The following is a 64046-nucleotide window of genomic DNA, read 5'->3' as shown; positions in this document are numbered from 1 at the left end:
CGTGTGGAAGTCGCGGGCCTGGGGCGCTGGAAGGAGGGTGGAGAGTGGGCGGCTGGTGGCCGGTGGCCAGGACGGGGCTGTTGGGGCGCTTGCATCACCTGCCGCTGAGGAATGCTGATGTGTCAGGGCAGCGCTCCGCTCCTTGCTGACGTCCTGGGAAGCCCTACCCTGGCAGCAGAGCTGGCTGCCACAACCCTGGGTGCCCCCACGCTGCATGGCATCCGCACACTGAGCTCTGTTTCTGTGCGTGTCTCCTGCCAGGAGCTGTCTTGCCCCTCTTGTGCCATGGTAACGTTGAAGGGGGCAGCTGTGTTCTTGGGGACAATGCCCTTGGGGTGGGCAGTGGACTTTTACCTCTGCTCCCAGTAGTTTTGGAGGGAGCCTGAGATGCAGACTGCCTGGTGGCAAAACTCATCCTGGGCCTAGAGCTTGTAGATTAGGTCAGCTACAGCATCAACTAGATGTGGCTTTAGAGTTATCAGTGTTTTTTTGGGCAGTGAGGGGCGTGGGGAGAGATTTAGTTGCTGCAGGCCCCAGCTTAGAGAGGCTAACTGCTTGGAGTATATTGGGGCCTTGGAAAAGGGCAGCTCATTCCTCCCCAGCATGAGTTCCATGGAGATGCACATTGGACACTCCCCAGATTCCCTGCTGGGATCTGAGCATTGTGAATCAAATGGGAAGAGGCTGAGATCCCCTGCTGTCCCCCATCCAGGAGCACTGCTTCCCTGGCATCTTCTGCACTGTCACTGGTAGACTCCTTGTACACCTCGGTTCTAGCTTTACTGACATCAGATCCTGGGCAACTTGGACATGCCACAGTCTGGCCGAGGCCTGTGGTTCCAGGACTGAGGCATTGCTGGTGCACTGTAGCCTAATGCAGGTTAGCTTTGTGGCAGCTGGAATCTTGCAGCCAGCTGCTGGCTGTGCCCCATGTGATGGAGCTGAAGTCATGGTGGCAGCCTCCGTGTTTCAGCCATCCTCTGTTTCCCCAGGACCTGGAGTGGGCACCTGTCTTCTACCAGTTAGCTCCTGCGGCACATTTCAGTCTCCTCTGAGCTCCAGGGGCTGAGCTAAGGGTTTCCTGATTTTTCCCCATTACACTACAGAGCAGATGGGGCTGTGAGAGAGTCAGCTGACTGGGGTGCCATCAGTCAGATGGGCCAGTCTACCCCACAGGCACAGTTGGATCCTGCCCATACTGGAGACTGTCACTGGCCCAAGAAAATCATATGGTGGTAGAGTTGTCATTGAGGCTGGAGTTTCCAGCAGGACTTAGCATGTGCAACTGGCACCTCTCCCACTGAGCCTCCCTGGTGTTTTAGGGGGGCTGATCTTGGCAAGAAATCTGGGCCAGGCTTGGCCCTGTGTGCCACATGCAGCCTCTATCTTGGAAGGAGGAGGAGGCAAGAGGGAGAGGGATTTGTGTGATTTTTTTTTTTTTCTTCCTCGGCCTCCACTGCTGTAGGGCTGAGTGCTACTAGAGGTTTTGTTTATAGTCAGATCCCAATCAATCTGCCTGGGTACTGAGTCGCCTTCCGTCCCAGCCTAGCTCTGCCTCTTGGCTAGGGCTTCCTCCAGCAAGCCTTCCCACAGATGGCTCCAAGCTAGTTTTTTCCCTGCAAGTGTGTGATGCATGTCTGCATCCACAGCATGAGCTGAGTCCCCAGGTTACCTGGCACTTGCCAAGCAGGAGGGTGGGCCACAGAGCTGGCAGCTTCCAGCTCCTGCTCCCCCTCTCATTCCAGACCCCCTGCTCCCTGCCTGGGCTGCAGCCAGCTGCTTTCCCACATGCTTGCTACCTCTCCCCTCCCCTTCCTCCCAGCCCGTGGAGAGCCATGGGAAAGTACCTTCAACACTGCCTTGCTCAGAGTTTCCTGTACAGGAATGTGAGGGAGCTGACTGGATAGGATACTCTCCTGTTCCTTCCTGTGGGCGTGGGAGCTCAGGGCTGGGCCTGCTCCTGCTCTCCTCCGCTATGCTGGGCCCATTTTCCCTCTCTGCCTATATACCCCATGGGTCCCTACCCAGCTCCCTTTACCCCCATGGGACTGTACATACATTCTCATGATCTTGGGTGATCTGTCGAGACAGAAGTGGCTAACAAGGAGCTGGCACCTTCCCCTGGTTCTGGGGCACTTGGTATGAGTCCCTAGGGAGGCTGGATTGGGTACCAGGCCCTTGAACTGCTGAGCCTAACAGCAGCACTGTAGTTTTGCACTGTTCTACACAGGTGTGGGCTGGGGCTTGGGCTCGGGCTCTTTAGTGCCCTGGGACGTGGTGCCTGGGCGCATATTTTTCTAGCCCAGCTGTAGCAATGAATTAGCTTCCACAGCTGGGAGACACAGATGCAAGATCCCCAGCTGTTCACACCAGTCCCCCCCCTGAGGCTTCAGGCTTCTTGTGTTGGATGAATCCCTTGAGCTCACCCTCACCCTGTCAACAACCATCTCACAAAAATACCAGCCATGCCTAAAGGCCAGCCTCTCTATGGGAAACTCCTTTACTGCTCCTGGGACCTGTGGATTAGTACACTGCTGGCACAACTCTGCACCATCTCCACACACAATTGCCACGTAGAGCGTACAAGTTTTGGGATCCCCTGCCACTCTGTGTGGCTTTGGTCCCTACCAGTTATCTTAGGTTGCTCTGTGGCATGCAACAAGTAATGCATGGGTGCCTTGGAGGTAGCTGGATCTAGTGAGCAGGACACTTGATTAGAGCCAGGAGACCTGGGCAAATTTCCAGCTTTCTCACTGCCCTGCTGAGTGACTTTATGCATGTTGTTTCCCCTCTTGCACTTTGTCTATGTGGTTGGTTATGGCAGGGACTGTGTCATATCCTATATCTGTGCAATCAGACACTGGTCTCAGATGATGTTAGGGCACTTCTGTAATTCAGGTGGTTGTGATGCCTATTTATAATGAAAATATTGTGGCCTGGAGGCTACCATAGGTACCTAAGAGAACCTGGTGCCCTCTTCCAGTGACATTGAAGAAGGGCTGGGTAACAGGACCAGTCCCAAGCATTGTGTTACATTAGCCCTGCTCAGTGGCTCTGGTGAGAGTGCTAGTGGTGGAGATGGGGGTACTGTCCAGCTTGGGTGCAGTCAGCTCTGCTTTTTAAAGGGCTACAGCATCCTTTAACAGGGTACCTCTTTCTCTCCTCTGGGAGACAGTTGGTTGCATCTGCCCCAGCTGCAAGGGCAGACAGTTCTTGGACATGTCTGGTAATGTCTCATCCTGTTGCCTAAAGTCCTGCAGCAAGTGCCAGTGTTGGCTTCTCTCAGTCTCTATTCTCTTCCCATCCTTCCAGGTGAACATAGGGAGCAGGAGTGCCTGGGCCTATGCCACTGACTGGAAGATGACTCCAAAGCTGGGGTTGCCTTCCCTCTCCATCTGCCTGGTGCTAGGCACTGCCATGGCCATAGAAACAGCATGATATCCAGAGCCATTCCTAAGGGTGTGTGGGGCCTGGGGCATATCAGCCTGGGTGTGGGGGGGTGGCAAGCGGCTGGAGCACGAAGCCAGTGGCGCATGGCAGCCATGCAGAATGGTGGCACCCTCCACAGGGCCCAACGTGGTTGCCCCGATTTGCCCCCTGCCAGGGATGACTCTGATGCTATCTCTGTTCCCCTGCCTCTGATCCTCTTCAGATTCTGGATGCAACCAGGTGCCCAATATCAGTGTGATAGTGTGGGAACAGCACGCCCAGCCCTGCTCTGGACAACGCTGGGAACCCCCTCCCTCACTGTTGAGGGTGTCCCACTCTGTTAAGTACTAGGCTTTGATGCTTGCAGATGCTGGCATGAAAGTGCTTCCCTGGCTGAAGGTGAGCCTGTGTCATCCACCAAAGCTGCAGGCTCCAGGCTCCACAGTGCTCAGGACTGGCAGCTATAACCATAGCATGGGCTGTGAATATCAAAGGAGAGTTGGGCACCTGCCTCCCATGGGTGTTTTGGGATCTTGGAACATATTTGGGTGGGTTTGTGCTGGGCAGTTCCAAAAGTATTCCACCTTTAATCATGGGCCCAGTGATAATGAGCTGGCTCAGTGCCACTCAACTTGATTCCTAGGTGGTTTTGGACTGAGCTATTACAGGTCTTACCTGAGAGATTGGGAGAAATCCCTTGCCAGAGAAGATCCCTTGGGAGAAATCTTCATGTGTGGGACTGTTTGCAGGTGCTGGGGCCCATTGAGGCCCCACTGAGGCATAAATACAGTCCCTCAGGCTCTCTTGTTGTGTATAGGGATTTGTGTGTCAATACTGTTAGCTCCTTGCCATCATCAGCGGGCCAAGGAACCAGGCAAATGAAAGTGATAGAGTGATAGAGAGGAACCAGGCAAATGAAAGTCAGCGATAGAGCAGTAAATACAACCTAAGTGGTCCTGAGAGCCAACTTTCGCTTTTAATAGATTCCTGGAAAGCTGTTGTACATGACAACAACACAGCAACCTAGCAGGCATAGTGCAAACTGAAGAACTGTATTAGCTGCACAAGCATGATGGCCAGGTTAGGCCTGGCTGTTTCAATGCACCCTGCTTTAACCAGAATATGATGATCCCCATTAGAGAGCTCCCAAAGTATTCAAAAGAACAGTGATCAATTCCACTACATGCCTGGAGCCATCCCTGACAGTTTTCAGATGGGCTAGGAAGAAGCAGAGATCTCCTTGGCTGTATCTTGAAAGAGCTGTCCTTTGATTAGGTGGCGGGAAGGCTGCCAGACCCAGGCAGGAGTTGCTGTGGTTCTTCCTAGGCCCAGCTGCATTTCTCAGCTTCAGGTCCTTTTGAGGCTGCAGCCTGGTGTTAGTGTTTATCTAATCTGATTATTGAGGAAATAACGGAGAGAAGTCTGCAGGCTTTTACCTGCTACGTGCCTGCTGTGGGAGTGGGGAGGGGGGCCAAGGCAGGGTAAATAAAAGGATAAAGGTACTTGCTGGGTGCTTGATTGCTCCATGTTCAGGGGTTGGGACTGGAGCTGGGAGCAGATAGCTCTATTGCTGGAATCTCACAGCTTCTCTGTCCAGCCTCCAGGAGCTGTGGTACTGAGATCCCTAATCCGCTCATGCTGAGTGGGATTAGAACATCCCAGTGAGACAGCAGGCTCTTACCAGGGGTGGGCGTCATAGGTGGCATTTGCAGGTGAGCTACAAAGGCTGCTAGGCCACAAATCCCCTCACATCTATGAGGAGAAATCCATATCTCAGCCTAGCCTGGGGGAGGTGGGGGCAGGCAGCCCCAAAGTTAACTTCCCCCTTCAAGCAGACTTGTTCTGCTCTCAAGTTTTGTTTGGCCTGTACCCACTCTCTGGCATCATATGACTGTCATAATTTAGCACTGGGTGTGAAATCTGGTAGGCCCCTGCACCTGCAGGCAGCACAAAATGCTGGGGACTCATTCAACCATGGAGAGGTGCATTGCAAGGCCAGCCTCTGAACTAGCTTTGGTTTGAATGCTCTCTGGTTTCTGTTAATCTCCAGCCCCGCTTGATTTACTGCGGGCCTGGCTGGAATCCCAGGCTGAGGGTTTGTGACTTCCTTGCTTTCCAAGAAGCAAGTCGGGGTGCTCAAAGCTCTGCTTCCTTGTTCAGGGTTTTGCACTGCACCTGTGTGAGTGACAGGTCCAGACTGCACTCTGGGTTGATGGTCTTGTGCTCTGGCTGGGTTTTTCCAACTGAGCTCTTTTCTGCAAGGAAAGTTTGTGCTGTTGACAGGTGCCCAGTTGGCATCTGGGAATCCTGCCCTGCCATGCACTGCCTGCCCGCTGTGCCCTGGAATAGCCTTTCCAGACACAGGGGAACACAGCCTTCTAGCCCATTTAGGTATCCGGCCTCCCAGTAGCAATGGGGAATGGTGGGAGAGCAAGCATCCTGATTTTGTGCTACTGACAGAGGTAGGCTGAGGAACCCGTCTTGCTTCCCAGGAGCTCTTAAGTGCCGGGCTACCTGTGGCTAGCCTGGGCTTGGTAGTGGGCACTGTGTTCTTTCCCTCAGTGAGGCTAGTCCTGCTGCAGAGGATAATGTTGAAAAATCTAGGTTAGTTATGGCACTGCCTAATGTCCCCTCCCTGATCAGAGCAGTGCAAAGTCTGAGTGTATGGAGACCCCCTGCAGTGCTTCCACCACTGGCACCTGGGCACCATAGAGCCAGAGACTGGATAAGACGTCTCACCCCAGCCCCTTGGTTGAGAGAGGGCTCCAACCCTCATGTAGCTACACTGTGCCCCGTTCTCTGTGGGCAAACCCAATAAACACAGCCACTGCAAGTAAGGTCTCACTAAAGCCTCAAACGTACTTTGCGGGCAGCCACATCTGTCTCCAGGCAGGGCCAGAGTGCCTGGCAAACAGATGCAGTCTGTTTGTTTCCTCTGTTCTCCACAGCAAGATAGGCTGACATGGGAGGAAGAAATGGGGATGCTCTGGCCTGGGCCAGATGTGGATTGCACTGCATTGTGGATGTATTTTTCTTGAGAGGGCAGGCCCAGCACTGCTTGTAAATCAGGCCCCTGCCCTCCTCCTTTATTAAGGGGTTTTGAGCCAGACCCCGCAGGGCAGTGGCCTGAGCAGCGGGTGCTGAGTGCAAAGCTGAGACACGCAGACAATCTGACAGGCCAGCAGAACTCCCTTCTGAATAACACTTTTATCAAACTTGTTTTCAGAAGGCGGCTGCTGCTCTTTGACTTCAAAGCCGCCTCCTGACCCACTGTATGCTAACTACGTTAACTGTTTCCCTGCCAAACAGCTTCCCCCAGAGGGCTCCCAAGGACTGAGATGCTGCCATGCTGTGCATCCTAAGGAGGTTGGCACTTAAATGGGACATGTCTCAGGATATGGTAATCTGTACCAGTGAAGGCTTTTCTGGAGCTGTGTTGCAGGTGGCAGTCTAGATGAGAGGATGGGGCACTAGACTCCAAAGGCTGCAGATCCAGGCTTTCCTTCTGCTCTACCCTAGTCAGTGGCCTGGGGTGAGTCCCTTTCCATTCTGTGCCTCAGTTTCCACTTCTCCCACTGTGTCTGTTCAGCAGCCTAAGGCAAGGGTAATCTCTTAATGTGTGGCACTGTTTGCAGGTGCTGGGACCCATTGAGGCCCCGCTGAGGTGTGAATACAGTCCCTCAGGCTCTCTTGCTGCTTCTCATACACAATGGGCATAATCCCAGATAATGCCATTCTCCATCCTCAAGTCCTAGTACCCCTTGGCTTGCTAATGCAGTAGATCTTAACGTTGACAGACAGCATTTTGTTACTATGGCAGGCGGCTCTCAGTCAGTTGCTAAATAACCTTCCCTGCTATTCTAAATGGAGCATCCTTTTCAATTTCTTGCCTCTGTTCCTTCTTTTTTTCCTTCTGTGGTGTTGCTCTGTGCTTAAACAGCTGTTGTACTCCACCCCAGAGGTGGTCACATCTCACTGATAACAACTTGACAGCAAAGCTGCAGCCATGTTTGCAAAGCATTTGGGGATGACAGAGCCACATCTCTGGGACATACTTGCATTTTAAACTGCATCTGGAGGTGGCAGAATTAACTTGAATCAGCCTCACTCAAAAGAGAACAACTGCACTGTGAAGTAACCCTTGAGCTGCTCGTCTGCCATGACTACACATGCTCGGGTGTAATTCCCAGAATGCCTGGTTGCACATCCCTTGCTACCTGGCACTGTACTAGTCTGAGCTGTGCTAGGCATTCCTCCCCAGCAGCTTAGGGGAGAGCTCCCCTGTCCTTCGTGGGCATGTTGAGCAATTGTGGAAAGGTGCCTCCACTGTACCAAGCAGCTGATGAGTTGTGTTGGTGTTAGCTCTGCAAGGCCCTGTAGAACAACTAGTTTGTGTTAAAAACACCACCAGGTCTGAGTGAGAAGGTTTAGTGTGTGGACTGGACTTGGGTCAAGGGCTGGTCTTTGGGATGCAACCCAAGTGCATTTGTCAGGGAGCACAGATCTCCATGGCCAGTTTCTTCCCTGTGGCAGCTATTTTTTTTCCTATAGCTACATGAATAAGAAACACTGGGATAGTGTCAGTGCTTGCAGGTAGACCTGGGGTTCCTGGACATGCTACAATGGCTCTTGGAGCTGCTGCTTCAGCTTCATTGCTCAGAGACAGGAATACACAGTGCCAATCCCCTGCCCTCCCCTGCCCCTTGCACCTACTGGCTGCTCTGCCCTGGGCTTCAGGAGACCCTTTCCCTTCCTTCCCACACCCCCCCGTAATACTGCTATGTGGTTCCTCTTGGAAATCCATGTGGTAAAGCACTGGGTGACTTTGCTAACCCTGTCAAAGAACTATTTGCTATGTCACTTCATGGAGGGGGCTGTATTTCAGTACATGGAGGTGTGATTGCTGGGTGGCTAGGGGACAGCAGATTATCCTTTCCCCAAGCACAGAGGGTGCTAACAGAAGTAGAGATTGGCTGAATACCTGTTCTGGATTAGACCATCTCTGCTCCCACCTCAGCTGAAGAAGGTGCATGACTGAGCACCATGGACTCTGGAAGTCCTGGCTGAACTCATCCTGTGCTGTGCCTGGAACTAGCTGGGAATTATGGGGGCCATAGCCATCCAGGACAGTCCAAATTTGGATCAACCTTCAGCCCACTTGCTGCCTTAGCTGTCTGTGGACCCCAGTAGGGCTGTCATGTGGCTCATAGCCATGGTAGTTCTGTTCTTCAGCCACCCAAACCAATCCATGGAGCTCTGGTGGAGGCAGCAGCCCCCTTAATTTCAAACTTTCTTGAAAGGGCTTTTATGGGATGGCAGACCAGGTGAGCATAGCCATGGGCTGGCTTCAGGGAACTGAAGGGTTTCTCTAGCACCCATTGCCATGGTAGCTGAAAGGTCTCTGGATGAAAACAAGGTAAAAATGGGAACCATGGACCTTGGGACGCTTCTGGCTCTTGGCCCACTTAAAAGGATGGTGGATGGATAAGGGGGCTGCTGGCAGAGAGGTAATTGCACTGGGGACTGTCCAAGGCAGTGGCAGAACTGACAATGCACCCCGTGTCTCCAGGCTCCAAGCCCAGGGTTCTGCCCTCCAGGGTGTGCTGCCTCCGTTGGTGCACAAGAATGCTAGGGAGAAGGCTTTCCAGGAGAAGCCTTTCCTGAGAGCCAGTATGACCAGTCCCTTGGCCCCAGGTACCTGCCTGAGTCCGTTTCTGGCAGGCAGGGTAAAACCTGGAGGCTGGGAGGTAGCAGGAGGCAAAATGGGGTCGGGGGGGAGGTGTCATCCAGCTGGCAGGGTGAACTTCCTATTAGCTGGAATCTTTCCAGATCAAGGCCAGAATCCCTTTCTAAAGGTTATGCTCTATCTCAGAGCTTGGGGGGAAGAGAGAGGGCAGGCCCTGATTGAGGCTTGCTGCTCCAGCCTCTACAGGATGTCAGACTGGGTGAAGTAATGGCCCCTCCAGCTTTGAAATGCAGGAATGTCCTGACTCTTCCCTCTGCCTATTAGAGCAGCGTGAAATTGGTTCAGAAGGAAGAATTACTATGTTTGGAATGGCTGGTCCACCTCCCCAGCACTGTCTGCTACAGCTGCCAGGAACTGTTTTGTTTTTTTGTTCTCACACCCCTTTGGGTCTCGTTTTGGCTCTGACAGAAGTGCTGAGCCCTCAGCCATAATTGCAAGCTGAGATTCTCACATGAATGCCAGAAGGTGCCTGGGACTCAAAGGAGTGTGCTAAATATTCTTCACCTGTCCTTTCCGGAGTGGAGCCCTTTTCCAGCAAAAATGTGCCCAGTGGGAGCATGTGATGCCCCTGCCCATTCAAGGATAGGTTCATAGGGGCTGGAAAGGGACCGGTTTGCCAGGGCTTGCTTGCTATCATCTTTTTCAGTGAAGCCCAGAAATTTTGAAGTTTGCAGCAAAATGCAGTCCTAGGCTGTTGAGTGGGAAGCACCTGTCCATCCCTATGAAAGGGACCATATATGTGAAGCTCTGCATGAGCCCTGTAGGTCTTTTCTATTTGTGGTAGTCCTGTAAGGCACACTCATTCCAGCTCCGCTGGAGCCATAAGTGTAGGGCAGCAAAGGCCCACAGGGTCAATTCTGGGCCTTATGGAGGGTTATGTCCAGTTTCCACAGGGGGGCTCTAGGGCTCTCTTCATGCATGGCAGTGCAGCTCTGTGTGGTATCACATTGATGTATGCAGCAGTGAGCTGCGACCTGTGCGAGCTCAGGTGTGTGTGGTGTTCCTGAGTGTTGAGGCCCTGGCCACCTTTGTGGCTCGGTAGCGTCTGACAAAATGGGTGGGGAGAGAGATGATCTCTTTTGAAGCTTTGTGGCAGCTAGCGTGATGGGGAGGCCCTGATTTCTGGCTGGTGTCTACAGGGCCCCATAACGTTCGGCATGATGTAGGTGCTGATCTAAAAACCCAGGCACCAAGCTGGAGGCTTCCGCTGCTGAAAATCATTTGCCAGATATTACAGCTGTAGGTGTGTGCAACCTGCCCAGAAAAGTCCAGGGTCTTCTTAGAAAGTTGCTAGGACCCAGGGTGGATTAAAAAAGCACTCACAGCCTGTCTTGCTCTGCTGTTTCCCATCCTGCCCTTGCTGCTTGGGCTCTTGTGTCTCTGAGGGGATACCTGAGCCCAGTGAGAGCACGGGGTAGCTTGCAAACCAAGGCCCCCTTAATTTGGAGCAGCTCATGTTCTCCATGACACACCTCTGCAGCCAGGGCTGGAAGATCCCTCTCCCTCTGCTGTGCTACCTGGCCCTCACAGAGCTGGCTGCATTTGAGGACTGTTGTGCACATGTCTGTAGCACAGAAAAGTGGGGATGGCTCTTTTGTGGACTTGAGTAAAGGCAGGAAAGGCTGAGGGTGCCTAGAGGAAGCCCAGCATCCAGGGCTGAGCTTATCAAGAGAATTCCCCCTGGGTGTGGCACGGCTCTTTTGTGTGGGTGCATGGGAGGGTGACAGAGCAGATCCAGGTACAGGGATGACGCAGCAGCGCTAAGCCTCTCCCTGCTGCCTGCAGGCTGCTCCTTCCCAGGCCGGTGGTGCCAGCTCACACTGCCTGGGCTGGAACAAGCTGAGCTGCCTTGGCCTGCAACCAGCATGTTTATCTGGGAGAAAAAGGGAAGCAAGGATTGGCTTTCAGCATGCATCTCCAAGCTCTGGGGTGAAAGGGAGTCCCCCTGGCTGGAAGTCCTGGAGGCAGGTCGCAGGAATGGTTCTGGGGAGCGGCAACTGGGGCAGGGATAAGGATCAGTGAGGCCATGCCCATGAGCTGGAGCAGCACAGACCTGCAGCCACATGCCTGCCTGCTCTATTCTGGAGGGTGTGTTCCTGGTTGTGTATGCTGCAAAAAATGTGGAACTCTGCTGGGGGGTGGCAACACTGCGAGGAAGCAAATTACCTGAGATCTGAAAACAGAGCATCCCCTTCTGGGGAGATTGGGGTGGGGGAATCCTGTTCTGTAGTAGCATTGTAGGCCTGATGCTCTGGTGATGGGTATAGGACATGGATGCTTAACTCTGGGTCTGTGAGCCAAATCCAGACCCCAGAGCCATGTCATCCAGCTTCCAGGGCTCTCCACAAATCCTATGGGGCTGGCATTTCTTAGCTCTCAAGTGGTAGCTCCTTCTGGGGGAAAGTGGGCTGGTTCCCATCTCTCTGACTTGGGGTGGGAGGTGGTGAAAGTGTGTGTATGAGTCAGGGGGGAAGGTGCATATGTGTCAGGACCCCTGTATCCTCAGCCATTGCTGGCTTTCCCTTGAGCAAAGGCTTTTCAGTGCCATACACCTCCCTGAGCTTGAGCCCCCACTGGCTCTGTAGCACAGGCCTCATGCTCAGCCCCCTGAAGCAGCTCTGCTCTGCTACAGGACTGAGCAAAGGCTCCTCTTTGTTGCCCATCAGTGCTGCTGAGGTGAAAGAGGTGCACTTGCTGCTGAAGAGACAACAGTTTTTTGAATGTAAGTATGTATTTGTGTTCCCAGGGGGATGACTTTGTGGTTAAGACCTATCTCTGCCACTTCCTGCCAAGTGGCCCTGGGTATGCCACCTATGCCAGAGTGTTCATGAGGGGTCACTGATTTGTGTGCCCAGCAGGAGACTAAGAGTGTCTCTCTTTTCCCAACATGCATGCCAGCTGCTACCCCAGGGAGCCATGAGGTCTCTGCATCACTGACAGCCCAGCCACAGCAAGTGAACTAGGGATGCCAGGGCAAGGCCCTGCTATGCTTCTACTTGCACCTCATGGGATCATCCCTCTCAGTTGCAGCTCCCACTTTGCTCACCCTGTTCTGAGCTGGGAGAGCATATGGTGTCCCATGAGCCTGAACTCTGATGCTGGCAGTGGGGAGTCTTTGGGGCTGTGTGCTTCCTAATCACAGTGCCTCTGTCTCTTCCTCAGTCGTCCAGTGCCCCTTCTGTGACAACATTGGCAGATATGACAGGATGCCTGTCCCTGCTTCTGCAGGGTTGCATGCCTTGGAGTACCTGGTGAACCTGATACCTCATGCCAGCCACGCCATGGAGGGAAAGGAAGAGAGGCTCCAGGGACCAACTTGGGATGGGTGTGCTCTGCGGGTCAGCCATCTGCACAACAGTAACAATAACGCATCTCCAAGGGGCTGGCTGGGCCAGAAGGGCTCCCACTCCCTCTCGCCCTATGGCTCCAAGTCCTCCACTGCTGGCCGCCGTGAGCTGAGCTACGTGGAGCGTGTGGTGCTGGAGATTGTGGAGTCAGAGCGCATGTATGTGCAGGACCTGCGCAGCATTGTGGAGGTGAGCACTCCCCAGTGCTAGGCAGGTTAGTGCCTTCCCCAGTTGGGACTCTGGGCTTTTCAATACCTCTGTACATCATATACTTTGGCCCAGCATGGCTTTGGGGGCGCCCCATTGTTCCTGACATCCACAGGGGCTGGTAAAGGGAGTGGAGTATCTAGCTTGACACAGATTACTACTATTCTGGGCTCCATTCTCCCATGCAGGGGATGCCCAGGGTCTCTGGTCTCCCAGCAGCTAATCTATAAGAAGAGTTAAGGAGGGAGAAAACTGCACTATGGCTGTTTGAGACTGTCCCCCATACTGCCTCAGGGGCTGGGATTTGGTTTAGTGCTGGGTGGTGTTTCTCACCCGGGCTTCTCTAGGGCAAGGGGAGTTCCCAGCATGTTATGTGAATCTGGGCTGATGTTGATTAGGATTAGGAGCTCTGCCTGAGTCCAGATGCCTAATACCTGCCCAGGGGTGGGAATGGTGCAGAACACAGCTTTGCCTGTGGGCAGTGGTGGGGACAGGAAGGCTTTGGCCTGGATGGGGGATGGTTCTGCTGCCAGTTGACTAGCCCAGCCCTGAGGGTGGAGCTCCCTGCTAGTCAGAAGCAGCTGTAATCCAGGAGGGCAAGGAGTCCCCTGGCACTGCCTGCAGTATGCCCTGAGTTCCTTTGGGAGGTGCTGGCCTATGCTACCTCTGGTCATGGTCATCCTACAGAGCTACCTGGGCAAGATCATTGATGTGCGGGAGGAACTGCTACAGCCAGACCAGGTCAGCGCACTCTTTGGGAACATCGAGGACATCTATGAGCTGAGCAGGTGAGCCAAGGCCCCTCCTCTTCCCCCTCTTCTAGAGAGAGAAATGCTGCTGCATTCCTGTGGTGCAGGAGAGCCAGCACTAAGCCAATTTCCTCCTTTTACTGCCATGGTGATTTGTCTGTGCCCGTGACTCCTGCCCTGCAGCCCTAAATATCTCAGCCCTGGCCTCTCCCCCCCAGCCCTACTAGGGCCCCCAGTCCTGATGCACAGCCCCCTAGAAACCCAACCCTGGGCTCTCCCCACAGTTCTGTGGGTGCTCATCAGTCCTGCCCTTGACACTGAAGCTGTCTCAGCTAAGAGCCTTTTGGCAGGAAGCCCTGAGGGCAAGGTGAAGGCCACTCTGTCTATAGAGGCTGTGTGTTGCTTGGGACAGGAACATGGCACAATGAAGGGCTGCTGAGGCTGGCACAGTGAGAGCCAGCTGCTGGGGTCTGGGGCAGGGGGCATCTGGCCACTGCATCTCTTGTGTCTCATAACCCTGGCTCTATTTTGATTCTCTGCTGGCTCTGGAAGGCCCTGCCCAGGTGGGTACCATGTCTGGATCCCGCATGCCCCACTGGCCAGTTGGTTCGTGTGTTTGGGGGTTTTCTTGCATGCCTGCAGCATGTGCCCAGCCCATGTACCTACCTGTCCTGAGCATGTATGTTCTTAGCGGGTTTTGTTCACTTTGTGGGGGCAGCACAGCCCAGCTACTGCCCCAGACAACCAATGCACTCTCCACTCAGTGAGCTGCTGCACGACCTAGAGAGCTGTGACAACAACCCTGTAGCTGTGGCCAGGTGCTTCGTAGACAGGGTAAGCGGGACATGGATGACTTCCCTGGGGGATGTCTTGGTAGCACATTGCACCATGGTGCTGCATGGGGGAGCTGAGAAGCTAAGGGTTGACACGGAAGCCAGTTGTCATGATGGGAGAGGGCCTCCCACCTCACATGGCTGAGGCAGTGAAGCCTTGACAGATGGCAAGGACTCCAGCTAGCAGTGGGGGTCATAGCACCAGGATGGGGTTGGCTGTAGAAATGCCAGGGGTGGCGGGGAAAGGGAGGAGAGGAGGGTGGATGGGGTGCCTCATGGTGCCAGGGTGGATGGGCTGGGGCACTGTGAATGGGTTGTAGGTGAGGGGGCTGAACCTCAGGAGGCAGTGCGGTGGGGAGCTCCCTTCCTTGGCTATACTCCCTCTCATTCTCCTTGCAGAGCCAGGATTTTGACATCTATACGCAGTACTGCAACAACTACCCTAAGTAAGTGTGGACATGGAGTGGGTACTCTCTACTGCCACAGGGTTGGACACTGGCTGGCTTCCTTATGGGGAAAACCTTGTCCCCTCCCTGGCCTGTAGCAGGTGCTTCCTGAGGGCTGGGGGCCTGGCAGCAAGAGCTTGAGTTGAGTTGGAGGTCATAGGTAACGTTGCCCTGCTGCCCATGCAGTCATGGATAGATTTGGGGCCTGCTGCCCCCAGGGTCTAATCTGAGATGGGAGGTCCTGTGTCATGGCTGTGGGAGAACCTGGGGGCACATCTGCGCTCCAGGATGGTGGAGGAAAGTACTTGTTCCCTGGCAGCCTAGGATGTCATATGTACCCGTCATCACTGGATGCCACTTGGCTTCTGCTGAGCCTTGCTTGTGCCCTGTGTTCCTCACCATGGCACCTAGGCATCCCCCCTCATCCCAGTAACAATCCTTGCAGCTCAGTGGCGGCACTGACTGAATGCATGCAGAACAAGCAACAGGTCAGGTTCTTCCGCGAGTGCCAGGAGCAGATGCAGCATGCCTTGCCCTTGGGAGCCTACTTGCTCAAACCTGTCCAGAGGATTCTTGCCTACTCCCACCCCATTGCCTTCTGTCAACAGTTTCTTGGTATTGGTGCCCCATCCACCACCACCACCCTGTCTACTACCCCCACCCCAGCTCTTGCCCACACCTACCTGGTATCTTCCCTGTGCTGCTGCCTCCTGGCCCCACCCTTCTCATGTCTAAGGCAGCCCCTCCATCCATCTAGAAAAGGGCAAATATAGTACCCATCTTTAAGGCGAAGAGGGAGGATCTAAGGGACTACCAGCCAGTCAGCCTGACCTCTATAGTTGGAAAGTTCTCAGAGCAGGCTCTCAAGGAATCTCCATTATAAAGCATCTAGAGGAGAACAAGGTGAGATCAGTAACAGTCGGCATGAATTCACCAAGAACAAGTCATACCTCACTAACCTGAATTCCTTCTGCGGTAGTGTCAGGCTCTGTGGATGAGGGGAGAGCAGTGGGCATGGTATATCTTGCTTTTAGCAAGACTTTTGACACAGTATCCCATGACATTCCCATCAACAAGCTAAGGAAATATAGACCAGGGCTCAGAGGGTAGTAATCAATAGCTTGTTTGATTACTAGATGTTGGCAGCTGATATCAAGTGGGGTCAGTCCTGAGACCGGTTTTGTTCAATATCTTCATCAACAACCTGGAAGATGGGATGGAGTGCACCCTCAGCAAGTTTGCAAATGCTACCAAGTGTGGGGGAGTAGTAGATACACTGGAAGGTAATGGATAGGATTCAGAGAGACAAATTGGCAAATTGGACGATTGGGCCAAAAGAAATGTTATGAGGTTCAATAAGGAGAAATGCAAAGTCCTGCACTTAGGACAGAACAATCCCATGCACCAGTGCAGGCTGGGGACTGAGTGGCTAAGCAGCAGCTCTGCAGAAAAGGACCTGGGGATTACAGTGAACAATAAGCTTGAATATGAGCCAGCAGTGTGCCCTTGATGCAAAGAGGGCTAATGGCATACTGAGCTGCATTAGTAGGTGTGATGCCAGCAGGTCAAGGGAAGTGATTATTCCCCTCTATTCAGCACTGGTGAGGTCACATCGGGAGTACTGTGTCCAGTTTTGGGCCCCCCACTACAAATTGGTGGGCCAATTTGTGGGCAAATTGGAGAGAGTCCAATGTAGGATGACAAAAATGGTTGGGGGGCTGGGGCGCACATGAGGAAAGGCTGAGGGAACTGATCTTATTTAGTCTGGAGAAGAGAAGACTAAGGGAGGATTTAATAGCAGCCTTCAACTACCAGAAGTGTGGTTCTAAAGAGGATGGAATTAGACTGTTCTCAGTGGTGGCGGATGACAGAACAAGGAGCAATGGTCTCAAGTTGCAGCAAGGGAAGTTTAGGTTAGATATTAGGAAAAACTTTCTCACTAGGAAGGTAAGAAAACAGTGGAACAGGTTACTCAGAGAGGTTGTGGAATCTCCATTCTTGAAGGTTTTTAAGACCCGGCTAGACAAAACCTTGGCTGGAATTATATGGTTGGGGCTTATCCTGCTTTGAGGACAAGATGGTTGGACTAGATGACCTCCTGAGATCGCTTCTAACCCTAATTTTCTACGATTGTGTAAACTGAATATGAGCCAACAGTGTCCTCTTGTTGTAAAAAAGCCAACAGCACTCTGGGTTGTATTAACAGGAGTGTCACTTTACAGATCAAGGGAAGTGATTCTTATGCTCTTTTCAGCACTGGTGAGGCCTCATCCTGGAGTACTGTGTCCAGGGACACATACTTCAAGAAGGATGTGGACAGTTTGGAAAGAGTCCAGCACAGGAGAGCAAAAATGAGCAGGGGCCTGGGAGACCAGACATATGAGAAAAAGCAGAATAAACTAGGATTATTTAGAAGAGAAGACTGAGGGAGGATTTGATAACAGTCTTCAAATACCTGTAAGGTTATTATAGAGATGATGGGCTTTTCCCTGTACCTGTAGGGGACAGGACTAGGAACAATGGCCTCAAGGTGTAGCAGAGGGAAATTTAGGTTGGAGATTAGGAGGAACTTTCTGATCATGAGAGTGGTCAGGCATTGGAACAGGCTACCTAGAGAAGTTGTGGAATCTCCATGCTTAGAAACTTTCAAAAGAGACTTGGCTGGATGGTTTAGTCAGGAACGATCCTGTCTTGAATAAGGGGCTGGAGTAGATGACTTTGTGAGGTCCCTTCCAGCCCTCCTTTCTTATGATCGCAGGATTGACAAGGATGCTACACCCCATTTGAAGCTTGCGCTTTGAGCATCCCCATTACACACTCCCCCGCTGCCCCAAGCCAAGCAATCTCCCCTGGCCAAGTCGGGGCAGGCCATGAGTATCTGTTAGAGAGGAAGGCTGGGGAGCAGGGATCTCAGGGCTCAGGTGGGAGGGTATGAGTGGGTCAGGTGCTGCGGGAGTAGGCCTGGGTGTGGAGCTAGCTGAGTAGGGGGCTGGGAGCCGCTGGGAAGCTGAGGGGCTGGGTGTGCCCTCATGTTCCATTGTGCCCTCAGGAGATTGCAAAGCACTTTGACTTGGCAGAGTCGGGCTACGAGGTGGTGGAGGAGGCTATTGACACCATGACCTGCGTGGCCTGGTACATCAACGACATGAAACGCAAGCATGAACACGCCGTGCGCCTGCAGGTTACTGAGAGCAGGGGAAGGTGTGGGGAGCTATGAAGGCACATGGGGATTTGGAATACAGAGGCTCCTAATCCTGTGGGGCGGGGGGAATGAGGCAGAAGGACAGTAGTGCAGAGATCAGCAACATATGGTCCACATGGCCCACTAAGCTGTCAGATCTGGGTGGCAGCTCAGCACGGGGAGTGGTTGGAGCTGGGTGGTAGTTTGGTGTCGGGAATGTTATAACCAATTCAGTGGCAGGTCAGTGGCACTGCAGTGGGCAGGGGGATGGGGGGAAAAGCGGCGGTAGCAGCAGGGGCTGGGTCAGCAGTATTGCCCTACCTTTGGCCCTAGCCCTGTTCATGCAGCCTACCACTCCCAAAAGGTGGCTTAACTCTTCCACTAGGGGATAGGGAGGAGGTATGTGGCAGTGGCTTTTGTGTCAGGGCTGGCAGCAAGGGTCCCTGCAGCACATTAGACTGGTTTCTGACCTAGTGTTCCCCCTAGCACTATGGCTGGGGTGAACTGAGCAACCAGACCAAGGTGTTCATACCCACCCTTGCTCTTGTCTGGTCAGGAGATCCAGTCTCTGCTGCTGAACTGGAAGGGGCCAGACCTGACCACGTATGGGGAGCTGGTGCTGGAGGGCACCTTCCGCGTTCAGCGGGTCCGCAACGAGCGTACCTTCTTCCTTTTTGACAAGACCCTGCTCATCACCAAGAAGCGTGGGGACCACTTCATCTACAAGAGCCACATCCCGGTACCTTGCTGCAGCCACAAGCAGCCTCACACTCCCTTGTGGCGCTTGGTGGATGGGAGAGGGGGCCCTGAAACCCCCCACCAAGTGTCAGGGAGTGAAGGCATATGTCTGGGGACTTCTCTTGCCAGGCTGTCCTGTTGCTCACTTGTGGGTTAGGGCCTAGCTACAGGAGTCTCTGCCCACTGGCTCCCTACCCACTGTACTGCCTACCCCTTCTCCCTATGCCCCTTTACCTCCCATCAGAGCAGGCTGTCTCTGGGTACAGGAAAAGCCTCACTTGTAGTTTGGCCACCTGGTGACAATACCTGCTAGCCACTGCAGTGCCTACTTAGCCTGGGGCTGAAATCCCAGGCCCAAACAGGGCAGTTGTTCCCTAGCATCAGACTTGTTCCTTGGGCAGCTCTTGATCTCTCTTCCCCCCATGCTTCATCTGCTCTCAGCCATCTCTTGACACAGCCCATCTACTCTAGGCTCTGGCTGCTCCCTGTTACCTCTCTGGCTGTCTTGCCCAGTGGTGTGCCAATGAATGGCTGCCCGGGTGGTGCAGCCTTGGGGCTGTGCCTGTGCTAGCCTCCAGGGAGAAGGCTCTGCTTCCTGATGCTGATACCTGTCTCCCACACCCCAGTGTTCCTCCTTGATGCTGATTGAGAGCACCCGAGACTCGCTGTGTTTCAGTGTCACTCACTATAAGCACAGCAAGCAGCAGTACAGCCTTCAGGTACGTGAGGGGCTGGCTGGGCAGGGCTAGGGCGGTCACAGGGCCTGGGCAGGTCAAAGTTTAGAGAGGTGCAAGGGCCAGACAGGATGTTATTGGAGGTGCATAACAGCAGGTCAGGCCTGGGGTGAAGCTGGATGGGGCAAGCTGGGGTGAGAGGGGGGCTCAGGGGCTGGGCTAGAGGTGGTCAGAAAAGGTAGGCTGGGTTCAGAGCAGGGAAAGGGAAGCTGAAGGTGTTTGTAATCCATAATGTCTCTGCCTCAGGCCAGGAGCGTGGAGGAGAAGCGGGTGTGGACCCACCACATCAAGAGGCTCATCCTGGAGAATCATCATGCCATAATTCCCCAGAAGGTGAGGAGGACTGGCACCCCCAGCCAGCCTGGCCCCCCCAAACTACAGAATTGGCCTGATGCACCACCCTCAGTGTGCCAGGCTGGGGAACACAGTGCTTTATGTGGCCAGAGATGTGTGCCAGGGATGAGGCCCAGGCCCAGGGATTTCTGAAAGGGGGATGCAGCACCTCTGCAAGGTCCCAATGCTCTGGCATTGGCATGTTGTTCCATGCTTCACTAACCAAGAGGTCTTCTTCCTTCCTAGGCCAAGGAAGCCATCTTGGAAATGGACTCTTACTGTAAGTGCTGGCTGGCTGTGCACCTTTCTGTTTGTCCACCACTAAGGCTCTGGGGTTTTAATCCTCACTCCTGAAAAGCACCCTCTGGTCTTGAGAGTGAGAGCTGGGGCATGTGGTGTCCTGGCTCTCCATCCTTCCCTGCCGATATGCAAGAAGGGCTCACTGTAGGGTCTGATGCCTGGCCCATTGAAACTTTCAACAGCCATCTCTGAGCAGAGAGGTTGGCTCTGCACACATAGAGCAGTTGTGACCTCTCTGCATGGGGCACCTACAGAGAGAGGGCCACAATGGCTAAATTATGTGTGCTGGAGCACATCTGGGCCCACCAGGTTGCCTGAAGGAACTGGGACTGACTTTAGCTGGGCCTCATGCATGTGCTTCCTCTCTGCCCCTTCAGACCCACCTCGCTACAGGTGCAGCCCAGAGGGACTGAAGAAAACCAGGTCAAACCAGCCCATGGATGAGGTACCAGTGCACATGCGGCACCTGGCAGGTCGTCGCCAGTCAGGTAAGAGAAGAGGGGTGGTGGGACAGGTGCAGCTGGTCATAGGGTTGGTGTGCCCATTCCCCCATCCATCTATGGAGTCCCCACAAGCCACCAACAGTGTGAAGTGCTTATTGACTCTCACCCATGTGGCTGGCTGAACTGTGCTGGCCCAGTAAATCACTGGTGTATGCAGAACTACATCTGGTAGCTGCAGGGGCAGTTCCAAAAGTTGGCTGTCCTTCAGTTCAGCCATGTGGGTGGGGTTGGAGCCTGCAGCAGGGGTTCCTCACTGTCTCTGACCTTGGGAGATTGGTTCCTGTCTGTCCTGCAAGGAAAAAGCAGGTCAGTTTGGTGTCCCTCTCCTAGGCACCTGAGTTTCTCCAAGCAGCTCCAAGGTCCTGGCAGGGGAGCAGTAGTGTCCATGGTTTGGAGGAATCAGTTCAGATGCACCCTCGTGGGTCACGGCCTGGGAAAGTTCCCACTGGACTCCTCCACTCCCTAAGTGCCAGCCCTCTGAGCCCCATGGCTATGTATCTGACACACATACTCTTCAGCAGTTGATGTAGAAGGGTGCTGTGTCTGTGTGGCACGTTGGGTGGGGGCACTGTAAGAGTGAGCACAGCAGCCTGCAGTGAAAGCAGAGCAGGCAAAGGAGTGTGTCTAGTTGATCTGTGCCCATAGGACCAAGATGGTGGCAGAAGCTAGAGCTTGGGCTCCAGACAAGTCACTCTAATCCCAGGTTGACTAGGAGGCAAGAGAACTTGACTTCTTCCTGTGACATAGCAGTCCAGATGGAGGATGTGCTATGAGATATCTGGGAGGCTATGACTGATGATTAATACCACAGGGGGCACCATGTGGCAAATCATGACTGGGCTTGCCTTGAATTCCCCTAGCACAGTGGTTCTCAAACTTTTTTTTTCGCAGACCACTTGAAAATTGCTGAGGGTCTTGGCGGACCACTTAATAAACTTTTTTTTGTTCTACAAATCAAAGCACACAACTCATATTTTAATATCAGTAGTCTTACCTTACAAGTACAGATATTCTCAATTGTTTCACAACCTTTCTGCAGACCACCTGAATGGAGCTTTGGTCTGCGGAGCACAGTTCGGGAATCTCTGCCCTAGCAGATTCTAGATGCAGGCCATGCCTGTCTCAGAGCCTGCTTGCTTCCTGCAACACATTTCTGTGGGCAGCAGTTCCCCCCACCTCCTTTTGGCTGAACAGAGCCAGCCCCTGGTCTGGAATGTTGTGGGCCTCCATTGCTTTCTCTGGAATGCTGCAAGAGCAAATGGCAGAGGGGTGGAGCTGGGAGGCTGGGACCAGCAGAAAAGGGCCTGGGGGGCTTTTCTGGAGCCAGTGGAGGCACAGGGCAAGTGCAGTTTGGCCCATCATGTGCCTGCATTACAAGACAGTCTTTGACTATGCAGTCACATGCTGCCCTACTCAGTGCATAGAATGTTTAACCTGAAGGGATGTTCACTAGGCCCATCCCGTACTGCTCAGCTTATTTTGTATAGCCTCTAACATACACCGCACATTGTCCATCCTTGCTGTATTGAAGTGCTGCACACATTCAGTAGTTCTGTGATGTATAGCCTCTGCCTCTCTTACCTCCTACCATTCATCCCCGGCTCCTAAGTTTCCTGCTGTGCTTCTTGCTGGCACATCTGAGTGCTTCCCAGCCCATCAGGAATTAATTTTTCCCACTTCACTGCTTGAGGTCATGCTATCCCATTTCACCAGCAAGGAGCTATGGTGCAAAGAGATTGTGGTCAAATGTGCCCACTGACTTTGGATGCTCAGTCTATACTGTCCAGTGCTTGATCATTCAAAGCACTCAGCATTATGTACGTTAACAGCCCAGCTCCCATTGGGGTCAGTTGCAGGTAGGGGTGCTCAGCCCTTCTGCAGCTCAGACCTCAAGGGGTAAAATGAGGAGTGCACAGTTTTCAATCACATGGGGAAAATCTGGATTAAGTGATTTGCCCAGCATCATACAGGAGCTCTGTGGCAGAGGCAGGAATAAAATCCAGTGCTCCAGGCTGAGGTTCAACTATGTTAACTGTGACACTGTCCTTTCTCTCCCTGTCACTTCTTGCTTCATTTGCTTCAGGTAGGGCTGTCCAACTTCTAAGGCTGGGGTGGGGCAGGAAGTGGAAGCTGGGGGAGGGAGAAAGAGCACAGAAACCCCAGCTGAAAGCTGTAGTGATGTGGATAGTAACAGCTGGATGGAAGCCTGGAGGCTTCAGATTAATCCCTTGTGCCCTTCCCCCTTCCATCCTTTGATCCCCATCTATCCTGGGCAGGGATCAGTGTGTGATCATGTCATCAAAGACTATGTTGTAATGCAGATGCCCTAAGGAGTGCAGTTTGCTGCACAGGCAACTTTCATCCAGATGTTTCTGTACTTGACTTTGCCTCCTTAAAATATGTTAACCTACATTTTATGGTATCATTTCTTTTTGGTTTTCAAAGAAAATTGACAGGTCATAAAGTCCATTACTGCTCACATAAGTCATCAGCAAGTCAGGCTCCTCTCACTTCACCTCACAGACTTGTGTTGTTTGAACTGAAAGAATAGCAGTGGAAGGCTATTATCTTGTATATGCAACTTGCTGAAGAGGGAAATGTGGGCACATGCTTTGTCAGAGGGGGTTCATAGCCAGAAGATTGTAGGCTAGAAATAAGGTGCACATTTTGGCAGAAAAGGGAATGAACCCCCCCCAGCAGGGCCCCAGCCAACCCCTCTGACCAGAATGTGCTCAGCCTGCTGCGTACCCAGGCAAAGTGAAGTCCAAGGCTCTGTCACAGCACTTTTTGGGGCCAGGTGAATGACCGCACGTCCAGTTGAAAGACCTGCCCAGCTCTGCTTGTCATTGATCAATTTTGGGTGCCCTTCAGTCCTGTGCTGGGGGCACTGGGGCCCATAGGGAATAACTATTCCCCACTCCATTTACAGGCCCTTCCTGAATCAAAGCTAGCCATTTACTCCCTTTCCCCACTTCATGAACTTCTATTAACTGTGGGTCTTATTTAGTCCCCTGTCCCAGGAGCACCAAGCAAATTCTCCTGCCTTTCCTTGGCATGGGATGCCAGGGAAGGGTCCCCAATTTCTCTCCATCCTTGCATACCCCTACAAACTTTTGCCCCTGACCTGTGGCACCATTATAGAGTCCCAGCCCTGCCTCCCCTCTCCACACTAGCATGAGCCTCATTAGGTTCTGGGTTTTCTGAAGCCCTGGGGTCCTAGGTGCTGAACACTGCATGGAGTCTGGTGCCAGTCCCATGGCTGCCAAGACAGAAAGACAGGTTTGGGGCCTGGTTGCAAGAGGATCTCAGGATGTGGTCAGCAGCCCTGAAACATGGTGAGGCAAGCCATACTCCATCTTCTGTTGCCAGTGCCATGCAAACAGGGTGTGCGTAATCACTGCACCATGGGGAGGCCAAATCATATGCCAGGCTCTAATAGATCTCTGTCCTATCCTTAGAACCTTTCCACTACTGCTCCCGTGCTGAGAAGCTCCCCCAGTACAACGGACCGCAGGGCTGCATGGTGTCCGGGTGCACTGGCCGCAGGAAGTCTGGTGCGAGCAGGGGCCCAGGGCATCATTGGGTGTGGATGTCAGGAGTACTGCATGCAGTGTCTGGGGCTTGGTGTTGATCATGGGGGTGAAGCTGATCCACTGCTGCACAGTGGGGAATGGTCTGGCTAACACACATCCCCAGGCTGAGCTGACCTGTGGATACAGCTGTTAGTTTGTTACCAGGAGCAGAAGGCTGATGCTGGGGGCATGTTCTGTGGCTCAGTGCCGTTTGATGCTGCTTCAAGGGCTCTGTTCTGGTGTCTGTGACTGGCGGTGTGCTGGGGAGAAAGCTGGTTTCCTGAGCTTTGTAGGGTGAAGGTGGGGTCCTCAGCCAGGGGTCCTGGGGATTGGATCACAGCAGCCCAGTTGATAACAGTTTTCTTCTTCATACAGAGCCATCCAAACAGATTCTCAAGCAACTCGGTGCTGAAGGTAAGTAAGACCCCTGCCCCACATACTGGGAGGACAGAGGCAAATGGAAGAGTTAGGGGGCTGCCGCTGGGGCTCTGCAGTGTGGCCATCATAGTTTAAGACACAGCTGAGCCAAGCATGTGCTGCTGGCTCCATTGGCCTTTTGTGCAGGCCAATGGAGCCAGCAGCACAGCATAAGGGTAGGTGGGGGGAGATGGGTAAAGATGCCCATCTCCCCCTACCTACCCTTGGGCCTGTGGCATCATTGCTAAGCTGCACCTGTCATGTTGGCCAGCCCACCTTTGTGCAGTCATAGGAATCATAGAAAAATAGGGCTGGAAGAGACCTCAGGAGGTCATCTTCAAAACCATGCTGAGGGCAGGATCATCCCAGACTGAACCATCCTAGACCTGTGTTTGTCTAGCCTGTTCTGAAAACTTCACAAGCAACCCTATTGCATAACTATTCAGCACAGTGCCTCAAAACACCAAGAGCACCTTAGCTAGCCACAGTTAAAGCAGGGGGTGAGGGCACTGTCAGTGCCACAGTGGAGTGGGACTCAGCCCCTGGTTCCAAGGCTTCAGCCTCTGAGGCCTGGCTTGAGCACAGGCAACATGCTTAGCACTGGGGGATATGGGGCATGCTGAGTGCTTCGAGGTCAAGCCACTTGCCTGCCCTGCCCCCTCAGTGGAACAAAAAGGATCAGATCTATCTGAGGTGCCTCTGGTGCTTTGGGGATGTGCTGGTTCCTTGGGATGACACAGCAGCTACAGCTCTGCTTTGCTGGGTTGGGGAATCTCTGTTGGCCATGGAGCCATGGGAATCCCCACAGGTTGGGTGTCCCTTCCTCTCAGTCCCTGAGAGCATCTGGTTCATGCTTCAGTGATCTTCAGCTAGGCTGATTTGCTGGCTGGTGCCAGACGGTTGTGACCTAGGCTAGGCCAGAGAATCTAGCCAGCCAAAGGGTGACTTCCGCACCACTCCCCACACCAGAGGCCTGTGGAGAAAGGGTACTCTCCTTTTCCTGGACTGCCACAGCTCAGGTTATGGGCTCTGGTCTTAGGGTTCCCATAGCCCTCAGGGAGGCCATAGCCAGTGCTCTTCCCCATCCTCCCCTGCTGTGAAACGGGCAGAAAGTGGGGGTGCTGCTGCAATGGTGAAGAGGTAGCATCTGCTCGTAGCATCCTCAGCTCTCAGCAGAGCTGTCCTAGGGTCCAAGGGGAAGTGCTGCCTCCTGCATGTTTTCATCTTAGCACAGTCACCCTTCGGGGCCACACACTGAGCAACTAGCTTAGATGACCCCTCCCATCTCCCCCTTCCTGCCAAGGACACCCTCAATCTCTTCCAGTCTTAGAGACTGCGCACCCTTGACCTACCCAGAAAACTCCCTTTCCCCTCTCTGGTTTGGAGCCTTTGAAGGTTATTGACTCCTGGAGGCTGGCACAAATCTGACATGATCCATACAGCAGATGATAGCAATGTTTATGCACCCCCATCCTTGCTTCCCTACCTACACATGCCATGAGCTTGTCTGACCCCAGTAATCCATTTCCACTCCCAGGCAGGGGCCATTGCCCACCCAATATGTTGTCCCCCTCCACAGGGGCTCCTGCTGACATCCATAGGGAGCAAGGTGTTCCAGGAGCCAGGCGACTGCAGGGCTGGCAGCCCTTCCTTGGTAACAATTGAGGGGGCAGCGGACAAGAAGGCAGTGGGAAAGGGCTCTTTGGAGGAGGGGATGGGGCTTGCCTCCTTTGTCCTGGAACTCATTGTGGTGGGTATCTTTCGTGCCCAGCAATCCTTTTGCTAATGGCTTGTCTCCTCTCTTCCATGTGCTGGGGATGCACAGAAGGACTGAAGGTGAGATCCAAGAGTAGACAGGGACCTGTGGGAGGGCATGGAGGTCTCTATGGTGCCAGTCTGAAGGGGCCCCTCTCCCTCTAGGTGGCACTGGAACAGGCATACCTCATTGCAAGGCTCCTTCCTTGAAACCTTGGCCTATGAGCCTGTGACACTCCCAGCCCCAATGCCCTCAAATGCCATGCTCCCATCACATGCATGCCATCTGTCCTTGTGCACATGCACACACATGCTTGTGCTCTGGCCCTGCTTTGTGTCCCAGCTGTCCCCTACCTGTTGTAGATGTATGGAGTCAACACAGGGTGTTGGGGAGTGGGAGCCACTGGGCTGGGACCCCAAACACAGCTACTAACCTCGCTCTGCCAGGCACTCTGGCAACCCACAGATGAGGTGGAGCTAAGGGCTTGTTTGTACTTCAAACAGCATACAGACAGTGATGGAGACTTCCTGGACACTGGGGAGCCCTTGCAGCCCCCCAGCAGCGTACAGCAACAGGCTGAGCCTGAGGGGGATGCAGAGGAGACAGAGGAAGAGGCCTCTGGGAAGGAGGAGGAGCAGGCTGTTGGGAAGAACTCCCTGGAGGAGCTGCCAGGGAGTGACAGCAGCGAGATGGAAGTGGGGCCTGAGGAGGAGGAGGGCCCAGTGGGAGAGGAGCAGGTAGTGGACTTGGCCAGCTGCCTCCTGGCAGCACTGCACTGCTGGCATTCTCAGGCCAACACTTTGCTTTTCTCTTTTGGAGTGTCTCTCTTCAGCCTCTCTCTGCATGCTGCCCTGATGCATGGCTTGGGATTGCCATCCTGTTGCCACTCTCTAACCTCCCTCCCTCCCTCCCCAGCATTCACCAGGCCCAGACCACTCTCCTGTGCTTAGGGGTGAAGACCCAACCTTGGTCCTGGCTTTGGAGCAAGCTGGTCACCACAGCTGTAGGGCCGTTGGCTTTTGGAGCAAAGCTTGTGCCCCTCTCTGCTCCTAGCCCTTCCCTGCCTGCTGTAGCCAAGGTGGAGTGGCTGCATAATAACCAGTGTGCTTTGCATTTTCCTCCCAGCCTAACCTGATTCCTGGGTTGGGGCTGAAGGGATTAACTGGATGATGTAGGGTATGAACTCAAGGGGATGCCCCTGTCCACAGGACTGTCTGTCCTGATGCGAGGCTTATCTGGTTCCCTCAGAGCTCTGGCCCTGTGTGGAGAAAAAACCCAGCCCCTCCAAAAAGACAGTGGTCTGCTGGAGGCTCAGGCTGCAGAGCCTCTGGAGCCTGGACATGTGGAGCAGTTGGCAGCTGCAGATGCTGACCTAGAGAGGCCATAGGGGCTGCCTGGGGGCTCTGCTGTCCTGGTCTCTTGGGTTCAGGGCCTGGCACCTTTGTGCTGGGTGAGTCATACCCATGCTTGGGCACACCCATCTGGCCAGCTGTGTGAAGCCTTCCCTCTGTTTTGGCTCAGGGCAAGGGACACTGTATGCCAGCAGGACCCAAGGGTTGCAAGAGGACTGCCAGCCAGTCTCCCAGGAGCTGTGAGAAGCACCACAGCATGGAGAAGGTATTGGATGACCCAGAGGTGAGTGAGCAAAGCCTAGTGGGCCTTGTTTTTGCACCTGCCCTCAGGGCAGAAAGGGATCCCTTTAGGCAATGGCTAGACCTTGTGCTAGGAGGCTGCATCAGTTCTCCTGTGGCAGTGTGTCCTGTGTTGCACTTCCCTCTGCCCCCTGGCTGCACTGTTCCTCACAGGCACAGAGGGGGTGCTGTTGGCACTCCCAGTCCTCAGCAGGGAAAAGGTCCCTGTGGCCTGTGCACATAAACAAAATAGGCTTTATCAGGACCACTGGCAGTCAAGTAGCACCAATTCCCTGGAGCTGGGACCGTCATGGTTTTACCCAGAGCAGCCCTGCAGTCCCCAGCCCAACCTCTAGAAGCAGGGGCACTGGTGACAGGTGAAGTGGCTGGATGGCAACTGGGGCTGTGTCAGCCCTTGCTCGCTCTCCTGCTGCTGATTACCATGCCCATCAGGGCCCTCAGGCCCTAGACTCTGGGGTAGGCTATTCCCACCCCCCTTCTGGTGGCCCACCAGTAGTTTGGCAGGCTGAATAGGGCAACTTTGTGGACCAGATCTGGCCCGCGGTCGCATGTTTGAAACCCCTACACTAGAGGAAAGGGGTGAGCCCTGGCATCGTGGCCAGGATGCAGTATTGGGGCAATAGAATCACTCTGCCTGCCGGGAATCCCCTCATGGCCTCATTTGGCTGTTCCACTGGAGGAACATGACTGTACGCGTGACCTGCCACCTGCCCCAGACGTAGCTGTTTGTTAGTGGTGAGCATGGCCTTTGAGACACCCACAGGGTGGAAAGGGCTTTGGAATAAGGGCAGAGTCCAGGGGTCCTGATATTCCAGCGGCCTGTTGTCCAGAAGGTGCCCAGAGCCAGACTTGGATTGGGGATTTTCCTGCTGCCCTGGGCTCTTCATATACCATCCTTGTGCCCACGAGCTCCCAGCACAAATATTCAAGAGAACAAAACCACCATGTTCCTTTCCTGCTGTGCCTGTCTGCAGTCCATGGCAGAGCTGGAAACACTATCCAGGGTCCTCCCTGTGCCCACTGGCAGTTGGAGGTAGCACATTCTGGTTCTGCAAAAACTTTTCTCATCACAGCTTCCTGTCTGATTCCCACTGCAACGCTTACAGGGAAACTGAGGCATAGAGGTGTAAGATAAACCTGTGAGATTACAGCCAAGCTGTTGGGGGAAAGCTGTCATCCTGACTGTCCACTGCTCTGATTACTGGAGGGAGCGTTTTCCTAATACTGATGCTAGAACTCAGGCATTCTGACCCCTAATCCCTGCTGCTTTGACCCCTTTGAGTCCCACTCCCCCTCTCGAAGCTGAGGAGAGAACCCAAAAGCCATGGCTCATTATGCCTCTCATAACAATTGCCAGCAGTCCCTTCTCTTCCAGGCCAGTAGGTGGGAGCTGCCAATTGTGTCTGTAGCTGGCCTGCTTTCCTGTGCCTTCAAAACCCAGATCCCATTTTCTCTCTTCAGGAGAAAGGATATTTTAGGTAAATGAGAAGGTGGCAGAAAAGTTTTAGACAAACATCCGTGAGGATTCAGAACAAGTTTGGACATTCCTGTGGGGATGTCCAGAGTACAGACAGCGAGTCAGCCTCGTGGCTCACAGAGGCCATATGGGGGACTGGTCACGTTAGGCCATTCCATAGCCCGTGTGTCAAACATAACTGTTGTGTACTAGATTCTTTGTAACCTGGGATGTCACTGTGGAAGCTTCCTCTTGGGGTGAGATTAGGGCAAAGGAGGTGCTGCTTGATGGCAGCTGACCCCTGCATGCAATCCAACTTTTTGTCTTACTCCCCAGGCTGCCACCGACATGGAGCATGAAGAAGCTCAGGAGGTGTCACTTATTCAGGAAGAGTGCCTGGCTCAGACCTGCTCAGACCTGGAGTCGGCTCACACCCCAGAGCTGGTTCTGCCAGCCCAGCACAAAGAAGGGGAAAGGGACCAGCACCCTGACAATTCAGACCCTGCCACTTCAGAGAATGCAGAGGAGCTCAAAACCCTGAGTAGTGAGGAGGAGGATGATAATGAAGATACAGCCCTGCATCCCCCAAGGAGCATCCTCCCACCCTCTGTGCTGGACCAGGCCAGCATCATTGCTGAGAGATTTGTCAGCAGTTTCTCCCGGCGTAGCAGCCTGGCACTGGATGAGGGCAGGGCATCTACAGGCATCCCCACCCCCCGACTGGCTCTCCGCAGCAGCAGCATGCTGAGTCTTGAGGGCAGTGAGAAGGGGCAACGGTGTGGCAGCAGCAGTGATACCCAGAGCTGCTTCCTGCCTCTGGAGATGGCAACAGAGGGCCAGCAGCTGCACAGTGCTGCCCGCAGCAGGACTGCCTCACCCAGCTTTCAGGAGCCTGAACGAGCCTCTTGCCGCAGGAAAGAATCCATGCTTTCCAAGCAGGACCGGCTCCTGCTGGACAAGATCAAGAGCTACTATGACCAGGCCGAGCACCAGGATGCCAGCTTCAGCATTAAACGCCGTGAGAGCCTGTCCTACATCCCCAAGGGGCTGGTCAAAAACTCTGTCTTCCGCATCGACAGCCTGCCATGGGCAGCAGCCAGCCAGGATACTACTAATGCTGCCCATGGGAGACTGGGCAGCAGCATGGCTGACGGCACCAGCAGCAGGACAGCTGCCTGGGTGCTCTCTGGCCTCCCTGCAGCTCCCCTTGGCCAGCCTGAGGCAGGTGGCCCAGCCCCCATCACTGATGAGGAGTTCAGGCCACCCTCAGAGATGATCAAGGTCTGGGAGGGGATGGATAAGCAGAAAGGCAAGTCTTGGAAGGAGCAGTTGGCAGTGGGTAGGGCTGGCACCGCCACTGGCCCCACCTCAGATGGCACTGAGCAACCCATGAGTAGGAGCCAGGAAAATGGCCTGGCCACACGTGAGCCTCTCCTCATCCTGGAGGACGATGACCTGAGTGCTATCACAGAGGAGTCCACTGTGCCTTCACCTGAAAGCAAGTCTCCCACAGAGAGGGCAATGCCCCCCAGGCTGGTTTGCCACCTGAAGAGGCTGGCACAGGAGCTGGGCACCAGTGATCTGGGCCAGCCCCCCCTGCTGCACCCGCGCATCCTGCAGCTCTCACCTGCTGGGGAGGTTGAGCTGTGCGAACGTACCAAGACTCGGGTGTACCAGCTGGCACGCCAGTACAGCTTGCGGATCAAGAGGCACAAGCCAGTCCTGCAGAGACATCTCACTGAGCTGGAAGAGGACACAAGGAGCAGTGTGCCCATCCTGCTGCACCACACACAACCAGAGGCAGAGGAAGAGGAAACAGGTTCCCAGGGTACTGAGGGGGGGCAGTCATGAGTTGATGAATGGGGGGAGACCCTTGGGCAATGGATTGGTCTGGGCTGGTGAACTGAGGGCTTCTGGGGTGTTTGGCTGGGGGACACGTGGAGCAGAGGATGCTGCCTGGGGCATTGGGCTGATCCTGGGGCACTGAGAGGGGAACTCCCTGGAGTACTTATGAGGGAGGGATTTCATGGGGCAGTGAAGCTGGGGCTTCTCTGGGTAATGTGCTGGGTGGGGAGGGCTTGTATGTGCCAGAACAGCCAAGAATCTTGCCTGGGGGTGATGCAGTGTCAGGGAGGGGACCTGTAACGTTACAGTTGAAAGAGCTAGCTGCCCCAGAGCTTCATTTACTGGAAAAGAAAAATGTTTGGTTGACTGGAAATTGGCTCAGGTCCAGTTCTGTGGCCAGAGTTCTGCACCCTGTGGCTGACACATGTTCATGCACATGTATATGTCTGTGCACTCATACCCATGGGCACAGTGTGAGCCCTTTCAAGGTGAGTCTCCCCATGAGGGAGGTCAGGCCATGACTCACCCCTTCAGTGCTGTGTTGTCTCTCTCCTCAGGCAAGCAGAAGCCAGCGCTATCCCTCACCTATGAGCAGGAGGTGATCCCGGAGCAGAGCCCACTGACCCCACGTTCCACTTCGTCCTCACCCCGGCGTCCCTCTTCCACCAGTTCCTATCCAGTCTCCCCAACCAGTTTGGCCTCCCACAGTCCACTTAGCCCCATTCTGGCTGAGAAGTTCAGCTGGCCTGATGTCCGAGAGCTGCGCTCCAAGTACTCCCTTGGAAAGTCCAGTGAGGCAGGCTTTGGCCCATGTAGGCCTCCCCCAGTGAACAGGAGCCGCTCAGCACCAGAGAAGATGGCAGAGGGGCCGACAGGAGCCCTCTCAGGGAAGGCAGGCCGGAGCGGGCGGGCAACGGAGAAATCGTGGCTGGCAGCTGAGCGGAGCCGGAGTGCTGAGCAGGGCCTGGAGCCCAGCACTGGGAGCCGGCAGCACCAGCGGCAACACAGTGATGGGGTACTGTATGTTGCTGCAGAGACCTGCCTGGACAACCAGCAACGTGTGATTGTGCTGGAGAAGGTGCCACCTGATGCTGAAAGCTATGTGCAGATCCGTTCACCCACCACCCGAGAGAAGCTTTCCCTCAAGGCTGTGGCGGAGCGCTGCAAGGTCTACCAGGATTTGGATGGCTGCCCCCAGCAAGAGTGGGAGGATGAAGAGGGCCAGCCCCAGAGGCCCATGGTCTGGGACAAGCCAGATGTTGGTCACCAGGGCCTGGTGAGGAACCTGCGGGAAAAATTCCAGACCCTGAACTCCACTTGCTGAGTGGGAGCTTGAGACAGAACCTGGATGGGGCCTATGTCTGAGCTGGGGGAGACTAGCACCTCTTGTATATAAGAACATCTTCCTCTTTTCCCCACTCCCTCCAGCCAGTACTGGCTTTGCCTGTGTCACTGCAAGCAGAGCCCACACTGGCCTGTGGCTTTGTGGGCTCTGGTAGATATTACATTTAAGGGCAGATCCTGGGGTAAGGCTGCATGGAGGGCCATGACTGTGGCTCAGGTCGACACAGCATTGTTTTGCACACTGGCACATCCAAAGCAGCATGGAGCAAGGCCAGCCCTCTGTGCCTACTGGGAGTACAGCATTTGGCAACAGTAGCCTGACTGCCACCCAGCCTGCAGGAGGCCTGTATATACTAGAAGGCAGGTGTGCACAAACTTCTGTGCAATAACAGTTGCTGTCGGAGAATATGCCTCCCGCCTCTTCCTTGGGAGGGGAAATTTCTGGGGTTTTGTGCTGGAGGAATGGGAAGGGAGCAGTGTTGTCTAATACATAGAGCACTAGAGACAAACAGAACATCTACTCCTCATTCTGCCACTGACCTGCTGAGTGACCTTGGACAAAGTCCCTGCCTCTTTTGCCCACCTCCTCTCTCATCTGTTTCAGGCAGGCCCTGCCTCTTACACATGTACAACACTTGGTGCTGACGTAGCAGTGCTGGAGCTCCACTCAGCTGAGACCCCACTGCTCACAGGCTTGTTGGAGCTAGCAAAGGCAGTGACTGCTAGGCCTGCATAGGTCACGGCTTTCAGTGGGACAAGCTTAGTGCCAGGTGTAGGTGCTGCTGTGCCATTGCAGCTCATATGTGTACTGGGGACAACAAGAGCTTAGTGAAGCTTTTACTGCACCACACAGCAGGAGGAAGCCAGGCTGGACTCATCCAGGCATCAGCTGCTTGAGCCTTTGGGTCTATGGCCCAGCATCATCCAAAGGGAGTTGAACCCAGGGTGCCAGAATAGAGCCCTGCTACACTAGTATGGGTCATGTGGGGAGAGCTGCCCTGCGCAGGCTCTCTCTTACCCCACTACATGAATTTGGTTGGGGGGAAAGGGAGGCAGATTCTCCTTACTTGTGCCAGTGTGAGTAAGCGAGCGCTGGAGCTTGTGGTTTGTGCCTCTTTCAGACCCCTGGGGAGGAGAGAATAGTAAGGTATTACATATATATAAATTTGTATCCAAGGCCAAATTAGCCAAAACTAATTCCAAATTCAAGAGTCCAGCACCATAAGTGGCCCTACTACTGGCAAACATCCTCCACCCCACCTGGGGCTTCAGATGTTTCCAAAAACTTTGGCAGGCATCCTACTTGCAGGCCCAAGCCCGGAGGCTTGGGGTTCGGATGCCCCCGAGTTTTGCCTGCCCTTAGCCATAAGGCCCTTGGGGCAAGCAAGGAAGAAGACTCTCATTTCCATAAACTGCTGCACCTTGGCAGATACTGAACCACACCAGAAGAGCAGTTCTCCTGTGAGGCAGTTCAGGAAAACTGCCTTCTTGGACACAGATACATGGTATTAATGTACACCATGAACAGTCAAGGTTACTGCATGTGACTGTAGGCCTCTGCCTGTCTGCCCTGACCATGGAGCATACTGGCCAGGCACTAGGCTTTGCTTTTGCAGGGACAGCCTGGTCCTTGCTGGCTGGGCCTGAAGGTAAGGGCATCTGCTTTGGAGTTCCAACACCCACATCAGCCCCAAACTAAGGCTTTTCTGGCTTGAGTGAGGCACTGTGGAAAAGGTGGGTAAATCCCAGCTGCTTGAGCCAGAGCAGGCAGAGGGGGGGACTGAAAGGAGCAGGAGCCTCTGCCCACTTGGGGCAGTTTTGGGTCCAAGAATGAGTTTGGTCAGAATTGTTCCCTTACTGGGGACACCAGGACTCCTGTGCCACTTCACCTGAGCCAGCCCCCATGGCAGTGGAGTGGTGCAGCAGGGGGGTAGGGTGGGTACCATGGCAAGACCCTGGCAAGGAATGTGGGTAGTGGAATGGGGACCATTTTTTTTTATAGATCATGGGCCAGACCACGTGGCCTCAGGCTTCAAAGAGTTAATACATGGCTGGACAGGGAGAAAATAGCAATGAAGAGCCTAGGGCAGGGGTGGGCAACACTCTGCTAGGCTGGGTCAGTGCTCACCACACCCTCTCCCCACCTCTGGTAAGGTGGGTAGCCATACCAGGGTACTCTACGTGCCTGAGTACTGGCCTATCCTATGACTCCCAGGTCTTTGGCAAGCCACTGAGTCTCTCCTATCTAGCTTAAACATAAAGACTTTTAGGGCAGAGCTGTCCCCTTCCTCAGGACTGGGGAAAGCCCCGATAACCTACTAAGGTCCTCAGTGCCCCAAGCCATGCCCGCTCCCTCTGTGTCATGGTTGGGGAGTGGGGAGCTGTGTGACACAGCAGGGCTGGGCCTGGGCAGGAGGTGATGTACTCTGGCAAAGTTCCCTAGTAGCACCAGCTTGAGCACTGAGGCTGGGGTTAGGTGCAGGGTCCAGCAGCTTGGCAGACAGAACAAGGGTGGGAGCCCAGGTTGGTAGTGGACACAGGATAGGAGTAGTCTCAGCTGCAAGTGAAGAACTTGGGGCCATGCTGCCTGTATGGGGCTTGACTCAGCTCTTCTGGTGTTTTTCAGGAGACAGGGCCTGTACTTGCCACCTGTCCCCTCAGTAATAGGGCTGGGTGGTACCTCCACTGTGCAGAGTGGTCTAGATTTGCCTGCCCTGGAAGGGTTTTATGGGGCATTCATTGCCCGTTTCATCTCTGGGCCTGGAATTAGTTTGAAAGTAGGTGACCAGAAGGGATATTACCAGCAGCAACCACCCTGGGTTGGGCACATCCGAAGCTGGTCATGTCCCCTGAGCTCTTCTGTGCCTGGCGCCAGTGCCAATAATTGGCTGAGAGAGGAAGGGGCTATTCATGCCAGCCTGTTTCACTGGAGGCACAATGCATCACAGTCTGTGTCTATCCATCACCTCCTTGTCCTCCTGTGGGCACAGTCTTGCCTATCACCTGCCTCATGTCCCCTGCCCCTGTGCCAGTTTATCAGCTGTTCCTCTGAATCCTTCCTGGGTGGGAGGTGGGGGAGAGAGAGAGACAATGAGCATGAACATTTTGGGCTCTAAGATGCCCTTGTGCACATCCCCTGGCCTGACTCCCCATCCCAAACACTTGCCCCTTCCTACCTCAGTGCAGGAGACTGTGGGGCAGAGAGGGCCCTTTCCTTCCAAGGTGAGCCACCTGCTTCCCCTTCCTGTAACTAAGCCCCACTAGTGCTGGTGCCTCACCTGTCAGTTTTGGCAGCTCAGCTGGACCCAAAGGATGAGCTGTCCCTCTCACTAGCAAAAGAGAGCTGCCGTGGCTCGCACCGGGAGCAGCCCTCTAACCCCACCCTAAGAAGTAAGTTGGAACTGAATGACCTTTACTCCATGCTGCAGCATGGCTTTCATGACCTCTCCCATGAAGCATGGTGCTCAAACGTACACAGCCCTCACTGGACACTGCCCCATCCTGCTGCTCCAAATGCCAGACTGCTGGGGTAGAGGTAGCTGAGTCCAAGAGAATGAGCTCTGTGGTGGGGGGAGAGCTCTTCCCAACACCAGCTGTTCCCTGGGAGCATGGGGGCAGGCAGATGGCTGGCAGCCCTGCACATTCAGGGTGGTCTCTCACTGCTAACCCCCATCCTAAGGGGTTACTGCTAAATGGGCAGGGTGAAAAGTGCCTTAGCAGGACTCCGGCAGTTCAGATGTCCTAGCTGCCAAGGACCTACTGGGTGTAGAGGATGCACTGGCTTCTGGGGATGCTGGCCCTGAACCCCACCTGCACTTAACCACATGTGTCTTCAGGGGGGTGAGTGGCCTATTGAAGCTTGGGGGACAAACCCAGAGAACAAAAACTTAGCCCTGCCTACCTCCTATCTGTATAATACCTGCCACTTACCCCCAGCATCTGTCCGTACAGTCATACCCCACCCCAAACTAACACATACAGCTTTCCATGTCACTGCACAGATACTACAAAGCCCCCAAAAGCTCTAGTGAAGAGCACTAGTTAGCACTCCAGAAGGCCACCCAGACCCTAAAGAAAACACATGACCCTCTAGAGTAGTGGTTCTCAACCCGCAAGCCGCATATGAACCAGTCAGCACACTGCTGCAGCCCACGTGACATCCTGTTAAATAGACAAGGGTCTTCAGGTAAATCCGGTATCTTTTATTAGACCAACTCAAATAGTTGGAAAAGTTCTTCCTTGCAAGCTTTTGGGTACAAATACCCTTCATCAGGCTGAGGAAGCATCTGCAGTTGGTCTGTGCTCTTCCTGGATGGAATAGTAAAGAAGACAGAAGCCAATAGGCATGCGAGAAAGCCAGTCAGTGAAAATGTAAATTGAGGTAGTTAATGGGTAAGAGACAGGTTGGGGGAAGAGGAATATACCCAAAAGCTTGTAAAAAAAAAATCTTTCCAACTATTTGAGTTGGTTTAATAAAAGATATCAGATTTACCCAAAGAACCTTGCCTTAGGCCAGCATGACAGCAACCTATACCCTTATAAACAGATACACAGTAAGTAAGATGTGTGAGTGCAGCCCACATAACACATTGAAAACTAAAAGTGTGGCAAGTGAAAACCACTGCTCTAGATCCAATCACTTGCCCACATGCCTGTCCCCTCCTTTTGCCTGGGACACAGTGAGGGCAGAAGCCTGGGACCTTGTGCAAGTGTGGAAGGAGTAGTCCAGCTCCCACCCACCCCCTCCAGGGGCAGATCTGGGGAGGGGTGTGGGGAGCCCTGGTATACTTGTACCCCACTTTGATTCCTGGTCCACCTAAAGTTTAAAACCAACTGCTTGGCAGTGGCTACATAATTTCTAGTCAGGCATAGCTAAGCAAGTCACTTGACTTCATGGCTCATAATCTACCAGATCCTTTCTAAACTCTTCATTCCACAGGTGTTAATGATCCTCTCCTTTCAAACAGTCTTGATGTTCCACCAATCAAGCTATCCTTTGTTCTGCAATTCTGTTGTCCTGTCTGTTAGCTGCTCCTGGCAATGAAGCTCCAATTTCACAGTCCTGCAGATTGTTTTGCACACATCCCAAAGAAGTTATATTTATTTGTGCTTCAATCTGAACCTGAATCGCATAGCCTTAAGCCCCTAGCATATTATCAATGCTTCTAGTTTATTTTTATCTGGATAAAAAGATGCATCCTTTTGTATGTGATGATGCATCACACCACCTGTACCCCACTTTTCAAAATTCTAGATCTGCCCATGCCCTGCCCCCTCCCTCTGAGGATGCAGCCTGTGGGTCTGGGACCTCCATGGTCATGATGAAACTCCACAGATACGGGCACAGTCTGCAGTCTCCATCACCCCTGGTAGTGATTACCTGGGCTGTTCCAGATCCACACTGTGGGACTTGGCAAAGCAGGTGCCACCCTACATCCCTGTAGCTCTGTCCAGGACCTAGTAAGAACACACTGCATGTTCTTATTTTTGCTTGCCAAGTGTGCTGCCCCCCTGCCCACAAAGCTGGGTGTATGGGCACGCCCAGCAAGCATGGCCATGCACTGCTAGCCCAGTGCACTGAGGGCAAGTCCTGCTGCTGTTCTAGCAGCAGGCAGTGCCCTTGTCCCATTGCACTATATAGTACACTCCCTGCAGGCACCCTGCACACCCCAAACTCACAGTGCCTACCGGATTAGTCATTGGCAGGCACAAAGGATGAGGGGATGTTCTGCCTTGTCCAGAGGAGCATAAGCCAGTAGAGGTAAATGCTGAGGCATAGAGCAGAAAGTGTCTTGAAGGACATGGGACACGTGCAAGAGAGGAGCCAAGACTTGCAGCACCTCCCACTATTCATGGGGCCTCCTGTTGGGGGTTCATGTGCCATTGGGATGGAACCCAGTCATGGGAGGAGTGCTCTGAGCTGGGGCATTTGATGACTCCCCAAGCAAATGAGATAGTCAGTCAGAGCACCGCAGTGTGTCCTGCCCTGGGGCTGCAGGCAGGTACCTCGTGTGTTGTGGGACCCAGCACCCAGACCCCTTGCCTTGTTTGTCCTGTGAAATACTGGAGTAGAACTCCCTGCTCTTGAAACACAGCTGGAAGGGAAACTCTTGTCTCTCACGGACCGGTGATTGAAGCACTTGCCAGGAATTGGGTCACCTGAGGCCTGGCTCAGCCTGCGGGGATTCCCAGCTGTCTCACCAACAGAAATGTCCCAGTGCATTCATGGAGCCAAAGGGGAACGGGCCAGGGTGAACCAGATGCTGTGGCTTGGCAGTTGTACATAGACTGGGGGCAGGGGAAGTAGGAGGGACAGCATACCTGGGCTGCACTTGCTTGGTGTCTGCCAAATGCCCATCAGGGCAGAATCCCATGGCAGGGTGCTTCCCCACCGGGCACACCCTTGCAGCTGGGTCCCTTTCATAGAAGAGTACCACACCCCCGCTGGAAGTACACTCCTCCCCCATGTACAGGAATAGTTGCACCACCTCCAAGTTGCTGAAGTCTGGGCCCAGATCCCAGATCTGCTTGTGTATTTTGTGACTGCAAAATACAGGGGCAGGCCCTGGACCAGGGGGAGGACCCCAGGGCACCCCTATTGTTAACCCCAGTGTTGCCAGATATCTTAATTGTGAGGTTAAAGAGACAGACCCCTTTCTGACCCAATGGATCTTGAAACTGGTCCTGCCCATTGGACCAGCCTCAATGCAGGTGCGGGGTGGCAAGATGCTCCTAGCTTATTCTGCAGCCAGGTGGAAAGTGCTTTCTTCTGGAGGTGGGACATGTGATTGTGAAAAGGCATGCCCTTTCCTAACCCCAGATTTTTGGTCCCGATATAAATAGGGGGTCAGTGCTACCACTGGCTCATATGTGAAAGCAGGCAACCATGAGTGCTGCCTCCTCGGCTGTGTGCGCTGTGTTCTGAACATGCTGTCTGGATTAAGCCCCACCGGGCACCTCAGCAGAGCAGCCTGCATCTTGACCAAGTCTGTAGCTGTGGAGATGGGCCAGGCAGTCGCGCACAGATTTGCAAAGCTACAGTGTCCAGCATGGAAGTCTCAAGCGAGTTTTTTTACCAGACTAGCAGGAGTTCTTTTGGGATCCTTTGTTGGAGCTGGTCCTATGTGACTTGCCCCAGGTTACACAGGAAGTCTGTGGTGGAGCAGAGAATGGCACCCTAATGGCCCAAATTCTAGGCATATGCCTCTACCCTCTGGTCCCACAATGCTGCAGATGGTGGTAATTAAGGAGTCTGTCCCAGACAGCTGGCGTTGCCTGCAGAGCCTGGAAAGGGTGAACTCCATCATGCTGGGGTTTTGGGAGCTGCAGTAAATTCCAGAGGGATCTGGGGATTTGTTTTGTGTAGGGCCCATGAAAAACTCTTGGCATAGCACTGTCTGTTTCTACCCTTCCATGTGACTCTATGGGAGTTGCTTTTTCTTGCTGGGTGTCATGTTCTGGATTTACAGTGGTATTATGGCATGTCTCTGTCTCATTTAATCCCCTTGATAGCTTTACAATCCTATCACTGAGTGACATTCAAAACTGCCATCCATTGACTTCCATGGACTTGAACTCCCAGGTGGCTCCATGCTTTTAAAAAAATGGGACATTTGCTCCTAAGGCCCTCATGAAAGGCACTGCCCTTCGACTCCTAGCAGCTTTTGCAAAACTTTGTGCCTTAGTTTCCTTGTCTAATTTGGTCCCCATCCATCCCTCCTTTGGCTGCACCTCATAGCCTTCCTCCTATGACATCACAGCATGCCTATCACTTCACAAAAGTGTTCGCTGAAGACTGCCCAGAAGCATACTGGCCACTGGCAGCTCTTCCCCAGTCTTGTGCAGAACTCCACAGGGCACTGTCTTGTCACCCAGCTGCTTGGGACCATTGCTTGATCCTGGCATGAAACCTGCTGTTTAAAACCAAAGCCAAACATTGAACCTATACAGCATTTTGGTTTGCTTCTTTATTAGAAAAAAAAGGAAAGAAAACATGAATCAACTGCTTCCAAAGCTCTCTCTGGAGATTCAGCTCATTCTATGCACTGTGGAAATATGTCCAAGCAGGCTCACCACAGGGCCCAGCTGTCAGGAACTAGCCACATGGGCCTCAACAGTGACCCCACACACCTGGTAGGAGCTGCTTGGGTGCTGTGCCCGGGTGCTCCTCCTCCAACTGCTGAGCAGTACTGTGAGGGGCCTGCCTGGGAGTGCTGTGTGTGCTGGGGGAGCAGCCAGTGGGGCAGAGATCTCGCTGAGATGGACTTCATTTTTCTCAAGGAGTAGGACAATAACAGCTGTGATGGTGCTGGAAGCCATTGGAAATGGCCTTGTTCATGGGTGGATGAAAACATGGATGACTGACAAATGTAACACTCCCAGGCAGCATCAGAGCACAGAGAAAGAGAGGGGGAGAACTATATTCAGAAGCTGTGCTGACAGCAGGCAGGATGGATGGAGGGGAAGTACCCCGAAGGGGTAGGGAAACCCAGTGGTTTCCTTGGGTGTAGGATGGGCGTAGAATTCAGGCTGCCCCATGCCACAGGCAGCCATGCTCAGTAGAGCTGCCAAATGCATGGTGGGAGGCGGTCCGGGTGTCAATCTAGCATTGCAGTGTCAGTCCCTGGAAACAGTGGGCACGTCTACACAAGATGCTTAATGTGCAGTAGCCTAATAACCAGGGATCCTGGTTTTCTCTAATAAAAAAATCCCCAAATTTTGGATTTAAAAAACTATAATATATATTATATATATATATAGTGGTGTTTCATTTTAATCATGGAAAAATGTGGATTTGGGGTTACTTTTTTAAATCTAAAAATTGGGGATTTATTTAATCAGAGAAAACCAGGCTCCTTGCTAATAACACTGAGCAGTAGCGCAAAACAGCACAAACCATGCTAATATGCTACTGTGCAGTATTATTAGGCTACTGCATAGTAGCATCACTAAAAAGGCATTCGCCAGTCCTGCTGCGCAGTAACTCTACTTAGTGTACATTTATTTAGTACTTGATTATCCAAGTAAGAAATTAAATTTGCAGTAACTACTGGGCAGTAATGAATGTGTAAACGCACCCAGTTTGTAGCATTTGTGTGCCTCAGCAAATTCAAAGAAGTCTTCTCTCTCTCACACACACACACACACACACACACACACACACACACACACACACACACACACACACACACACTCTCTCTCTCTCTTGCTCCATGTCCTGATTTCTATCTCATGAAAGCCCTATGGTTCTTGCAGGTGTCAGACTGTGGTACAGCTCAACTGTTTAAGGCTTACAAAATACAACAGTGGCGTGGGAAATTTGGATAAACACACTGGGTTACAGGAGATCCAGAAAGATCCAATGGGAACCAGTTTTATTTTTGCATCTTTAAACGCTCTGAGGATCCCCATACTGTCTGAGAAAGCATGTGCTGGTACAGAGGGGTAAAGAATCAGTTTCTCTTTCATTCATCCTACAGGGGCAGAGAGTAAATGTGAGGGGAGGAAACAGCTATAAATAACCCTGGAAATGGCATTTCCTCTGGGGGTCTGAATTCTGTTGGTCAAGCTGCTATGAAGTCAGCCTTGCTCCCATCTCTCTACACATTAGGCTTCATTGTTGTGAAACCTGCTGATTGCAACCTGCAGGCTGTATTAGGGGCCAGCAAGTCTAGGCTGCAGTTTGTCTCCATTGGGCCTGGGTGTGAATGGAAGTTCATGCCCTTGCATGGCTAGCTAGGCTGTATTTTGTGCAGGACAGCTCTCTTACTATGGATAGCAATAGCTGGTACCACTGTCAGGCCACCTCAGACAGCCCCTGCTAGGGAAAGGTACCACTGATGTTGAGGCTGAGAGCTCCAAGCATAGGTGGTCTTCTGGGGACACAACTGCATCTCTGGGTTGGATAGAGCAGTGGTTCTCAACCCTTTTTGTATCAGGATCCATTTGTAAACATCAATGGCCAGTCCTGACCCGCTGCCCCACTCCCCAGCCTCAGATCCCCATTGTATGGGGCGAGGAGGAGGTATGGGGCAGGGGGATGCCAAGTAACCCCCAACAGGCTGGAACTCTGCCAGCCTGCAAAGGAAAAGCCATGGTTTCCCACATTTTTCTCCTTTACGAGAAAATCCATTTTTAAAGTTTGTGAACCTTTCATATATTCTTGCAACCCACTTATGGGTCATGACCCATGGGTTGAGAAGTGCTGGGTAGAGTATGTCCCAGTCCTGGGGACATGAGCTTTGGGTCAGATCCAGGGGACGAGTTGGGGGTACTCTGGTCTGAGGTGCCATCTGGGCATGGTTGACACCTACTGCCATGGCAAATGAGCATGCAAAACAGAGCATGGCAGCTGGCTGAGTCTTAGCCTACAGGGAGCCTAAGTGACTTCTGGAAGGTCTGCTTGGCTGAAGGCTGCTATGGAAAGCAAGCTTGGCACTTCCTCCAGGCAGGTGGACAAGCACAAAGCAAGGATGCTGGCCTCAGGCTCCTCCTTTTCTTACATCTCTTTGGGAATCCTGGAGTGGCCTTTGGAAGAAGTCTAAAGCTAGTGGCTGCAGCAGGAGGATTTCTGCAGGGCTGCTGTTCCCCAACCCTCCTCCCCATAGCCAGTGATGCCTAAGCTCAACAGCCTGCACCCTACTGGTCCTGAGATCTGGGTTTGCTGCTGATTACTGAAGCCACTGTAAGCTGCACTCCACTAAATGCAAGATAGAAGTTTACAGTCCTGGAGTTCTGCCTGTCCCAGAGGATGGGAGGCAGGACTCGTGACTCCAGCCTTCCCTCTGCCATCACTGGCCCCTGTTCAACACACAGGCACTCTGGAGCTTGATCATTTGTTTGGGGGCCCAGATCCATGTGGGGTTATTGCCTCCCTGGTGTCCAAGCCAAGGGGTGCTGTCCCCCCCATCCCCAGGGAGTTGCTTATTCTTAGCATATTAGAACCAAGAGCCCCCTCTGGAGCTCATCCTAGGCACGAGGCAGCAGCTCCCTCCACACTATCTTGGGCTCTGCTAGAAAGATGAGGATTAGCAAGAGGCCTGAAAGACACTGATGCAGCCCACAGAGGGAGGCAGCATGAAACAGAAGACAGGATGAGAACAGAGTGATCCCAGACAAGGCCTTATTCAATAAAATGCAGTGATTCTAACACTTAAGAATTGTGGGGTGACACACACTCCCAGACACACACACAGACACACATGGACTGTAAATGATTCTCCCCACTCCCAATTTAGAGCAAAATCTGTTCTGTCCCCTAGCCTTATTTTACTGTTCTGCTTTTCCAATGTGTACAGACTGGCTGGAAGGAGCCTTGTGCACTATAATGTGGTCAGTGCTTGTGTATGAAACACACCAACTTAGACATATTATAGTCCCCCATGCTTGTAGCGGACTCATTGGACTAACAGCTACCTGCCCTCTCTATGAGGCAGATGAATAACTAGAGCTGGTATTCGCAGTAAAACTTATTAGGTCAGCTGAGTCTGCATGAAACAACCAGCACATATAACACATCATAAGCAATGCCTTTATCATTGACCAATGGGGATGGCAAAGGCTAACACTAGATTCCCAGTATAAATGGCTACCCACTTTAGCCGTGGACACCTGAAGTAGTGATACCTGGATGTATGCATATGGCCTGCCTGCTGGAAGGATGTCAGGCGAGTGTCAGTCACCCCCTAGAGGCCACAGCTGAAACAGGCTAGACCACTGGAACTTCTCTGGCCCACAGAGGCATGGGGGCAGGCCCTGAGCCCTGCTCCCACTGACAGCTAGGATGTCCTGGACAGCTTTTTGATTATTGCTAGAAGAGCAGGTTACCAGAGCCAGCCAACCTCCCCCCACCAAAAAAAAAAAAAAGATCCAGAGAAAGATTTCCACCTGTGAGAAGACTGCCCCCAAACCACAGAAGAAGGCAAAACCCTGAAAATGTTCTTGCAGACCCTTGCTGCTTGAATTCTCCATGTTTCCAGCCTTGCCCAGCAGTGAGCTGCTGGTGGCCACACTATCTGTGCCTGCTGAGACAGTGCTTCTTCCAGGAGCTATGGGCAGATCCAGAGTGCTACAGGTAGTCCAAAAGATAGGCTTCACCAGGCTGAGCTCTCCATACCAGCAGACCCAAAAGCACCTGCTCTGGCCAATGCTGGCCATTAGGCTGCATCTGCTGCTCTCTCCCTTGAAGTGCATGGGATCAGAGAGGGGCACATGGGTGTGTGGATAAGCAGAGGGGGGTAGTGTTCAGCACATGTGAGCAAGAGGGACTCCAGCGTGGAGTGTGTGTCTGCGGAGAGGCAGCTGGCTGGGCCCAGAGCACCCGCTGACACACCTGCATGTACTGTTCTGTGCTAGGCTTGCTGTATATTTGGCAACAGAGCAGGCTGCACTGAGCCACCCTGGGGCTACTTCTTTTTGGGAAAGAAGATAAATCTCTTCTCTTTCTCTTTCTTAGCCAGGCTGGTGTCCATGGTGATGATGGAAGGCAGAGGGAGGCTCTGGGCCTTGGCTTTAATGCTTTGGGATTCAATTATTGCTGTGCTGAGGCCCTGGAGCCATGTATGCATCTCATCCTATGGGGACAGAGACGAGACAGATATTCAGTAATCCCTTCCCTTCCCCTTCTGGTCCCCTTCTTTTTCACTAGATGTAGAGAGCAGGTAGCTATTAGCCCAATGAGCCTGCTACAACTGTATGATCTGGTACATCTGGAGATGGGATTTGGGTGTGATATGGCTTATCAGGAGGCAGGATCTGGTGGGCTCAGTGAATGTTGGGGCTTATATAGGGAGCTCCCAAGGGTGAAGGAACCATACAGGCCAAAGTATAATGTAGGGCACTTCTGCCACCTGCTACTAGAGCTGTTCTGATGTGATATGTGGAGCAGGCTGTCACAGTAGCCAGGGAAAGGCAACAGAGCCCACACCCACAAGGCCACCCTTCTGTAGAGGGATGGGATTTCTAGCTCACCACCTATGATCCTGGCCTGGTGCTACAGCACAGCAGCCCCACACAACTATGACTCCAGAAGCCCCCATGCTGGGAGCCCATGGGCTCTGCTTCTTGCTGGGAGGATCCCACAGTCAGCCCTGCAGGGCCACACCTGACAGTTTCAATGTCCCACCTGAGCAAAGCCCTGCCCAAATACCTCAAAGAAAGAGGGTAAAACTGCCTGTGTGGGCACCTACCTCATCCTTGCCATGGAAGAGCCATTCATTGCCATTGCTGAGCCTGCCAACAAAATCAGAGGTGCCTATTACTCAACCTCACCTTGCCCCATGTCACCCTGTCAAGGGACAGTTCAAACCCATTCATGAGTGTACTGTGAGCCTGGGTTTAGCTCCCCTGGCCTTGGAAGGGGCCTGGGTTTTCAGAGGCCATGGTGCATGCCCATGGGGTATCTCCAAGGGTGCCCCTGTCTAAGGGAAGCCTCGAACATGTATATGCAACACTGCACCTTCCCTAAGTGGGGTTGCTAGTAGTGCAAAGGGGAGGCCTGGTGTCTGGGGCTTGTGAGAAAATGCCAGGGGAAGAGACCAAAGGGGATAGTGCTTGGAAGTCGGAGGTGTGCCCTCCATTCCTGGGCAAAGATCAGGACAGGGCCTGCAGTAGAGAACAGCTCCAGGCAGGACTGCCATGCTGGCAAACAGGCACATTGGGTAGATGCCTGGAGACAGGGATGCACTTAGGGTCTGGCCCAGCAATTATCCTGACATCCTTGCCTCTCTCATCCACTGATCTTAACAGGCTCCACACTAAACCCTTTCCTTCTTCCCACCAGTAAACAGCCCCCCAAACTTCCTTTCCTTCTGTTGATAATAGACCCTCACCTCAAACTTTCCCTCCTTCCCCCACCAGTAACAGCCGCCCCTCATCTCAAACACTCTCTGCCTCCCCAACAGATACTAGGCCTTACCCCCCACTCCTCATCATGAACACTCTCCTACTTTCCCTTTGCCAACCTTGTTTGCTCTTTCCTGAATGGGTGGTCTGGAAAATCTCCTCTCCAAGACTAAACAGCTCCTCCTTCAGCAGACCCCTTGCCAGACAGAGTGCACTCAGGATGTGTATGAGCGACTATCCCCTAAGGTGGCCTTGAGTAACCCTAGCTTGCTGGCCCTTGTGGATCCCTCACCTCCAGATCAGAGTGGGTTAGACCCCTGTTGAGCATGGCCTGGCCAAGGCCAAGTTCACTCCAAGGCCTCAGCCCAAAGGCTCCTCCTGCCCATGGTGGCCTTACCTCAGCTTGAAAACATGTTTTTTTTTCTTGTAATCGGCTGCCACCTCACAGAGGGCATTCTTCAGTGTGAAGGGCTCCTCTCCATGATAAGGCACGCCCAGGGTCAGGCCCTTTGTATCCTTGTAGAAGGTGAGTTCACTGTTCCTGAGCACGCAGTACAGTGTGCTCCACGACCTGCTGGTAGGAGAGTGAGAAAAGGGAGAGAGAGGACCCTTTTGTTAATTTGTCCATGAGGTGCAGATCTTGAAAGGTGAAACATGAGAGAGTGGAGTGACACAAGAGGCTGCACAGGTGAGCACCAAGGAGAGGGGGCTGGTGAGCAAGCTACATAAGTAAAGGTCAGAAGAATAAGTGCAGCCATAACTCTTAAGATTTGCAGTCTGGGAGATGATGCTGCTGTCAGGGGGAATTGTTGGTGCAGTGCTGCCAGCTGCCAAGAGTTTAACACCCCTTACAACTCCCACCATGTCTGTGTGCTGCCAAATCCTGTTGCCAGTGGACCATGAAAACACAGAATTTGGGGGGCAGGGAGCTGCCCCAACCCCTGACTGACCCCTTCTAGCCTGTTGCTCTGCCACCCACCCACTCCATGACTGCTGCTCTGACCCCACAACCCTCCTAAGTGCTGGTCCAGCTACCACCACTGCCACCTCTGTAACTCAGCACCCAGGGCTTGTGGCCTGGTTGCCCACTGCTAGTTATGCTACTGGGAAAATGGGATGTGCCTTTAGCAGAGGGTGAGAGGAAGGGGGAACAGGAAAGCTGTGTACACCTCCTTGAAAGAGATGAAGATGCTTTCTCCCAAGCCACAGAACATAGGATATGCAATAGGGTGACACTACACCCAAGCAGATGGACATCTCATCTTGGGGAAGATCCTCAAGGGCTGTCTAACCCAATCTCCTACACAGATACTGGATTCACCATTCCTAACAAACCCAGACAGATGCCCGTCCAATAACAGTTCCACGGTGTCCCTCAGCAGCTGGCTCTGCTGTCCTACTGTTTGAACAAGTAGGACGTTTCCCCCAAGATTCAAGTTAACTCAGTCAAATCAGGAATGGTACCACAAGTCCAGAAAGTAACTACTGTACTTATGTGTGCCAATCTGGTCAGTGTGTTCCAGAAAGAGGGTTTTTTGAGTGGGAGTAGGTGCAAAGAAGGGCTGCTAGGGTGATCAGTGGAACAGGAGTCTGGGCTAAGAGTCAGGGAACTGTACAGCAGGGAGGCAAACAAGGACAAGAGCCAAGGGCTGTTGAAGCTAAAAGAGACTGCTGGTACAAGGCCACATGGCTACAATCTGGCCAGGAATACATTTACACTGGAAAACCCAAGCAGCTTCTGATGATCAGATCAGTGAGCCTCTCCCTAGGGAGCGATGAGGGCAAATCAAGACAGAAGCTTGTTTGAATCACTTGCAGAGCCTGGACTTGCTACCACAGGAAGATACTCCCCCAGTCCTATGCTATGTTTGGATGACAGGGCTGGACCCTTCTAAGTTATGTGAGTCAGTGGCCCAAGGTGATGTGTGCTCCTGAAAGGGGACAGGGAGGGATTGGGAGGCTGTGCAGCCCCTAGCCATAGTGCTTACCTTCATGCTGTCTCTGGACTCATCTGAGAGGCCTCCTGCAGGTATCACTCCCCACGCAGCAGATCTGGGGCTGCTGCAGCATGCCCTTTCACCAGCAGCCCAGCTGCTCTGTGATACAAGTGAAGATCAGGCCCTCCCCTTGCTGATGAGGTGCCAATGCCCCTCAGGGAGGGAGTAACCAGACCCCTACTGGGGAGTCAAGCTAGGGAAACGATAGCATGTGGAGAGGGCACCCGTCCCCCTGCAGACAGGTACTTCACCTGTTTGAAGCCTTCTTATTAGGAGCCTCCAGGTCGTGCTTGCGTCCCAGGTAGCCCTCCATCTGGACACTGTGAGATCTATCCAGCTGGGCTGGCAGTGTAGCAGTCTCATCTATTTCACTCACTGGTGTCTGGACAACTTTGAATGAGTCCTTAGCAGAGGTCTCTTCACCATCTACTTCAACCATCTTGTCAGTCTGCTTCCCTTCTGTAGCCTCTGCAGAAGTTGGGGGTGGCACTGCTTTCTCCTCCTCTTGCACCTGCTATAGACATGGAGCACAGGTATTGTACCTGCATGTGGCCAGGAAGCACAATGTCAGTAGGGGTTCTGATCCTATTCTACCCTCAAAAGGGCCACACAAGGCTGGGTCAGTACTGGGGACAAAGCTCTCCTGTCTTTCTCCAAATGAGTCACCCTGTGAGCTCAGACAGCTTGCTTGACCCCAGGTACATTTGCAATCCTGCCAAAAATACACTAGGGACTAAATCTACAATGGTATTTAGGAGCCTCTCCCACTGAGTTCAGCAAGGGTTTAGGACCTGCTTTACAAAGTGTTTCAAGTCCCTGGGCATGTCTACACATTCATTAATGCGCTTTTGCTACTGTGCGTTAAATTTAGTACCAGAGGGCATTTATACACATACATTTGTCTGCTCCAACATGCTGAAAATCCAGTGCGTTGGAGCAGACTTGATTAATCAAGTCTGTGGAGCACGCAAACTGATGAGCCCGGTGCTGCATTGCATACATTTGTATAAATGATGAAATGCATGTCAGTGCTGAGAAAATGGCAGTGATGTGCTTTTGAACTAAAACACCTTCAATGTCTTAATTCAAAAGTGCACCACCGCCATTTTCTCAGCACTGATGTGCATTTTGCCGTTTATATAAATGAATGTGCTGCAGCGCCAGGCGCTTTTAAAAGTGCCCAGTGCTGCAGTGCATACATGTGTACAAATGCCCTCTAATAGGAGGTACTAAATAAATGCTTATTAAGCTGTCCTAATGCGCTGTATCAAAACTGCATGCTTTTTTAGTGATGCTTAGTGCGCAGTAGCCTATTTTTACTGTGCATTAGTGTATTAGTATGGGTTTTGACATGACGCTTTAATATGCAGTAAAATAGGCTACTGTGCATTAAAGTGCAAATGTAGATGTGCCCCTTAAGAGCAAAAGACCCTTTGATTTTCAGGTAGATGTAAGTACCTCAATGCATCAGTTCCTTTGGAAAGGAGAAAATCACTTTGAAAAAAATATCCTCCTGTGTCCTGACTTTCCTTTGGTGATACAATAGGGACAACCATCCCTATACCACAGGAGATAGAGAGGGACAGTCCCAGAGAGCAAATGTTCACCTGATGTGTGGAGACGTTAGCCGGGGGTGTCAGGTACAGTGCCCACCTGGCTTTCTGCTTAGAAACTTGAAAAATTGACAGGTTCCAAGATCCTAAACCACTTGTCAGGTCCCTTCATGGCCAATCTCCCAGTACTCTGTGCCATAGGGATATCAACTTTTGTCCCAAATGTCCAGTGATGTAGCCTTCATGACTTGCTGCTTACATTTGTAAAAAAAGCTCTTTTCCCCCATAACCCATGCTGTCCCTCATGCTCTTCACAAACATCCCAGCTCTACTTTAGCATCTTTCTTCAAAGCTCTATTTAAAGCTCTCCTTTGTCATGACCTCAGGAAGCAATGGCTGAGCCTGAGATTCAGCCCACTGACCAGCACAGCTCCGCTGTTTCTATGCTCTGCCCTCTGCCTGGCTAAGGCCCTGTCTCTTGTCCTAGAGTGGAGGCTGTTGAGGCAGGGACCGCTTGGCTGTTAATCAGAATATTCTGCCACAGCGTGGGACATGCCTGTGTCAAAGAGAAATGCTATTTTGTACTGCAGTCTCCATCTTAGACCATGGCCTTCATGGTAACCTGTAGTCTGTAGCATATATGGATCTATTTGGAAATTATCCAAAGGAATACTTTTCCTTGAGAAAATGCCATTTCATCTGAGTCAAACATTTCCAAAGTGACATGTTAATTAGAACATTTTGTTTAGGAAAAAAAAAATTATATGAAGCATTCAAACTGACTGGAACAGAGCGATTTGCTTTTTCATTTGGAAAATGGAAACATTCATCACGCCAGGTTTAAATGCTCTTTAGATGAATCTGAGTTTTCATTACATTGTACTGATTTCAACAGATCTAAAATGAAACATTTTTAATTAGTAGTGTCCTTGTTTTGGAAAATTTCACAATTTCAGTTCAGAATTTTTAAATTTTGTTTTATATAATTTGGAAACACATATTTTTCAAAACCTGTTTCTTTTGAAGTTTTGATTGCCAATATTTTAATCTGAGATTTTTTTTCTCATTTTGCTTTGAAAGGAAAATGAACTTCAAAATTACATAACATCCCATAAAACAACATTTCTGGGCTTTGGCCACTTTTATTATAAGTGACTTCTTCAGTCAAATTTTATTTTACATTGTATTGTAGACAACAATGTAAAATATAAAGCTGAAGCGGGAATGAAATGTATTGACTGACTTGAAAAAACCTGTTTTGTTGGGAAATGTCAACATACTTGTTTTCAACATATTGGGTTTGCATGCAGAATGAAAGCATGTTTGCAATGTCAGAATTTCCACTGGAACAGACAGATGAGGTTTCACCTGCTTCTCCTTTTAACCTCTATTTTGAATGAGAGCAGCAAGTGTGAAAAGTATGTCTTCTATATGGTAGAGCTGCTCACCCAGAACAGAGGGTAAAAAGGGTAAAAAAAAATACCAGGTCAAACTTGGAAAGCCCACTTTGTGGAATATGAGAGCAATCTAGATTCTGGGCTATTAACTCTGATTGCCTCTCTCATCACTCTGGATAATGGAGTGTCCTGCTGCCCCAGGAGGGTATCAGACATAGACTCTCCACTGGCAGGCACACCGAAGAGACACAGAACTGAAAGCAAATATGTCCCCAGACCCACAGGATTTACACCATTTTGCTGTCACAGGTGAGAAGTATTTGGGTATCTGGGACATGCCATCAAAGGGAGCTTTTCTGAAAAGCTCTTCAAAAAATGTACACACAACTGCAGAATGATTTGGGACAGGGCCACACAAATATACACACCCAGAGACCACTTCCACCAGACTAGATTAGGGCACAGATACTAGGAAGGACATCAGTTACAGGTCCTGAGTCACTGACCAGTTTGCTATTAATAGTGGCAGTTCTGCCTAACTTCTCTGGCTTTTTTCCATTCATGGATCTCAAAATGCTTCAAGAAGAAGAGTTATATCATTACCCTTATTTTGCATATGGGGAAACAGGCCTGGATCAGGAATAAGACATGCTCAAGGAGAGCTAGCAGGCCAGTGGCAGAGTTAGAAACAAAACTAACAAATCCCGAATCCCAATTCAGTGCCCTACCCATCAGGCCTCACTGCACTCTGTCAGCTGCACCCCCTCCCCGCAACTATGCTAATCCCAATGTATCCCCAGGTGGGAGGGGCACCAGGATGTTGACAGAGGAAGGGACCACAGGGACTGCCCCATCCTTTGTAGTGTGTAACATGTGGGAAGAGGGGTAGGAAGTACTTTTGCTATCCCCTGTCTGCATATAGGCTGACACCCCATAAGGAACCCTGCTTTGTGGTTGCAGACAGGATGCTGCAGGCAGTGGTGTCCTACAAGGGGCTGAGATGCTGGGTGCTCCCAGGCAAAAGCCCTGGACTGGTGCTTGTCATGACCCAAAGGCATGATTTTGTGTGTGCGCTTCGGCACTAGAATTATCCCCGCCAAGTTGCAGCTTCATTGCACGGGAGAGTTTCCTGTTGCAGAGGAAAACCCCGGTGCAGGGATGAGTTTCCCGCCTTTTCTGCAGCTTCTTTTGCAGAGTGCATTGCTCAAGTTGCAAGAGGAATGCACAGTGCAAAAGAGTTCCCGCCACCGGTATGTAAATTCGTTCCCCGCTATTGGCTAGTTTTAAATTATTCCCACGTGGCGGCTAACGATTGGCCTGTTAGCCGTATAAGAGGCTTGAGTGGTTTCCGCCCAAGCCGAAGAGGACTTCACATCCATCTCGTGGGGACTCTGGATACACGGCAGGGTGGTGGAGGCCCTGTGTGAGATTCAGAGGAGCGTGGCTACCTGATCCATCGCCCACCTCTTCCCGTCTTCGAGCGCAACTTTTATAAGACGTACCTACGATTCTGATTTTGGTGGCGCGTTCACCCAGAGCATCCGGAGCTCTGTTCTGTGGAGCCTAGCAACCTCCACGAGACCGTCTGTGTTGTCTGTCTGTAACCGCAACTCAAGCAAGTTTTCCAGCCTGCACCACTGCCATCTCGGTGTAAGTAAACAATCTTTAAAACTACCGCTAAGCGTTTGTGCCTAATTCCAGCTCGACGGCCTTCCCTCTCCGACCCGGCGTGCCCGGGCTGCTGGCCACAGCCCACGTGCGGCACGGAAAAGGGCTCGGGTTGCTCCCGGCCCGCACAGTGCTCACACTATGAGGGGAGAAATCATAGAGCAATAGGGCCAGGAGGGCCCTGTTCAGGGCAGGATCAGGGCTCGGGGCAGGATTAGCTCTGTCTGAACCATCCTGGATGAGTAGTTATCTAAGGCCTTTGCTTACACATGATATATATTATGCATTTAACTTGTTAGCTGCACAATAAATTTAGATTGGCCACAAGTGCAAAGTAATTATCACAGAATTAACGGGTTAATTGGCAATACAGTTAGACCAGCCACATGTACAAAGTAATTATCTATAAAAATGACCATTGAGCTATATAAAGAGCCAACCAGCTGCAAAGTTACTGCTTGAAAATGTGCAAAACTCTATAGCTGGTTTCTATCCAGCTTTAATTTAAATGTGTACCAAAGCCCTAAGCTGTGCTGTAGAACTTCCAGTGTCAGAGATCCCACTGCCCCTAAATAAATCTGTCCCAGTTCTGAGCCACTCTCAGAGTCACAAAGTCCTTCTCAATATCCAACTGCAATCTCTCACTGTAAATCAGGCCTTTTGGCATATCTCCCCTTTCTGTCTTCACCCCTTTCCCAGGAATGCTACATGGAAAAGTACACAGGGCTCTACGGGTATGACCTGGTTGGAACATACCACTGGCTCAGAAGGGACACGGGCATTTTCACGTTGCCACCCAGAGGAAGCTGGCTCACAAGTAACAAAGGCAGAGCTGGGTGGCCCAGCAGGCTGGGAAAAAGCAAAGGAGCCAGACTCAATCAGCCCAACTTGCTATCAACCAGAAGTTGTTGCTAACCTACAGCTCTTCCGTGGTCCATAAAAAATGGAAAAAATGGAGGTGGGATTCACTAGGTTAGTGGCACCAAGGAGTTGGGCTGAGTCCTGTAGAAAGAATACCTTTCATTGTTCTACTTGGTCAGGATGGGGGCAACAGCCTGCTGGGAGGGAGCAGCATCCCAGATCTCTTTTATGCCTTGATTCTCAGAGAGGTGAAGTCACAGCAAAGACATGTGAGCCCAGAACCCTAAAAGGCTTTAGGTGCCCAACTCCTAGGCCCAGACACTTCTGAGGACCTGGGCCTTGGTCTCTAGGGGAACTGATTTTGCCCCCTTCCAGAACTCAACCTTGGGGCCGGGAAGGCAGGCCTCAGCTCTCCAGCAGGTGAGTTGTAGTCCCCCTCTGAATGTCCAATGGCAAGAGATTTTGAGTGGAGTCCCACAGAGGTCTGTTCTGGGCCCAGTGCTGTTCAACCTATTTACTAATGATTTAGATGCTGGAATTATGAACTTCTTGAGCAAGTCTGCAGATGACAAAACTAGGAAGGAGTGTGAACACGGAGGGTGGGAATGCAGTTCAGAAAGATCTCGACAGATTGGAAAGCTAGGCTGCAGCTATTGGGATATGGTTCAGTGCTGACAAATGCAAGGTGCTACATCTCAGGCAAAATAGTCATAAATACAAATAAGAAATGAGTGACACCTGGCTGGATGGCAGCACTATGGAAAAGGATCTGGTAGATCACAGACTCAATATGGGTGCATCTACCCATGCACTTTAATGTACAGTAGCCATTAAAGTGTCATGTAAAAAACTGTGCAATCACACTAATGTGCAGTAAAATAGGCTACTGCACATTAAGTGTCGCTTAAAAACCGGGTTGGGTTGACTATGTACTTTTACTAAGAGGTTAGATGATAGAACTGTATAGGATGGTTTGGACAGGAATGATTTTGCCTCAGGCAGGAGTTTGGACTAGATGATGTCTTGAGGTCCCTTCTGGCCCTCTTTCTCTATGATTCTTTAGAATATGCTCCAGTACCTTCTCAAGTATTGAGGTGAGATTAACCGGTCTGTAGTTCCCCCTTTTTAGAGGGCACTATATTGGCCCCTTTCCAGTCCTTTGGTACCTCACTCATCTCCCACTAGATAAATAATATACCCAAGGGGTCTGAGATCACCTCTGCCACCTCCTTCAGTAACCTGGGATGAAGTTCATCAGGCCCTGCTGATTTAAATTAATTCAGACCCATCAAAATCTCTCTGTCCCTTTTGTTATTTCATTCCTCAGCTTGCCCTTTTCCTTATCCAAATAATCCTTATTAGGTGTCTGGCTGCAGCTTAATTTTTTTTTGTGAAGACTGAGGCAAAGTAGCTGGTGAGTACCTCTGCCTTCTTTGATTCTATTGAGAGTTTACCCTATTTAACCTGTCCAAGCATAGTTCATGCCATTGGGAGGTACTGAGAACTCAGACTGGGCTGGGTTTGAGCATCCTTGCCTCAGAACTTCAAGTGGAGCTGCTTTTGGTTTATTGTATGTTTGCATCTGAAGAACAAGAGAATTCCTCATGACCCTGGAACTGTTGCCACACGTGAAAAATTAACCCCCCCCCACAAACATATGCCCCAGCACTCAGAGCTGGAGAGGAGGAAAAGTTGGGAGGGGGGAGGAAGTAGGGCACTCCGAGCAGGGGTACTGGTCAGAATGCAGGTTCAGCTCACAGGCTAGAGCCTCTCTCCTGGGAAACAGGGATGGTGAAAAGGACTAGTGGTCAGCGTAAAGCATCACCTGGACAGGAGCTCTCAGTTCCAAAACCCTGGGCTTGGATGCATAAAGGAAAACTGCTGAGGAAGAGTAGGGATGTGCTAAAAATTCTGTATATGGCACTAGCAAGATTGATACAGGAATAAATACAGGGACCAGTGCAGGTGTACATTATTCAAGAAAGATGCTGATAATTGGTGAGGGCTTGAAGAAGAGCCGTGTGGATGATGCAAGGGCTGGAAAAGCAACTCCTGCTAGTGAGATGCCCCAGGAACTTGATCTGTATAGCTGACCAAAGAGAAGGTTGAGTGCTGATGTGGTCACAGTCTGCCAGCACATACTGACAACAGAGGGCTCTTTAGATTCAAGATCTCATTTCTGGATTGGAAAGCCAGAACAATTCAGCCTAAAAAATGACTATGAGGGTAACTGGAGCACCTCACCAAAGGTTGGGCTGGCTTCTTCATCTCTGGCAACTTTTAACTGAAAGCTGAAGATTAGTTTCTGAGAACAAACGCAACTCACTGCAGGGCAGACTTGTGGCCCAAGCTACAGGGCCCTGAGATCCATAAGGCTTTAATCCTGTCCTTCTGCAGTGAAATGCAGGCTCTGGGATTTGAATCCTTCCAGGCTGACCTAAACCATCTCAATGGACAGTTTTATATACTGTAGTCCTTGGAGCACCTTGTGTGTGCCTGAAAGCCTGAAACGGATAGGGCACTGAGATTCATAGATTCGTAGGTGCTAGGGTAGGAAGGGACCTCAACAGATTATTGAGTCCGACCCCCTGCCTAGGCAGGAAAGAGAGCTGGGATCAGATGAGATGCCCTAGAAAACTTTCCTTGGTATGGATTTGCCTCTCCAAATCACTACTGCTGCCCAATAACCAGGGCTGGAAGGGCAGAGTGGAAATATCACCATATTGCCAACCCTTTATTGAACACTGTGGTATCTTACCAGGGGTGTGGCAGGGACTTGTGCCAGCATGTTATTGGAGAGAAGGGAGTTTGCTGCCAGCGATCAAGATGGTAGGAGTGCCCAGGTTAGAGTGAGCACTAGCAGGCATCAAAGTGTTGGTGTCATCCTACTGCATACCAAAGGAAAGTGAGATGGCTGGGGCGGGGAGAGGAAGGTGTGGGAAAGGAGGAGCTCCAAAACTCCTGGGAAGATCTATTCTGACTTGGAAAGGATGTTGGCTCATTTTCAGTCAGTTATCCTCCTCTCAGCATGGCATGGCCTCTTGGGACTGGGTGCTTTGCCACCATTACGTATGGTGAGGGCAATGACCATGGCCTGTTTCAACCATGGTCCCTTTGGCCTGGAGCACATGACACTGGTGCCCCAGCTGCTGTCTCATCAGCCTGCTTGCTGCCAGGACATGATCAGGGAGTGCCTTTCTTCCATAAACAGCCCCTGTCTTGTGCATGACCTGGGACAAGCCATGGAGTTAGATGAAGCATGAAGGGGCTGCTGGTAGGATTTTGCAGTGGTGGGGGGTCCTTAGCTCTGGCACTCAAAGGTCCTGATGATCTCCCATGCTTTGCAGCTGTCCAGGACAGGGAGTGGTGTGCTTTGGAGGAATAGAGGACACACGTTTTTTTTAGGGATGTCCTTTCCACTCCTATCACCTGAGTACCAGTGGCATTTAAATGTCTGTGGGCATGTCTTCATATGCAATAAAATAACACCTGAATTTTCTGGGCAGAAAATTCATGTACCTTAAACTGTGCCCCTGCACGCATCTGAAAGTGTGTCCATCAGGAACAAATTTGCTCCTGATGGGAGCAGCTCAGTTTAGGGATGCTCATGCCCTGCTCTTCCCCTCTTGAGGCAGCCAGTGGGAGCTCCAGGCTCCCCCATGTGCCAGCCCTGGGCTGGCAGGGGACACGGGGGCTGGTCCCAATCCCCATGTGGCTAGGTGGCAGCTGTCCTAGCAGCCAGACATCTTTCCCAGCCACATGATGGTCAGGATAAGTCTCAATCTCCATGTGGTCGGGAGGCAGCATCCCACTGAGCCAGGATAGCTTCCCCCGCTCTCTGTGCCCCCCTGCTGCCTAGGCTGACCAGGAGCCAGCATCTACACAGGTACTTCAGTGCATTAGTTTAATGTGCCAATTTCTAGTACCTGTATCCACTGTGGATACAAGTACTAGAAAATGGCACATTAGACTAATCTACTGCACAGTAATTGCTGTGCATGTGTAGATGCTGACACTTTACTGTGCATGAGATTAGTCTGATGGGCAATAAAGCATCCCACATAGATGCACCCTGTGTGCTTATAATGAGGGAGAGGTCAGGTCTCTCTCCCAGCAGGTTATGGACCCAGAACTTTTTTCTCAGATTGTTGCCTGGTTTTCAAGAACTTCCACTTCCCCTGCAAAGAGAAGTCTTTGTGTGTGAAAACATGTGAAGGAAACCTTCAAAATATAAGTGGAGAGTGAGTGATACAGAGACTGTGTGTGCAAACAGCCTGAGTCTGTTGCTGGGCAAGACATTTTTCTATGTTCACATCAACAGGGTATTATTAGCACAAGGGAATAATGATGCTTATTGGCATGTCCCTTATAGGCTGACCTGCTCAGGGGGTTCCTTACTGCGCTGGCAGTATCTCAGGATGCCCCATTCCAGCAGGCTCCAAGCCCTTGTTTACCCCAGGATGGGTGGCAATCCTCTGCTCACCCAGAACCCATGGCCTGTCTGGATGAACACAGCAGGGTTGGGATCTGGGCCAGGATCCCTCTGTCCCTGGTCCTGGCAGGGAGGCCCAGCACATAGCCCTGCCCTGCCCTTCCAATTTCCTCTACTCTTGGACTAGGCACCACTGAAACTCTGGACATGAGTCAGTCCCACTGCCTCAGGCCAATTTTCCAGGGGCCTCTCTAGCCAACCTGGGTGCTCACCTTCAGGGGGAGCATGAAGGTAAATTTCTGTATTCTGTAAGGCTCAGGGTGTGAGGGCAGCAGGGCTCTTATTGGTGCTTCCTATGCTATTGCTTCTGTTCACTGCAAAGAACACCCTTGGCTTCTCTTTCCACAGAACAGGAGGTACTGGCTCCAGGTTGAGCCCTGCCTATGGCCCCTAGCATGCCTGACAAAGGCAAGGACTTGACAAGAAGGGGCAAGGGCCACCAAGTGCCACACAGAGCCAAGGGTCGTGATGTCCACCCCAGGAGTCGGTTCTCTTGAGTCTTAACAGGCAAGGTGGTGACCTTCAGTCCCATTACGGCATTCTCAGTGTGATAATCTTTTGGTATGTCTGTATTTGTGACCTCAGCACTCTCATGCATGGCTGCTCCCTGGCCACTTCCTCTTGCTTACACACCTGAAGCCTGAAGGTGAGCCAGGAAAGACCCAAGGGGGAGGCCACATTCCAGCAACCTGGAGGTTGAGAGTTTGAGAACATGTCCAGGTTTGTATGATGGTAACCAGGTGGGTAGACTGTGTTTTAGAGCACCTCTCCCTCGGAGCATGGGGGACATGGCACAGACATGTCCCATCACACTGGGGCATCCTCACCATCCTTCCTGGTGAGATTAGAAGGGTCATGCAAAACAGGAGCATCTTAGAAAGCTTCATCCCAGGATGCTTGCTCAAGTAGGTACAGTGCCCTTGTGTATGCAGGGGGAGAACAAGTTAGTAGGCAGCTTATATGAACAAATGCCAATGAACTGTGGTAGGTGCAGGAAGAGACACTAGCAACAGATAACAGAAAGCTGGCCAGGGCTGGGCAGGAGAAGCACTGAAGGCAATGCAAGGCCTGCACAAGGAGGTTTAAATACCAAGAGAGCAGCTGGAACCTGGATCCTGATGCAGACAGGGAGGTAGGAGCATCGCCGGGCACTGGGAATGACAAGCTCAGGCTTCTCTGCCCTCTGAAGGTATCAGCATTCAGGAGGTACCAGACCTGGTAATGGGAAGGGTTAGCAAGGCATGAAGAATCTAGCAGGTGTGCAGCAGAGCATGAACTGTCAATGGTACAGGTGGAGGGAGGGAAGAGAGGAAAAGTTTGGCAGGCTGCCTACAAAAGAGCAAGAAAAATCTGAGTGTGAGGATGCTTTGATCCCTCAGACATAGAAATTCCATCTGCAAGAGGCTTTGCTGGAGAAATGAGGAGGGTGGGGAGAATCCCCAAGGCAGGAATGGTGGGAGGCCCCTGGGCAGGAGACGAATAGAAGAGCATCAGATAAAGGCAGAGCTAGGGGGAAGATGGCCCAGGAAGAGACAGTAGAAGGAAAAAGAAGACTATATAGATTTCAGCCTTGCTGTTGGGGAAGAAGTTGTAGACATGGAAAGAACAAACCAGTAGGGAGAAGCTGAGCTAGAAACAAGCCTGCAAAGCCATAGAAGCCATCCAGGAGGACAGCATGGTCCAGCACTATAAACAGTACAGGTGGAAAGTGGGGTAAGGAGATGACTTCTTCCAGTGTGAAGGTTGATGTTGGGCAGCCAGTGAGCCATCCACATCTCACAGACATGCTGCTATGAGGCAGATGCCCCAACACTGCTGAGGGAAAAAAGGATTAAATGCCTCCTGAGACACCCCCTGAACCACAGAGGCACTATTCTTTTTCCAGAAAGAATGGCTGAAACATGTTCAGAGAAAATAGTGTATTTAAAGGGTTCTTGCCAGGGGCCCATGTGTAAAGACACCACCTGGGCCCATATGCCTGCCTCGGAGCAATAGGTGTCAAGACATGTAGGCCTATTTCAAGAACCATCTGTTGAACTTCTGCTTTGCTTCAGCATCTTCCAGCTCCATAGCCAAGTGTTTCCCTGAGTTTTGGCTAATGCCCCTCCATAGTTGGCCACTTTGGCCACGCAGTTGATTGAAATAGAGTAAAAAAGGTGGGAAGCTCCCATGGAACCCATTGCTGTGGTGCCAGAGAGATAGGGTCAAGCAGCATAACCCAGAGTCTGCACAACACCGTGGAGAAAATGTTGGCTACCCTGACAGGTCAGCAAAGCCATTCCTAGCTTGGGGGAGGTCCCTCCAGACAGGGGCAGCACTCCATCTTCTTTCCTCCTGCAGGTCATACTTTGGTGTCAGAGGTTTCCAGGATCCTGGGGAAAAAGCCTTAGTTGGCATTGACTGTCAGCAACCTTTGTCTTGAGTAGAGCTCTGGACTGTTCCTCCCAACCAACCATGGGTCTGCCCCTAAGGGGGTACTGGCATGATTATCTCAGAAAACAAAAGGCTTCACACCTGGCCATCTTGGGATAGCTCCAACACACTGAAGTTCCTTGGTTATCTGTAGTAATAGCAACATGGAGCTCCTCAAAGTCATAGATGTAATGCAGGGAAATGTTACCACAATTTTACAGAGGGTCAGCTGAGAACCAGGAGTGATTGACTTGCCCCAGGTCACAAACTGTGGCAAAAGCAGAGCCAGGACCAGAACCTAGCTCTAGCAAGCCCCAACCCAGGCCTCTATCCATGAAGTCATGCCTGCAACCTGGCTTCTCCCACAGAAGGGGGAAGGAACTGGCAGGCTGGGCAATCACCTACCCATATTGGGAGTGTAGGCCAGTGCAAAGAAGACCTCTTTTGAGCCAGGATGACGTGCAATGTCCCACATGTTCTAGGGACCTTTTCTAGAGAGCACTGGATCTGTGGTTACATGGGCTGTGGCTAGGAAGAAAACCTAGTATGGGACATTTACGGGAAAATGTGTCACCAGTGGCTTCATGCAATGTCAGTATTATACACAACTCATAGTGTGAATGCAGCCCATAAGGGTGTGAGAGAGAGGATGTGGCCTTGGCTGAATGCTCTGCTTTCCTCCAAGGACTGGAGACGGGACTTTCCTTTATTGCACGTGCAGGGCAAACTCCCTTCTCTCTTTTATGATTCACTGGAATGAAGGGACAAATATAATCAGGGAATCCTGGGTGGCAAACAGTTCCCCACAGAACACATCCTTTACATCAAACCTGGTTGTTCCCACATCATCACATTTCACACTCAAACCCTGTACTGCCTCTCTGCACTTCTCCTGCAGCCTTACTATCACTTGATGTGAACCCAGTAGGCTTGGGTGAGGGGAAGGGGACTGGGTTTCTTTTGAAGCCCACCTGTCCATCTATCTGTTTGCTCCTCTCACCCATCCCTTGCTTCCATCTCTCCAGGTCCCATGACTCTGCCTGTACAATCCAACAGAACCACGACCATCTTTCACCCTCAGGAATGCGAGCAGACTTCCTGTTCCCCACCCAGCCATAAGCAGACACATGGGTTGGATCCATGGTTTACTAAGGAGGGTGCCACTCAGACCACGGGGGAGTGGGGGCAAGGTGTAGCTACAGCCCATGGGCCAGCAAGAGGACACCAGGGAACAGAGCAGGAAGCAAGCATACAAAGTTTGGGACCTGCTAGCCATCACTGCTATCCTCAGCTGATCTAGGTGCATGGGGAACCCCAGCTTTGTTCCTGTGCCAGTCCAGCCAACAGCTGTGGGGAGTGATGACACAGCAAGCTGTGCTCAGCCCAGGAAAGTGACAGCGGCAGCACACAGGTTCCTCCGTAAACAATCTTTCAGCAGTGGAAGATTGGCCATATCAGTAACCAAAATCTGAAGACATCAGAAAGTCCTGGCCTTCAGAATAAAAGTCCTAGTGAGCCTTTGACTACAATAACTACACACAAACACACACTTCTCCTCCAGGAGTCAGGGGAGGATGTGTAAAATGCTCTGATCCTGTATTGGTCTTAATCTCTAGAGAGACCAGATTGGTTGTAGGTTATCTTTTCCACCTGAAAAGGGCTGTGTAGCTCAGCCCCTTCTCCTGACTGCTGGTTGGTGACTGGGACCTCTCTGTAACTGAAGAGAGGCTCACATCATGACGGGGCAGGATGCTGCTGCACCATCTAAGAGTTAAGGGACAATGTAATTCAGAAACTGCCAGGTCAGAAGGGACTGCTGTGGTTATCCCATTTGACCTGCATCATGCAGACCAGAAGACTGCTCTGCCTTAACTCCTGCTTGATCTAGGCTTGCCAGAGACCTATTCACTCTTGATTCAATGATTAGTAGTACTACAGAACCTACCACAGTCTCTTGGTAAGATGCTCCAGTGGGTAGTTGCCCTCCCTGTTAAAAAGGGCAATCAGGACTCATAGTAGAGATGATATCTTTTATTAGGCCAACAAGATTTTTGCAAAAAAAGTCTTTAATTGCAAGCTTTCGGGCACAAACTCTTCATCAGGCATTAGAGAAAAGATTGTAAAAGTTCTCCTGGGTAGAAATGAAAGGGTGCTTGTGCCCAAAAGCTTGCAAGTTAAGATTTTTTTTGCAAAAATCTTGTTGGTCTAATAAAAGATATCATCTCTACTACGAATCCTGATTGCCTTTTCCTCTAGACCAATATGGCTACAACCTAAATACCTGTTAAAAAAGGTGTTTTTTTCTGAACCAAACTGATCTGGTTTCAGCTTTCAATACCAAAAAGAAAAAATATCTCAAGTAAGTTTGCCATGATCTTTTTTCCCCTATACCCAAGTTGACATATATTAATTATTTCACCTTCCTTTAATTCTCTATTACAGTAGACACCTGATTTATGCAATTCCGACTTACGCGTGTCTCGCATTTACGCGATTTTTTAGTAGGGTCTGGACTGTAAAATGCCTCTCGAGATGCGCATCATTCGTGTATATACGTGAATGCTCACAAGATTCGCATATATACACGAATGCCTCACAAGATTTGCAGGCGGAATCAAGCGGAGCTGTGCTGCCATTGTGCCACCATTGTGGTAGTGGCATCTCAAGAGGCATAGGTAAGATGCTAGACACACCTCCTAAAGGCATTCCACCAAGAAAAGGGGAAAAAAAGCTATGACTACGGTACGTCTGGGGTATGCGACCCCTCACTATTCTATTATTTCCTACAGGGAAAACTGTCCTGACTTACGCGAATTCGACGTACACGAAATTCCCCTGGAACAGGGGAATTATTGACCATTCCATTACTTTGCCCAGAACTGAGATAAGAGTGCTATAGAGCTAAATCTATAGTTACCTGAGTCATCCTATTTCCAGCTACTGTCACCACCTACTGATCTGACTCAGAAATGTTATTGGATCTAGGAGCCTGGCCCCCTGCCAGCACCAAGGCCTCAGTTCTTCACCTGTGAGAGGAAAGGCAGTTTCACATTTGTTTTCATAGAAACTGGCTCAGCTCCCAAGTGGATTTGGACTTTAGCTTGTTTGCACATTACAGTATGATCAAGGCACAAGCCCTGGGGCCTAAGCTCCCACTGCTTTTAGCTCTAAGAGCAATCTCTCTGTATCTGTCAAGATGAGACTCAATGAAGGATTAACTTGGTGTTGTATGGAGG

General features: G+C 51.8%; 2 protein-coding genes across 8 annotated transcripts in view; one reads left to right on the top strand and one right to left on the bottom strand.

Annotated features, from left to right (window-relative positions):
- The first annotated feature begins 11755 nt into the window (after positions 1-11755).
- PLEKHG3 (pleckstrin homology and RhoGEF domain containing G3) lies at positions 11756-33837 on the top strand. Its single transcript, XM_025192006.1, has 20 exons — positions 11756-11897; positions 12338-12711; positions 13417-13517; positions 14243-14312; positions 14711-14757; positions 15203-15339; positions 17793-17938; positions 18495-18677; positions 19303-19395; positions 19657-19743; positions 19990-20023; positions 20421-20531; positions 24005-24100; positions 24494-24532; positions 26115-26189; positions 26361-26371; positions 26795-27028; positions 27813-27926; positions 29736-31227; positions 31802-33837. Exons 1-20 carry the CDS (start codon positions 11771-11773, stop codon positions 32566-32568), a joined length of 4338 nt encoding a protein of 1445 aa, XP_025047791.1. The 5' UTR covers positions 11756-11770; the 3' UTR covers positions 32569-33837.
- Positions 33838-41428: 7591 nt separating this feature from the next.
- The window catches only part of SPTB (spectrin beta, erythrocytic), a 122506-nt gene continuing 99888 nt past the window's right edge, over positions 41429-64046 (bottom strand). For 2 of the 7 annotated variants that reach the window (XM_025192003.1, XM_025192005.1), the window contains 4 exons: positions 48679-48941; positions 46828-47004; positions 45776-45818; positions 41429-45160 (listed from right to left, as the gene is read on the bottom strand). In XM_025192003.1, the coding sequence (XP_025047788.1) occupies positions 44993-45160; positions 45776-45818; positions 46828-47004; positions 48679-48941 (651 nt within the window). In that variant the 3' untranslated portion in view covers positions 41429-44992. Of the gene's footprint in view, positions 45161-45775; positions 45819-46827; positions 47005-48418; positions 48522-48678; positions 48970-60299; positions 60771-64046 lie in introns of those variants that run through there. The other 5 variants (XM_025192004.1, XM_014525772.2, XM_006035819.3 and 2 more) reach the window with 5 other exon arrangements.

This window comes from Alligator sinensis, unplaced genomic scaffold, assembly GCF_000455745.1.
Source record: "Alligator sinensis unplaced genomic scaffold, ASM45574v1 scaffold155_1, whole genome shotgun sequence".
In the NCBI taxonomy this organism is placed as follows: Eukaryota; Metazoa; Chordata; order Crocodylia; family Alligatoridae; genus Alligator; species Alligator sinensis.
Note: the sequence above shows the minus strand (reverse complement) of the source record. Positions and strands in the feature narration are given on the sequence as shown.

What these genes read in the sequence shown, in the direction of transcription:
- PLEKHG3 (XM_025192006.1), top strand. Translation starts at nt 11,771, where the DNA reads ATGCTCAGCCCCCTGAAGCAGCTCTGCTCTGCTACAGGACTGAGCAAA. An exon ending in AACACGCCGTGCGCCTGCAG is followed by an intron (nt 17,939 to 18,494) that starts GTTACTGAGAGC and finishes TTGTCTGGTCAG; the next exon opens with GAGATCCAGTCTCTGCTGCT. An exon ending in AGAGGAAACAGGTTCCCAGG is followed by an intron (nt 31,228 to 31,801) that starts GTACTGAGGGGG and finishes CTCTCTCCTCAG; the next exon opens with GCAAGCAGAAGCCAGCGCTA.